This window comes from Thalia democratica, chromosome 2 (genome assembly GCF_965202585.1).
Source record: "Thalia democratica chromosome 2, ktThaDemo2.hap1.1, whole genome shotgun sequence".
NCBI classification, from domain to species: Eukaryota; Metazoa; Chordata; class Thaliacea; order Salpida; family Salpidae; genus Thalia; species Thalia democratica.
The window spans coordinates 25,010,385-25,082,473 of NC_139166.1; the positions used below are offsets into that span (position 1 = coordinate 25,010,385).

Here is a 72,089-nt window from a genome sequence, read left to right on the forward strand (position 1 = left end):
ATGCGTATAAACAAAGTAAGCAAGTTTATATCTACTTTAGTCTAAAAAATCTTAAGTCAAAGTACTCTGCATCGATTTAGAAACTTGCAAATAGAATAAATTATTTATTTCAGTGACCTTATTTTAATAACAAGGTGTTTGTTAGGGTCAAACTCACAGTAGCAACAAGACAAATATGTTTTTGACAAATATGACTACTGTATATAGACATAATATTTTAAGCAGCAGTTAGCAATATCAGCCAAAATAGATTTGAAGTAATATTTTCGAACAAAAGCATTAATACTTAGTTTTTATATATTGTATCTAAATAGTAATAGCTTAAAATACTTGTGAAAGTTTTTACTTGAGGAATTTTTAATATATCTCTTCCAACTTAACTTGTATATCCAAAACTAAACCTATCATTTTTTTAATTATACAGTGTAAAAAGTCCTGGACAAGACGTTAAAAGGTATCCGTAGTGTGCGACTCGATAACTGAAAGGTTCTTTGTGCACCAGGTCCTAGGACCAAGTGTTTTGAGGGTCTTTTTTTTGTCGTTCAATAAATTATAAAGTTTGACTTTGCTTAACATGCTTGTCATTTTAATATTTAAATGTTTATAAAAAATAATCGAGCGTAAAATCATTATTTTAAACAAACGAACTTTTATTAAAAACTCACTGTTAAGTTGAAACGTCATAGTAACATCAACTTTCTGATAGTCCTGCTAAATTGCAAAATCAGTACAAAACTAAATAAATATATAAAATCGTTATTTTATAAAAGAAAGTCTAGAGTTGAATCAATGATATTTTTCAAATAATTAACTTATTACATTAACAACAAAGTTTCAATACCTGTAAAAAATACTGCAAGTTAGCATTCGTAGTAAGTATATTAAAAAAAACTACTCACGTGGTTTTATAGTTAGTAAGATTTTAGAAAAATTGAAAATACCTGGTCCTTACTAGAAGTTTCAAATTAAAAATCCCCTAAACTTAAAGTTTTTGGAACACTTAACTTTACACTTAAAGTAGTAAGTCATGGTTGGCTTAATATTACAAAGGTTGTTGTTTGTCCTACTAAATAAAATGCTAATTATTTTCATCATAGTTTTACATTTTCCATCAAGTTTAATAATTTTATTTTATTTTAAATTGTAAATAAATGAGCGTTGATTGTTGCTAAAATTCAAAGTTTTTTGAACATAATAAAAAAACACTCAATCCCAAGCATAACAACATAACAAACGACAAAACCAGTTTTAGTCTACCGGAGGCTTGTGGTCTGATGATCAAATTGGTATAGTCAACCCTTTTGTTAAGCTTGAGCTTGTCTTACGGCATACTTAAGCCCAGGCTTCTGCTCTGCTGACTTTCATCAGTTTTTGTCGAAACATAACAAAGGAGTAAATTTAATGCTTGTAAATAAGATTGATCTATTGTTTAAAAAACCTTTCAGTTATCATGATACTGACCAACTATTTAATTTAACTCTTGTGTGCTATAAACTGAAATTATTTTTTTATCAGAAATAAGTTTAAATTAAAATTAGAAAAAATAAATTAAAAATAAGCAGTAATTACCTAGGATGATGTCACACCAATATCAAGCTGAATTTATATTATATTCAAAGTCTTTTTAAGCATAATTTAAGGCTGAAAATTTACTTTTTATATATACATAGATAATATTAAGCTTATTTATCATAAACTAATAAAACTTAAATAGTCAATTGCTCTTATTATACAATAAAAAGCGATTACATCAATACAATAATTTATATCAATTACAATATTGTAAAATAAAATCGATTAAATAGTTTAGTTTATTATAATTAAATTTAATTCTTACTATGTATTTATATAGCTTGTTTAAAACAATGATTCTATTAAATTAAACATATTAGGCTTTAAACATTGATTTTTAGTCTAAAATTATTGTTAAAAAAGATTAAATATGAATATGATATAATTTCAGTCTGATACTGGTTCAACATCATCCTAGGTAATTAAATATAATATAAATATAATAATTTTTATTAATTATAATATAACTTGGTTATTTACAAAGTAAACATTTAATTTGTTAATAAAATTTTTTAACCAAAATAAAATTGTAATCCACTCATTTTTTTGATGTGGTCCACTATTACTTTATTTATTTTATATAGAGTATATCAAAAAAAAGTTGAACGCAACTTGATTGATTAAAACATAATTTAATTATATGAACCTGTATTGAAAGTTGATTTGTGACATAGTTAAATGTTTCAACGAATTTTAATGATAAAATTAATTATAAAACTGTAAAATTATTTAAAATAGAAACAAAAATATATTTTATGTGAAATAGTGTTAATTCTCATCAATTGTATTTAAGTTTTTCAGAAAATAATAAAATATTCAATTTAATATTTAATGATACAATACAAGCCAAATTTCAAAACAATTTTGTAGTTCAAAAATAAGTTCTACTCACTGGAAACAGTGGTTTTTTTTTTGAAAACAGTGATCTAATGAACTTTCTATGTACAGTGCACAACAAAATTCAAAAGCAAAATAGCTTAGACATATTTGATTAAATAAAAATTATGTATATATAACCTAGTTTTGGAAAGTGAGATTAAAAGCTAGCAACAAAAATAGTTCAGAAGACAAATATTTTGTTTTCTGAAAGCACTTATATTTTAATGTTTACAACTTTATTGATTTTTTTAGTACTTATAATAAGTTGATAGGCCTGAGTTTATAAGTTTAAGTATTTTTTTTACGTTTTAAATAAATTATTTATTTATACATACTGAGTTGTATACCATACTTTTTTTTTCTATGGTATGTTTTTTTTCTTTTTCTTCTAAATTTAGAAGAAAAAACCAAGTTTTAATTATAAAGTATTTTTATTATAACTCAAAATAGTTGAAGTAATTAGATATGTAACTGAATGACCAAAAGGTCTTTCTACACATCAGGTCCTTTGACCTTTAATTTCTAGTTTAAAGTTCAATTGAGTTCAAGTATTTTTTTACTAATTTTAAGCTTAGTGTAAATTTGTGATGTGATTTGACTGTATTAGTCTTACAATTTATTACAAAATATATTTTAATTTTTTTTTGTATTAATCTTTAACTTAAAAAACCCACAGCATATTTTTCCTCTATAATTAGTTTTGTAAATAGTAGCATAACAAACAAATTTTACTATATTATGATATATTTTAAATAAAATACTATCATTTTTACTTAAGACTTATAAAGCAGAACTTTAAATAATTGTTTAGAACAGTATTGATAAAGTACTATACATTTAATTTTCAACAAAAGTATTTATACTAACTATGTATTTATAGATAGATAATGTTATATAAATATGTATCTTCAGTTTTAAATGACCAACTTGGAAAGTATGTTGAAAACCTCAATGCTGAACAACTTACTATTGCTGTTTTACAAGGTTAAATTTGTTATAAGTTTGATGTTCTTGATGATTTTTTGTATAAAAATATCATGTTATAAATACCACTAATAACTAGTTACTCTCTCATTTAGTTTTAGTTTATGTACTTAGTTTTTTTAAGTATTAATATATACACTTTTAAATCAGCATTGTCAGAGTTCTAAAAATATTAAATGTGGGGATGGGTCAAATATGTATAAAGACATCTTTGAACAAAGGGACAGTTTTGCACAAAGAAACTTTTGCACAAAGGGTTAATTTTGCACAAGGGACAATTTTCCCTGAGAATGAAATAAAATAATTAGAAAAATAAAATAAATAAATAGAAAATTACTGATTAATAAAATAAAATGAATAAGGGTTAGAGGTAAAAAAAGAAATAAATGTGTGAGATTTCAGCAAGCTATGGTCAGATCTGGAGGGATCAGACATTAGGATCCGGTAGACCTTTACTTAAAATGTTATGCTTTAGTAATTATGTGGCAACTTTCTTATAGAAGTCAGGCAACTTTGCTTTAAAAATTAGTTTGACTTTGAAATTATTGTTTAGTCACCAGAGAATATTCTTAGTAGTACAATGCTTCCTCAGTTATCTGGCTTTTTGTAATTTTGGCTGGATAAACCTTTAGCCGGATAACTACAAACATTGTATTTTTTGCTAATAAATATTTTATATTATGCAATGCATACAAAAAAACAAACACTAAATTTTCAGTTTGTTTATCTTTTTTTCATTATTTTCAACAATATAAACAATATATTAAAACATTCAAAGAATAAAAGAAACAATACTTTAATGAAGATATAAATTAATTTAACAAAAAGAAACTCAGAAAAGTTTTCAAATGAACAATAAAAACCTTTTTAATTTACTGAGCACGAAAATTATGAATTATAACATTAAGTTTGAGAAAATTTTAGAACTGAGATGTAACTGTAAACTGCTTGCTTAGTTATAAAAGTTGAATTAATCGTGTACTTATAGTAAAACATTGATTTTAACAAGTTTAGAAATTTTGCTACAAAACAATGTTTCACTTGTTAAAACAATTTAAGCAAGATCTTCAGCTGTTAATAATATTTTATCTAATACAAACTATTGAGTTTAATGTTACAGATGTTCTTGTGCTAAAACTTTATTTCGACTAACGGCGTTTCACTGCTCTCAAATAAATTTAAGAACAGATCTACGGAGTCTATAAAATGTTAACACACATTAGAAAAAAAGCAGAAAAAAGCATGTATAATTATTTATAGTGTTTATCTAGGTAGTAACTATAAATGGACTTTATGGTTTAAAAACAAAGTTTGGGATAAAAGCGTAAAATTATAAAATTGTCTACAAAAAAAACAAATTTAATAAAAGTAGGCACCAACCTCAAAAAGCTCTAAGAATAGGCAAATTTTAAAAATGAAAATTAAATTGAGTTGTGCAGAAATGTTACGTCATAGTAATTTTAACAAATTATTCAATAATTTATACAGCTTGAAAACATGAAGTATTAAACTTGCAAGAATATGTAAGTTTTGTGAAATAAATTAGTACATAAATAGACAGAGTTATTTAAAGTAGAATCGTCGGTTATGGGGACAGATATTCGATAAATCTTGCCGCTTATTCAGAAGTAGGTCTTTATCTTCTGCTGCAATTACTGCTCTTTCTGTATTGCAAGTTGGGCAAATTCTACTTACTCCGTTGGATGTATGTTTTATCTTTGAAACAATACTCCACTCCATGTTTGGCCTTTTACCGTACCTGTGAAAAAAGCTCCAGACATAATCCGATAAACGCGTGCTTTGTTTTTTATTTATATTTTTAAAAGTATGTTTATGATTAGCATATCTATCCTTGAAACTACCTGCTGTACTTCCGATATAAATTTTATCTGGGCCCTTACTTTCAACTTTAACTTTATAAATTACATTTTTAATTAAGCAATTACCTTTTAATGGGCAGTTATCTTTGTTTAATTTACGGCAATTACATGTTTTAGGCATATTACTTAACTTATTACTATTAGGGTTTAATGTTATAAATATTATTCTTCAAACTTTTATTGTAATCTTATAACTCATATAAGTATACAAAAACATTGATTTTAACTGAATTAAATAAATCTACTTCTTGACCAAAATCGGCCGGATAAGTGAGGAGGCACTGTACTTTCAACAATGTTGAATTAAAAAAAAAATCAAATAACATATAAAAAGTTGTTTTTGTTTTTGTTGCAATTATTAAGTTAAGGTTTTTCAGTTCAGACTGCTAATTTAAATAATACAATGAAATTTATGGCCACCTTTTATGAATTAATATTGTTTTTATAGAGTTGTAGATGTTTAAAGTATCTAGATCACTTACCATTAATTTATTTAATATGTAAAAGCATACATATATGTTAAAATCAGGACTATTTTTTAAAAGAGTGCTAGATAAATGTGGTTGTGAAAGTAATTTAACTTTAATAGATTCTAATTTAGTTCAATCAAAATGTGCTATCTATTTCGTTATTTGTAATAGTATAAGTATGTGTAATTAGAAATGCATCTGTAAATTCAACAATGTGTTTTAAAATAATTTAGATAGTTGTTTTTACAGGGTCAGCTGAACTAGAAAATTTAAAATTAAAGAAAACAATTCTAGATGATTTAGGAGTACCAAGCTTAGAGTTAAAGTATGGATCCATAGGAAAAGTTGCATTGAGAATTCCCAGCTTCTATCACTTTAAGTACATTTTTTTTAATTAAATGATATATAGCTTATTGACTTTATAGGGTGTTTATACTCATCAAACAAGTTAAAGTTCCATTTAGTAATTTTATTATTTTGTTTCAGTGAGCCATGGTTAATCGAAATAAGTAGAGTTTATATAATACTGGGAACCAAGGATCCCAAACAGTTTGACTCAGAAGCATATGGAGCTTATCTTGCAAAAATGTAAAGTTTTCATTTTATTCAGAGTTTTTTTTGTTTGGTTTACGTATAAACTTTTTCCTTTACAATTTGAATAAACAATTCTATCTAGGTTGCTATAAATTATTGCTTTAAATTAGTTCTCGTTTCAGACAGCAACTATTTTTTATGTTTGATTAAAAGTAAAATTCAGTATTTGCATATATATAATCATCTATAAAACTTAGATAAGTACCTTTAATAAAGTTGTTTAAACTTTTTTTGATTATTAACAGGAAAACTGAAACTTTAAAACAACTTGAAGACAAATGGTTTACAGATTTCACAAGCATGAAAAATTCAAATGACAAAAACGTCAACTCATACACGACTAGCATACTTACTAAAATATTGAATAACTTACAAGTAATATTTGTTTATGATTTTTGTTCATGTAAGTATTTTTAGAATAGGTTAAAGTGGAAGTATGGCATTTTTATTGCTTTATTTTATTTTTTCATTTATCACAGATAAAATTTTTTGATCTTCATGTGAGATACGAAGATGATAAAACTTTTAGCGATCCTTTTGCATGTGGAATTCACCTTAAAATTCTCTCATCTGTTACAACTAATAGTAAATGGGTAAGTATTTGTTGAAAAACAGTTTTTATTTACAAACTTAAATTGCTAAAGTTTTAAGACTTAAATTTTAGTGGTGTCATAAAAAATTCAACTAAAACTATGCTATAAACATGTTGATTTTTTTAATTATTTTTAATCGAATTTAATCTATAATTCAGTAAAAAGTACTGTTTTATTTAGCTTTAGTTCAAATGTTTATGTGTTGTTTAATTATTTATGTCATATTATTAAGTATTTTTACCTAACGGTTTATTTTTTTAAATTCCCTGTTAATCAATCTTAAAATTTTAGACTTTAAAAAAAATTATTTTAAATCAATTACTATCAGTGAACAATTGTATAAAAAAGAAGTTTAACACCTTTTTGCAGGAAAAAATTGTTTACTAATTTATTTCTCATGATCTTTTTTACATGAATTAAAACAGGAGAAAACAATAGTGTCTGGGAACGATAGGAAAAACAAACGAAAATTTAAACTTCTTAGTTTAGAACAACTATCAGTTTACTGGAAAGATAACACAAAAATGTTTGGTTCTTTGGATGAAATTGAGCTTGTTGTAAGTTATTTATTGAGAAATTCCAACAATTTTTAATGTATTATGCTTGAATGTAAAAAGAGTTTTGAACTAAAGTCAGTTATATTTTTGTCTTGTTATAAAAAGGCATTGTAATTAAAAAAAAGAATTATAAGTGCATTATTGAAAGTTTAAGTTCTTCATAAGTGTTTAGTTCTTTAAACTCAGTCATGCATTAAAAACATACTACCAAGCAGTATTAAGTTTGCAAGCGAACGTCAACAACAACAGGATCACATGAAGGAGATGAATTCGATAACAAGGGACGAGATGCAAGACTCCTACCTGCTCGAACCGACCTCCGCGTACGCCAAATTCACCCAGGATTGCAGGAGCAACCCTATCACCCACCACAGCCAGCCTCGCTTTCAAGTTTGCTCGTTTTTTAAAATCTGCGTTGTTTGTTGCTATCAAACGCTTTCTATTTATGTTTCAAGAGAACGTTAAAGCTAGATTTTTAAATTTTGTTTGACACTTTGGAAAGAAGTAACAAATTAGTTTGCTTAGTTATTTAAAGTTTTGTTGATTGTTGAAAACTTTTAAGGAGAAAAATGTTAAAGAGTTACTGAATATATTTTAAACTGTTTTCTTCTTGTTAGGTAAGTATTTCACGGGTATTTGAATAACACTAACTTGTTATTGTTACAGGTAGATTTTGAAGTGATGAAAATACCATTTTCACTGAGTAGAATGCAGTACCACCAAATGCTAGCTTACTTGCCAATTATTAAACAGTGGAGTTATAAATTGTCAACCAACTTGCCTAAAAAACCCACTTGCCCAAAGCTTAAAAAGTATGCTTTGTTTCAAACTTTTAAATTAAGTTTTTTAATCTTATTTTTTATGAAGTTTAAATCCTGTTTCCTGTCTTGATTTCTAATTTACATTTGTACTTTAACCAGCTTTTAGCTGTTTTAATTATTTTTCCAAGTTTTTATTCTAACCTAGCATCAAAATAAAAACTGTTATCGATATTTTAACTGCTGGTATAAAAATAAAAAAACTTATTTTTGAACACTTTTAAAACACAAACGTTAATTGAGGTTCACAATTTATTTAAGTTTTCTCATTACAGTGCCTCCAAGTGGTGGAAATGGGTAATTGAGACGAACTTGTGCTTTGTGAGAAACAAAAGCGAGCAAATAAACAAATCGGACGATCTGTTTAAGAGGGTGCGCTACCTCAACTATTATAAATCCTACCTTCAAATCCGCTACATCGATAAATCAAATGTTAGTATAAAATGCAAGATCGAATGTTTTTATTGTACTAAGGTTGTTTTAGTAGACGGACTTAAACGAGCTTGAAATTATTAAAAATCTACTCTGTAATCTTATATTCAAATTTATCTGTTGTTGTATATTAGTTAGCGTTAAAATTAATTTAGTTCTAGCTTTTTACAGAACTTGAAAAATGATAACAAACAGCATTATAATAGTCTTATAGTTATATTAATCTTTGATTTAAAAAAATACTTTTTTGAATATCATGAGTATTAGAAGTGTTTTTCAAGTAATAATCAGTTTTAAAAATTAAAATTCTGATTTTTTTTGTTTTAATAGTATTTTGAGAGGAGTCACCATAAACTGATTACTACAATTTTAATGAGTATTCAGTCTCCGCTTTGGACTAAAATAATCCCAACAGATACTTGGTCGGAAGATGTGAGAATTTCTTTTCCTTTTTTTCTGCTTTTCTCATGAATGTTTGCACACAGCTTATCGAGTGCTACATCTTGAATTATTCTTTCGAATTATTTTTTTTTCGTTTAGATTTTTGTTGAAATGTTAGTTTTATTTGCGGATGGTTTAAAATTCAACTTAAAATTGTCTAGTAGAAGTAATTGCGCAAAATATCGTCTTCATATACTTTTACAATACTTATTTGCTTCTTGAATTATTAAATATCTTGTTTTATAATTTTTTATATTATAAATTACGTTTTTTGTAGTATTTAATAGTTATTCTCAAGTTAAGTAACTCTATAACTTTAAAGCTAGTGTTGTTACTATTACGATTTGTTCTATTATGTTACTTATTGTAACTACATTCTGTCATCTACTGTTGCTTTCATTTCTTTAAGTATTTTAAATTCAAAAACTGGTTTTACTATTTTTTTTTCAAACTAACACAGGTTTTGAAGCTTTTGCAACTTATTTTATTAGTCTTGACTGTGTTAAAATTGAAAAATATTACTTTGATTCATAATTAATATATTTAAAAAACTTGTAGTCATTTCAAATTCAATAAACTAATTACTATCATAGGTTTTCTAAACTGTAAATTTTATTTCAGGTTTTGTACAAGTTTTATAATAATAAACAAAAGAAGTATTTTAGATTTTATATTTAATAATTAAAAAAAAAAATTTGTCCTTGTATAATATAGCCTTTAAAACTAACAACTATCTTTAAAATAATTAAATAGTAGTTATTGTTTCAGTATGAACACATAAAGGAAGTTTTAGAAGATTTTGAAGAAGGCATGAAACTAGAGGAAATAAAAACACTCCGACAAGTTGTACACGACTCTAGACTTTACAATCCTAAGCTTAAGGTTTTTTTATTGCAAGTCTTAGAACAACCATTTAAATTAATTGTTCAAGTTTTTTTTATTAAAAAATGACTGTATGCTTTTTAGGATTCTGTTAATTAAAGTTTACCCATAGCTTGATTCACTTTAATAGAACTACAATAAAATATTCAAGTAGTAACTGGTTATAATCTGTAACTTAAAATTTAAAGTTTATTTTTAGTATTGGGTTAATAAAGTTTTAAATATAAATACATATCATAGTTTAAAAATGTATAAGATTAGTATTTGTTGATATAAACTCTTATTTTTATGTTTAGTTGTAGTATTTTTTTTTTGTAAATAATAAATTTGATAATTTTTTTTTTCAATTAACGAGTTATATTTAAAAGACAAAGCTTTTATAAAGCTTTGTGTTCATTGTATTAGTCAGTATTTTATTTATACAATTTACAGTTCAAATTAGTGTAAGACTCAGAATTTATTTTGTTTTCATCTATTAAACTTTGTTTTGCAATAATTTCCAGGCAAAACAGCAACAACCGCCACCGAAGCAGTCTTCCTCGGTCGACGTGAGAACACCGCCTGAAGCCACCCAACGACAACCCGAAGAAAAACCCGAAACCCCGCAGAAAACGTGGCTGGGCGGGTTGACCTCGTGGATGCCTTCGTGGAAGCAGCAAGCGGCAGAGCGGCCGCCAGGTGTCAGCAGAACGCAGTCGCCGACTCCGTCCATCGGCTCGGATGACGAAATTGACGATGATTTGATGGATCAGCACGGTGTGTTTGTTTGTATAGCTGCTTTTAATTTTGTTATTTAAGTTTTAATTTTTTTTTATTAAGGCTATTTTAAAATATTAAATCACACACTTAGACAAATACATCATAAAAATGAAAAACTGAAATGTAAACAAAGTGTATCAAGCCTGCAAGCACTCTCACTAAACCTTATAATATGACATCACTACAGACGAAACGGAGCTGTTCAAGACGATAGAGAAGGAGCTGCTGGACTCGCAGGACGACGCGACGTTCCTGAAGAGGGACCAGCTGCTGCTGAGGGTCACCTTCAAGATGAACGAGGGGACGGTTGCCATCAGGGACGGCAGTGACGTCATCGCCGACCTGCAGTTCAAGCATGTCAAACTTTTCTGCGAAATGAGACCCAGGTTTGTGGTTTAAAAGTTTTCATCAATGACAAGGTTTACAAAGTCCTTCTTCATCAAAGCGTAAATAAGTTAACAAGTATAAAATTGTGTGTTAAAAAATATGCTTTTTATGAAAATTTATAAATTTGAAGTTAAATTAAATTATGTTTGTATTTTTGTTTTATGAACTTTCTGTGTTATTTTTATGTTTGTAATGTGTCTTTCAGTTTAAATGGCCTAGGTTTTTATGCCTGGGTCCGTCGTATTGACAATAAACTTGCAATAATAATAACGCAACTAAATAACGTTTTTATTTTTAAACTAAGAAGGCATCAGTTTCTTGCTTTGTGAAGAATTTGTTTAAATGTTATTAGGATATATTTGTACCAATTATTGTTTGTTCAGCTTAATATAATGCTGTTATTCTAAATATATTTCGGAGAAGCAAAGTTTTTATTACTTGTAAAAATACTTTTGAGTTGTCTACGTAAAATATTGTTTATGTTTTTATACCTGATTTAGGTAATATAATGTTTTTTAAAAGTGAAGACTTCATACTTAGTTTTAGACGATTGATAGTTAAATTGTATATTTTTTCAGGCACGAAACGTATATTGTACGAGGAAATCTAGGTAGCTTATTAATACATGATTTAAACAAAGAAAACAAATTGTTCCCAAGCATTGTTCAGCCTGCCAATACTGATGGACAGTACTCTCATTTGTCTGACAATTTTAGTTTTGTCCCTAACATTATAGTTAGTACTTTTTCAAGTTTCTTTAATTTACATATATTAATTGGGTGTCTTTAAAGTCAAATGTATGTTTTTCAGCTCCTGAATAGTTTTAAATATAGTTTTACGGTCTATTGTGCGAAAAAAAGTAAATAAGAACCTAACTTATTGTATAAGTATTATGGCTGCTTACAACTACTTTATTTTATCATGCCTAAATTTCGTAGCATATTTAGCTTTACTTAGTCTTATAGATTTTTGTTCCACCAAACAGAGAAACGAGCATGGGGAGAGATGCTTGTTCAAGTTTTCATACAAGAAGCTGCCGACTACAAACGCCAACAACTGCATTGCTCACAAACTCAACGTGGAAATGGCTCCCTTGTCCCTGACTTTCATACCCGGCCTCGTTGACAGGCTGAAGCTGTTCTTCTCCGTGCACGGTTTTTTACTTTTCCTGAGAGCATTGATTTTTGAAATTGTCTTCTTGATACTGGCTTTAAAACTATCGACAGAAGTTTTAAAATTAGTGTATAATTTGTTTTGTCGTTTTTTTACAAATTAGAATTCATCTACTTGTAACTTCAATAAGAATTTTTGTATGTATAACTCCATAGTATAAGAAATGTTTTAGAATAATTTAAACAATTTAAATATTCAGACGGACTAGTTGAAATTGACGAGCAGGTAGTGACGTCACTGGCACAGGAGAAGTACGAAAAATGGATGCAACAGTACCAGCATGAAATAAAAAGAGCAATTGATAGAGCGTTGAAGGGAGAAAATGAAGACATCAGAACAGTTTGTGAAAAAATTGTTAAACTATGTTATGTGTCAAAAAAAACCTTTAAATATGTTGTCTTCCATTACGCTATATGCTTAACTTTATTTTTATTTATCATAAATAAAAACTTAAACTATTTTTTTATTGTAAATACAGCTAATTTACTAGTTACTTTAACAACTCTTAATAAATAGTCTCAGGAAATAGTTATAAATTTAACTTTATATTTACCTTAAAAATTATAGATAGTGAAAGAGTGTTTCAAGATATAAGTTTAATAATAAATTGATTTAATCAGAAGAAAGAGGAACAGTGGGCAATTTCTTTGGACATATTCGCGCCAGTCATAATGATACCAGAAAATTACTCGGATAAAAACGGTGCTTGCGTTGTACTTAATCTCGGCCACATGACTTTCAACAACTTTAAAAAGGGTGAGTCAATACTAAACACACTATATGTATAAGCAAGAAGTTTTTGCGTAGGTTAAGTAAATAGATTTTTTAATTTGTAAAATGTATTATTGATCTGTTAAACTTATAGAGTTTTCTAAAAACGCCTTTTTATTTAAAAATAGTACTCTAATTAAAACTTTTCGATTTCAAGAAAAGTGTTTTTTTGACTTTAATCACGTTAAAGCGTATAAAAAATGTTTTCTTTTGTCGATATTACAATGTTTGTTATTGCAGGTTATCGAAAATCACCGCTGGCTATTGAAAGTCCTCCGCTGAACTACAAAACTATCAAGCAAATTTACGAGGAAGATTCGGAGGACGACGACTTCAAAACTCCGCTGGACACTCCTCCGAAAAGTGGAGAAATTACACCTCCCCTACCGCAGGTTTGAACAATTGTTTTAAGGCTTCTAATGTTTACAGGTTGGAAATCATGTTATGTTTGTCGAATACTTTTTCTTAATGTTTGTTTATTTATTTAACAAGTAAAAGTTTTTTAAAAATCAGACATATAGAAATTATATATTAGAAAAATATTCGAATATAACTAATTGTTTGAAATCTCGTTTTAAGTACTGCAATAGAAATACACTTTTTTTAACTAAAAATTAGTTTTTGATATGAATCTACCTTTAAAATAAAACTTCAATAAATTTAACAGACTTCCACCCCGCCAGCGGAATCCGTGCCTCTGCTTACGATCGATGAAAGCATCGGTGCGAAGGAAAGTGAAGATTTTTTCACCGAAGACGCTATCAGGGACAAAATGTACGAAAAGTACCATCTGAGGTTCGCAGAGCTGCAGGTAGAAAATTTAACATTTTGCAAACGTTTATGTGTCTAGCTTATGTAAAATGATACTTTTAATACATGCAAATGTTTCACTAAGTAGGTTTGTACAAGCAAGTTTTGATATTTTTACTAATTCATGTTCAACCTGTAGGTAACTGTGGTGCCGAGCTGCGATAAGCTGGACGAGGCGACGTCGAACAGCAACTACAACCTGATAGAGAGGTTCAACGTGGAGTTTCAGCTGGACAGAAGGCTCCTGCCCACAAGCGACCCCTCCTACCCCAACCTCAACGTGTTTGCAAACCTGCCGCACTTGATTGTGCACATTGGCAAGGAAAAAGTTTGTGTTTGTTTGTTACTGTTGTGGGCTTTTTAATATAAGAAAATGTTTTTTATTTTAAATAAAGCCAACCGTTAAACAAGTGTTTCTGTAATACTAGAGACCAGTGGCGTAGCGTGGTATTTTGGTCAAGGGGTGCGCAAATTTTTTTCTCAAAAAATCCCCTAAATTAAAACTTTTGGACCGCAAATTTTTCGGGGTCAGTTTTCTCGTAAATTTAAATAATTACTAAAAAACTATCTCCTACTTCATTTTTCAAGCAATATTCTTCAAATTTTAGAAAATGTTCCTTAAATTACAAAAAAAAAATTACATTTGAATTTAGATAATTATAATAAATAAAAATTTTATTAAAAAAAAAAAAATACTACAAATTTTTAAATTCACAAGTAATGTTTTTTCTTATTGTATAAAGATTAAACTGTTAAAGTTTGAAGAAGATTGCTTGTAAAATGTAGGAGTAGATAGATTTTAAAAAAACTAGCCTTTTTTCGCTGTTTTAGTCTTTCCTTCCCATAGGGAACCTATTATGCGGCCCGAATTTGACTGGACATATCTCAAAAAATAATTCGAATTTTCAAAACAACAAAAATGCATCTTAAAGCTTCAAAAAAATCTATAAAATAAGATCAACTTCATAAAACATGGCTTACCCCCCACCCCCTATGGCCTTAAACTACAAATAAATAGTCAACTAAGTATAACAATTAAAACCTCAAAACATTTTTCTCTGTGCAATTTCTAAATAATGTTCAATATCTATTTTATATCAACAACAAAGGATTGTATTAAACTCAAAATAACTCATACTTTTAGTTTGTTGCAGCTTTTAATATACTATTTTTATCTTTTATATAAAAATGTTAAATCTTCAGTATTAAAATTGAAAGTTTTAAATCTTTAAATTTTTTGAAGAAGAAATCTAATAAGCTAGTTTTTTTTTAGCTTCTACATTTTTACTTATATTACAATATAAAACTGTAAAAATAAATTTTAACAAATGAAGAAAATCTGAAATATAAACAAAATTAAAAATAAAAATTTCATACCACTTGAACTGCAGTCTTTAGTAATAGCAATATCTGGTGTTGGTCTGCTATTTTTCAATTAAAGCTTTTGAACTTCAGATAATTTTCCTATCTGACATATTTTTAGACTTGCAACATTCCATACAATATTACTTTGCATATTTTTTTAAATAATAATCTAAAAATTAATGAAAACAAATGTTTACTTTTCTTTAATATTATAAAACATATTTTACAAAAAAAAAAAACAAAAAACAATTTACTTGGAAGATATCAGGATTGCCTTGCCACTCTTTGAGTCAAAATATCTGTCCTGAGTTAGTTTTAAAATGTCATATGTCATCATAGGCATTTAAATTCTTTAAAAATTTTTTATTGTTTTTAAACTAAATCAGTTTAACAATAAGTCACTAAATCTACCCAAAAACATATCTATCCTTAGTCAGCCTTAGCTTAAAAATACTTAAAACATTCTGAGTTATCCTGATTTTTACTCAGTCATACTAAAGTTTTCCAAAACTTCATAAAATCCTGAGTTATCCTGAGTGTATGAAAAGATTTTACTAAAAAATAATTCTGATACAAAACAAAATGTTTAAAAGATAAATTTTTAAGGTCAATTTTTCAAAACTTTTAAAAGTTCACAAGAGTTATAACTTTTCACTTATCTTAAAATCTGTTTTTCTAAGATCTTTAGGGAATAGCATTTTTAAACACTACAAACAGTTAGTAGAAAGAAATTTTTTTAAATACCATTTAAAATTTGATTTAAAACTGAATAAATTTAAATTTTAAATTTATCATCTATGTCTTTTAGACTAAAAATTGATTGTAAAAATTCTGTTTTACAAGTTGCTATAAATTTATTCATGATGTGACTAAAGAAATTTTAAAATAACTTGCTACAAAAATTGATTAATTTTTAAACTTTATGGCTGATAGAATAACAAAGTTTGATTTGTTTGTTATCTTAATAAAAAAAGAAACTACTTTTAATAAAAATTTTAAGTTTAGATAATTTAAACAATACTTTTTGTATAGTGAGATTAAAACTGTAATCACAGTATAAACTGTTTGTTTGATATTTGTTTTAATTTATTTTTTCTGCTTTTTTTTATTTTAAATTATGTTGTTAATGTTTTTTATTCTTCTTATCAACTTATTTTTATTTTATTAGCAGTTGTTTATTGCTATTTTTACTACAATTTGTTTAATCTTGAATCATTATCACTATAAAACAGGTTTAGCTCTATGGTTTGTTAACAAAATGTTAGCATTTGTCCTTGTAAAAAAATCTGTCATAAGGTTATACTACTGCGGTGCACTAACTAGTTGCGTACTGTTTGAGTCTAATTTCTTATGAAGTTAATGAAGTTATAAAAGGGTTGATCATGCCAATTCGATCATCAGACCACAAGTTTCGGTAGACTGAGACCGGTTTCGTCCTTATTAGGACTCATCAGTCAGTCACAACCGAAAAACTTGTAGTCATCAATCTACAAACGGTTTATCATGCTTTCGCATGAAGCAACCATTTGCTGGCAATGATTAGTGACGTCAGCATTGTCTTTGCCGTGCAACGTTTAAAACATTGTCCACTAGGCAAGACATCTGGTACGCTCGTTTTAGTACAATCAACAAAATCGGCAAAAGTCTGCAGAACAAGTCCGGACTTCCGTTTGCCGTGAGACAAGCTCAAATTTAACAAAAGGGTTGATCATGCCAATTCGATCATCAGACCACATCAGTCTCAGTCTACCGAAACTTGTGGTCTGATGATCGAATTGGCATGACCAACCCTTTTGTTAAATTTGAGCTTGTCTCACGGCAAACGGAAGTCCGGACTTGTTCTGCAGACTTTCGCCGATTTTGTTGATGAAGTTATAAAATTTTTCCTTATGGAGTTTTTCATCAACATCGGTGCGCATTTGCAATTACGCACCGAATCAGTATACTGGGTAATTTCCCTAACTTGTCACTAATTGGTATTCAAATTTCGTTTTACTTTTCGAATACTAGAAAAAAATAGTTGAAAAAAGGCAAATTAAGCAGAAGAAATAAACAATAAAGGATAAAGATATGCATTTTTTTTTACTTCTTTTTTTATTTTGGGTGGCACGCATGCGCCAGCGTCCCTCCCCACGCTACGCCCCTGGTAGAGACCATTTAGTTTTTGTGAAAACTGGCGTAGGTTGTTTCTAAATAACTGCGTAACTGTCAAATATTACTCACTATAGAGAAATGTTAATAGAATTCTAAGTTTTAAGTATATAATAATTTTTACCAGTTTTATCACTTAAAAATAAAAAAATATAAAGTGTAATATTTGATAATAATGTCACTTTTAATGTTAGGTAGAGTTATATTTAATAGTATTTAATGTTTAGTTCATTTATGAAACTCAATCTAAAAAAATATTTTCAACAAATCATGTCTATATATTGAATGCTACAAAATATATGTACAAGTTAATTTTCAATATGCAGATAAAAACAGTGGACAGATGCCTCTCACAATTTAATAAAAGCTCTAAAATGACCCCCGAATCCACCTTAGCCACGAATCAAAACGTTTCGAGCAAGTCTTCCACGCCGAAGAAAAATTCCGAAGTGATGATGTCTTCAGTGAACAAAGAGTCTAAATTGGTTGTGTGCGCCTTCCTAATAAACCAAGTGAGATATTTTACTGTGGTTAAAATCAAAGTTTTATTTAAATGAACTATCTAAATTCAAATACTGAAAATATATTTGCATTTTTATAAATAAAAAAATAAGATTAGTTAATTGTGTTAGTACTTGTCATTATTAAGCTTTTTAAATTGTAGTTCAATTGAAAAATCGACTTTAGAATTTGAAATATTTGTTTTATACTTTCTGCTGGTTGCTAACAGGTAAAATATGTTTTTATATATATAGTAATGATTAAAATAAATAAGTTGATAGTTGTAGGTCTTATTTTAATAATTATTAGGTTTCAATTATCCTTGAGGAAACCAAAGCTACTGACATCCTATGTGTTCTTGAAATTGGAACAATAAACTTTAAGTTGACTAAAAGACCTTGTGATCACATTATTAATTTGTCAATTTATAGGTAGATTTATTTAGTTTTACTAAAATTTTTTAAGTGTGTAATAAAATAAGGTTGAAGTTTTCTGAAAACATAAAAAAATTTATTAGTCAAAAAGTTCTGGTTATCTATTATTAATATCTTTTCAAAACCAATAATTAAATCGATATAATTTACACTGTTAATGCATTTAGAAATTAAATCAATAATTGCAAAGAACAACATCAAAAAATAACAAAAGTTAAGTTTTTCAACTACGAATCCTTAAAACATACTAAAATTTAAACCCTTTTTAACTTTATTTGTAAAAATAGAAAACATGGAGGTTTAACTTCAATTACTTAAAATAACTCTCCTGTTAAATTTACTAAAAAATCACCAGTTTGCTTTTGGTGGACATAATGCAAAAAATCGGATCTCATTTCGAGCTTTTACTTGCTTCACACAAGGGGATTTTTTTGGACGTTGGCAGTGGCAACATGATGGACAGTGGGCTCGTCAGTCCTGATTACCATTTCGACCAAGTACCACTGCCATCTCTTGGAAGCAACAATGGTTTGTTAATTGTCATTACTATAAAGTAGACCATTGTGTTTATGGTATAAATGATAAACATAAATATTGATGCAAGTGTAGTTTTCTGCTTAGATACTAAAAAGTATTATCTGAAGTTTTTTGTTCAAAAATAAATAAAATAAAGTTTGAAACCTAATGCTGAAGATTACTTACTAGAAAATAATTAAGTGTGAATTTTGAGCTTAATGACAATTTTGTTAAATTAATGTTATTTTATTGAGTGCGATTTCGCAGAGTCGGCGTCTTCGTCTTCTCGCCTACAAAAGACACGTTCGATCGACGGAGCGGTTATGACGTCACAGAAACAGGCGACGCGGAAAATACTGGACAACGTGGCCAGAAACTTGCAGAGGATCAGCCAGATCACGGAGAGGATAGCGAGAGCGAGAGACATGCCGCATCACGCGTATCAGTACAAAGATGAAGAATGCGACAAGGAAGGCGAAAAAGAAGATGGTGAAGACGATGTCAAGGTTTTGTTTTTCGAAGATTTCTTGTTCTTTTGATAAAATTTTTGTAATTTAAATGTTATGTTTAATATAATTAATTTTAAAAGTTTTTGATGATGTAGTTTTACATGTGTAGAATTCAGAATTGCTTATTCCTAAAACTTATTAGATGAATTAGGGATGCTCTAGATATATATTTTTATTCATAGTGGCTGTACTGAAAGCTGTTATATTAACATGCAAACATTAGGTTCTAATGTTCTATTAGTGTTTGTTTGAGCCTTTTAAATTATTTTTAGAATAGTTTACATACTTTTGTTACAACAACGAATAGATGTCCTAAGCAGAGTTTGTGATTTACAACTTCTTATAGGCGGAAACAGAAGAAGGAGACCTGATAAAGATCGAGATGAGTTTGGAGAACGGCACTTCCACGGTGCAGGCCGACTTCAACTCGCTCAACGTCATAATGAACTCGCGCAGCTGGACCACCATCCTCGACTTTCTCCACTGCCTCTCCAGCGACGTCAGCAAGCAATCGGCCGACAAGAACGCCGGAAACCAAACGGTCGCCACCGCGGCCCAAAACAACCAAGCCGACGTGCCGAACCAGAAGTTTTGCCTGGACGCCAGGTTCAAGAAGCTCAACATCTTGCTGCTGCGCCACGTCGAGGAGCCGTCTAGCGGACAGAAGATTGGCCGCAAGGTGGCCACCGTCACCATGAGCCAGACGCGCGTTTCTTTCGTGCAGGGATTGGACATGAAGTGCCAGGGGTGCATCAGCGGCTTGTCGCTGCACGACCTGACTACGCTGAACAAGGTCGACTGTGACGGCAGCGACGCCGACGACGTCAGCAGCGCTTTCGGCGACAAGGAGAAAGGCTGCCAGGTGATCAGCATCGGGGATTGTGATGACGGTGACGTCATAAAGGATTTTCAAGCCGACCAAGCAAACAACGCCGAGTCGAGCCATCTCAAGGCGCTCACATTCGATTTTGACCAGAGTAAGTTTCCTACAATCATTTGATAACATAAGTATTTGTCAAACTGAATCCATTCAGATCAACATATCATAAATTAACAGAAACATATTTTAGTTTAATAAAGAAAGAGTACTGTTTAAATTTTTTATTGTTTTATATTCCAGTTAGCTTGTTTCGCTAGGATCTTTATTAGCAAACGATCGACTTTAAATTTTCAATAGTTATAATTAGTTATATACTTATTAAAATGTTTTAATCAATTGTCAGAGAAAATCATAGATCGCGATGATTTGAGTCTCGTCAAGTCGGATTTGCAGATAAACACGGCCTCTGCAGTTTACATTCACTCGACCAGATTGATAAGCGAATTTCTCAGCCTCTCTGCTGAATTTCAAAATAGCAAGACTCAAATGTCCAGCACTGCCAGAAAGGTTGTAACTTAAGTTAATTATATAATTTTGATAAGACTTTTTAATTTGCTTTTGATTTCAAAGTTTGATATAAGTTTTTAATTCATATTGAACATTACTTGTATTCTTTAATTAATATTTTAAAAACTTTTTAGGCTTACAAAGAAATAGCACAGAGTGTTATGGACAAAGTTTCAGAGTACAGTTTTATTAAAAAAGACAGAACTTTATCAGAATCAAGTTTGTAAAGTATCTACCTGTTGTTTTTAAAATGTATAACATGCATAATGATCAATTTTGTTTGAATAGTTGTTCTTATTGAAATTTTCATCTTACTAACTATGAATTAAAAATAACTTAAAGATTTTACACTACAAAAAAAACTACAAGATAAAGAGTTTTGTTTATGTGCTTACTAACAATTTACCCGACAGTAAACAAGACAGAGGAAGACTTCAAAGATTTAAGCGAGTTGCAGGAAATTTCCGATATGAATACTTCTAATATTTTCAATTTGAAGCTTCAAATGGAAGCTCCAATCCTGGCATTTCCCAAATTTCCGGATAGCTTTGAGTTTCTCGTTGCCAATCTTGGAAAAATCACTTTCTTCAATGATCCAAACACTTTGTTAGTTGCTAATACTTGTGGTACTTTTTTTTAAAATAGTTTCAATCAAAACTTGTATGTACATTTGATAAAAAAAATATTGATCTAAATTGTGTTTACAGATTATATTATATGAAGTTGTCTAGGTTATTTTAATCATTGATAAATATTTAAACTTTATAACCTAGGTATTTTAAAGGGTTTTTAAGTTTCTGAAAATATCTTACTGAAATTTTTTAGCACTATTTTTGTTTTAAGTAGTTAAAGTCTGAAAATTTAAATTATAAAAATGTATTTTGACCCTTATAATTAAATTTTGCTGAATTTTACCTTTGCTGTGAGATATTTTTTTATAGTATACCGAACACTAGTTTTTAGACACCTGGTACAAACTTTAAAATATTCAATAAATACTTTATATTATAAAAAATAAAATAAATATTTATTTATTTATTTTTTTAAATTTGCTAAAAATTAAATTTCATCTTTGTATATTCAAAATTAAAAAAATTGTATACCGAACACTAGTTTTTAGACACCTGGTACAAACTTTAAAATATTCAATAAATACTTTATATTATAAAAAATAAAATAAATATTTATTTATTTATTTTTTTAAATTTGCTAAAAATTAAATTTCATCTTTGTATATTCAAAATTAAAAAAATGCTATTAAAGTAAATAAACAAGTTGTTTTTAGAAAGTTTTATTTTTTTTTGAAAAAAAAAGTATTTGTATCTAAAAACTCTTAATTTTTTGTTACATCGTAAAGTTGTTAATGGTTATAGTTTCTAAAATTTCAAACTGTTTCAAGGATTTTTTGGATATCAGATATAGTATGTTATTAAGCTAATAAAACATGTTTTGTGTGTGTGTGTTTTTAGTGAAGCAATGTTTTTCTTTCTATAATTAACCTATACAATTTTTTTTTACAAACGTTTCAAAATAATCTAGTAAAGTTGATTTTAAATAAATACTTACGAAAATAAGACTTAAAGAAATGTTTTCATTTAAATTTTTTTAAATGTAAATTTAAAAATTCAAAAAGCGTATAAGTGCACCTAATTTGTTTTCCACTCTCACAAAGGAGAAACGACCCTTTCGCCACGCTGAAGCTGAACATGGTGGACATCCAGGTGAAGTGCTACCGGCAGAAGGAAATAGAAAAGTTGTCGACCAGCAAATCGCACGGCGCAGATATCAACTTGCTGAAAGTATCCTGGTTTGTTTATTGATCCAATAACGCTCGTAAATCGATTCTTTTGCAGTCGACCTTTGCCGCATTTTTTAGTTAACAATTTAAATCTGAGAAAATATTTATTAATTCTTTCAAAATATTTTAAAGCAGACTCAGTTCCGGTCAAAGACCTCTTCAGTGCTTGTTTAAAAAATCTAGAAAGATATATGATAGTCATGGAAAACAGTGCTAAAAAAAAAAAAAGAATAAAAACAAATAATCTTTACTTAAAAGCAAATCTTTACTTATGTAACAAAACTAATTAAATTTTCATTTTACGGTTTAATGTATGTTACAGTTTAAGTTTTTTTTGGTTAAGTATCAAAATCAAAATGTTAATAATAAAGTAAATAATAGAACAATAATAAGAACTTAGATGCAGATTTCTTTTTTTCTTCTTTTTGAAAGTTTTCAAAGTAAACATTGTTGAAATAAAATTGTGCTTATTAGTAGTGCAAGAGCTTGAAGTTAATTTTTTTTTGCTAATTTGAATTAAGACGTAGCTATAGAAAGTTTAAAGAAATATTTGTTTGTATTGGCTATAACACTTTGACATTTTGCTTGGGATTATAAAACTTTTAAGTTGTTCAAAATATTAGTTTCATAAAAACTTTATAAGAGCGTACATAAAACTAATATTGCGGACAATTTAAGACTTACGTTTTGAAGAAGCATATGCTTTTGTAATGACTATGAAAATTTGAATTTTTTTTTGAATATTAAAAAGACTTTTAGTTTGTTGAAAATAGTATCTACATAAAAATTTTTAAAGAGCATACATAAAATCAATATTTATAACAACTTGAGGTTTATCTTTTAAAATGTAGTTTTTTGAAGTGGGGACAATAATAGAATAGTTCGTACCGTTGAGATTTAAGTTATCCCTTCTGTCGGCCTTGGCAGTCGCGATTTTTTTAGAATGCAAGTACTGCAAACACTTTGTGGGTTTTTGGGTTTGCCAATGTGGTGGACTGTTTAATTGTTAACGTCTAAGAAAATATTTTAAAATTTCCCAATTTAGTTTTCTATTTATTTTTAGCTGAATTTGTATATCTACCATCATTTACTATGGCTTTGAAAAATAGTTAGTAATGTTTAAGTTATGAAACTGGTTTTTGTTTAGAAATTATAAAATAAAGTCCCTAAGGTTAGTAATGGACTAATAAATTTGAAAGGTTTTTGTTCTATATAAATTTTTGTAGCTCAAACAACAATTTAAATGAAACCACTTCCACTGAAAAGGACGAAATTGAAATATTGCACAAGACAAACATAAATGTTGAACTTTGCAAGGAGGCCCATCATTCCGAAGGGAGAAAAGAAAAAATTGAAAGGAGAAGCTGCTGTGATAACCACACGTTAGTTTGCTGTTTAGAAAATAATAATTAAATATTATAATGTCATTTTTTTTTCAACAAACTATAATTCATTCAAGTTTAAGAACTGACTTACAATGGCACGTATAAAAATAAACTTAAAAAATTATACATCCATGCAACAGTTAATGGTTTTAGTTTCACTTTACTTTAACAAGTTTATACATTACAGAGAACGCAAATGCTGCGAGTATTTCGCCTCCTGCCGAAATATCCAAGACTTGTCGGAGGAGAAGTTTTCAATTTACATCCAGCCGCAAGGCAAGGTGCAGCTAACGCTGTCCAAGCCGGCGTACGAGCAAGTTTTAAAAACGTTGGAAAACATTTCGTACAGCGGCGACATAAACGCCGATCTCATTCAAAACGCTGGAGTTGCCGGAGATGACGTCAATGTTGTTGACACTGAAGACGCAAAAGGTAGTTATTTGTTCCGTTTTATTTAACGAAAACAAAGTATATCAAATAATTAAAACTAAGAATTAAAAAATATATTATTTTAAGGTTTATTGTATTTTTTTTTCTGTTATTTTTGTATATATAAATAAAAATTATTTAATAAATTCTAAACTATTTTCACTATTTTTAGTTTTTAGCATTTTGTTTTTTTAAATTTGATTAACCATGCTAATTGCTTATCGTGAAGCTTTGTATTTTGGAATGGTTTTAGTATATAATACTTTTTAAAGAAACCTCAAACGAGAAAACAGAAGATCTTGATAAAACTCTAACAGAAGAAAACGAGATAGAATTTACAGAAGAAAATTTCAATGAAGGTTTTATTGATTTAATAACTTAATATAAAGTATTTTTTTTATATTTAGTGTTGTCATTTAAATTTTATCTTTAAGAAGTTATTGTGTTACTAGTATTTTATACTTATTAGGTACTTGAAAAAATTAAAAAAAAAATTTTCCTATAATTAATGTTATTTTATAACCTACAAAAGTTTTTTTTGGTTACTTTTCAAACAATCTTGAAGCTTGTTTAATTAACTTGTACTCTCAGGCAACTTGATGCACTCGACACCTCGAACAAACGTGCCCGTAATAACCACGACGGCCAGCGAGGAATCTTCCGCTGGTAAATCGTCGCTGTTCACTCCGACGTACGCCTGCTTCAACATTCCCCTCCTCGTGTTCGATATCAAAGGAGATCTCGGTGTTGGAACTCAGGTTTGAAATACATTAAAAAAAAAATCATTTCTATGCAAATTTAAAAAATTGCAAAAATAGCAATACAGGTTGAAAATGTATTTATTTTATTTTTATTTAGTTCTAAACCAAAGTTTTTTTTTAATTTGTGTTATAGCTAATTTTAAATTGTTTTTAAATGTGCTTAAAAAGCTTAAAAGGTTAAACTTATATTCTTAATTTACAATTAAACAAGGCAATTTTATCCAGTAATCTGAAAATACCTGGAAATTTCTGTAACTTGAAAGTTTAGGCAAAAAAACTTGAAAAACATGAAATTGGTTACTTATTTAAAAAAACCTAACTAATGAAATTTAGATTACGCTAGATACAACTGTTATTTACAAGAAAAAGTTACATATTATTCTAATTTTTATTTGTTACAAAATTTATTTCATTACAGTTTTTTTAAGTAATTTTCGTACTACTGAAGACTGTTTTTACCTTAAATTTAATTTACATTAAACCGGGACAAGAAAATTGTACTTTAAAAAGCCTTTTAGAAAGTCAGAAAACCTTGAAGAAAAAAAAATAGCGGCCACCCTTATAAATAATAACTTTCAAGCTATGTTGCAGCAGTATAACTAATTGAGTAAATATTTACTTTATTTAAAAGTTGTGTATTAATTATTGATTTTTTAGGAAATAGTGAAAGTAGAGCTTCGTGAGCTAAAAGGTTTAATGAAAAAAGAAGAGTCTTTTTCAACTTTTACCGAAATTTCGCTAGATTCTCTTGATATAGAAGACATACTTCAGAAAAATTCAAGTAAAAAGTCAGTTTTTTTATACCTTTTTAATTTTACAGTTTAAGTAATTTAAATTTTGTAACGTAAGCTAGTCTAGTTTGTTTTAAATAACAAATGGTAGTGCAAGTATATGTATTAAAAGCACAAGTTTGTTTTCAGTACATATTTGCACATAATGAATGCTTGAAATTCATTATTTTTTATTAGTTTTCATAAACTCATACTGAAAAAAGTTTAAAATAAATATTTTTATTTTTCTATTTAGTTGTTGGTGCGTAAAAAAAACTCTTGTGAATGAGTTAGCTATTGTTTTCCAGGAATTACATAGTCACATCCAGCAAACGGCATAATTCAGACGGGGTTCAAGACGAGTTCAATCCGAGGTGCAACAGCTGCAGTGACATCAAATGTTACCACCAAGTGCCTTTGTCCCGCCACAACTCAATGCCGAACTTGTGCGCTATCCCACCGGCTAATTCCATCCATTCTAAGATCAGCAACGCTTCTTACTCAACAAAAAACAATCCGTTCAAGCCGTTTACCGAAAATATAAACTCTTTCAGTATGTTCTTCTGCTAAATATTTAATTTTATTTATTATAAATATATTTTGATAAACAGTTAATCTGTTTAAAAATTATGCTTGAGGTTAGGTTAAAAAGTATTTCTTTTGTACACTGTTAATTCTTTTTTGAAATCTGTATATTTTTCTAAAAGAGTCTTTAAAAAAGTATCAAAATGTTACCTGAGCAAGGACTTCTTAATATTGAACAACCATTTATAAAATAATTGCTTAAAAGGAGCTTCATCTAGTAAGAAAAAAGCAGAAAATAACAAGAAGTTGGTGTGCATACAAACAATGATGATTGATGGGAACCATGAGGTGTATTCACGGTGCTACAGTAAGCTCAATAAAAAAATTAACATCGACTTCAACTACCTTGAGTGTTATGTTAGTATATTTAACTTATTTTTTTCACACAAAGTCTAACAAATTAATGAACTACTTTGAATCTTACTTTGATTGTTTTAAATTATAATATTTTTACTTTAATTCTGACAAGTTTATCAATTTGCAGGTCAATTCTCAGACCCTGGTTTCTGTTTTAGATTTTTTCGGAATAGGTTCTTCCCCCTCCGACAAGTCTTGCAAGTTTGAGGACGTGACTAAGACTGAATTCAACGCGGATCGCAGGCTCGAGATCAAGTCAGTTTTGTGTTAAAAATTGGAAATATGGATTTTATATTGATTTATTGAATTAAAAACTGATGAAGTATCGGCTGCTTTGTACTTTTTTATTATCAATTAGTTGTCTGTAAGTCTGTTTTGTATTAAACATTAAAATGTTAAGTTTTTTGATTGATTTCCAAAAAATAAACAACATGCTGCTTTAAATGGGCCCCTGCTTCAGCTGTACAATCCAAAACTACGTCAAAGTAACTTTGTTTTAAAGTTGAGAAATTGAGCAGCCTGCCCTGTAAAATTTAAACCTATCTATGAAATGTTTACAAAACTAATTGTGTATATCTTTAAGTTCTTCATATATGTTGTTTGATTTAATAATACTTGAACTCGTTATGCAGATCGTATTACGAAAACCAGCCTAAGGTGAACGCGAACTCAGACATGAGCATATCTGTGGAGAACTTCAGTGTCATATTCAACAAGCCCGAGTACGAACTGATGAAAGCGAGCGTTGTTGGACTTTCTGTTAGCGTCGGAATGAAAGGTAATTGTTTATCTAGAAAATGTTTTATTGGTTTGTTTAACATATTTTTCAATCTTCCACCTCTAAGTTTTATTTTTTGTGTAGAAGAGTAGTTTCGAAGTTTTTATATACATATTTTTTAAAGTTAGTTTATTATATTGTTTTAATGTTTCAGACTCTGTGCAGAGAGTAAGCGGAAAACTAGGAAAACTATCAATAGAAGATTTGAGTCCAAACGGTCATTTGTACAGAGAAAGATTTACTTTCAGTGGAAACAGAGCGCTTGATTTCGATTTTGTTAAGTTTGTTTTTCTTAATAGATAAATTTAAATATATTTTTAGCATAACTAGAATGACTTGATAGAAGTTAGTTAGAATAGTTTTTACTCTTAAGAAAAAAAACTTTACTTAGTACGTGTACTTCATAAATTGTCTTTTTATTGTACTGTGGAAAATTACTAACATCTTAAAAGGTGATTATAAAAATATTTCTAATGTAAGTCTTGAAATTTTTGTTTTTTGATTAAATGTTTGTCACATTATATTGACCTATAAAAAATATTTAATTTTAAATAAGTCGCTTACACAAAAAAGTTTAGAACAAACTACTTAAAACGTTTTCGTTAGCATGTAGTTAAAAACAGGTTTTTATTTTAAGAATCAAACATAAATTTTACGACTCAAATATTTTATATAATCGTAGCCAATAAAAAAAAGTTCGTTTTGCATCAGTAGCAGTTCCAAAATATTTATTTTGCAGATACGACGGATTCGACGAGCAGTTGAAGAGGAAGGCCGACATGAAACTGAAGATGAAGATGTCTTCCATCAGGTACATCCACACACAGAGGTTTCAAGCTGAAATACTAGCATACATGCAGTACTTTCAACAACTGCAGGAGGTTCTTAATTTATTTTAACACAAAAACTCACTAACAACATTGTGTAAACAACAAACAAAATCGAGCCATTGTTAATAAACTTACATAGCCAAACTGTTATTTACTGACAAGCTTAGTAATAATGAAAGAAAGTTACTATGCTTATAAAACGAACTTTTTCACTAATTATTCTTATACTGGTTTAGTAGTTTTAGTTATTTTTCAACACAAAAAAAAGTTATAAAGAACTAACAAAACAAAAAAGCGTTTAAAGTTTATAAAAAATATGCTTCACGAATTTATTCATGCGTGCATGTTAAATACATGTTTTTATTATTATTAATTTGATATTATGTTGTTGTGTCTACAATAATTTTAAACATTCTTTCACAATGTATATTTTCATAAACTAATACTTATACTTATGCATCATGTAAAATATCCGTTAGATGGTACAAAGAGCGAGGTCGGCGTCGGTCGGCCAGGAGGTCAACGTTCAGTGCCAGAGAGGCGGGCGAATGAAGATCGACATCAAGACCGATCAGCCAATCATATTGATCCCTGAAAGCAGCAACTCCTACAACCTCATCATCGCTAACCTGGGTAGTTTTATGTGTTGTTTGTTAACGTGTAAAATCAGTTTTCAAGATAAATAAAAAGCTTCAAAATTAAATTTTAGCGAAGAAGAAGTTAAATTAATAAAATATTTTTTGGTTATAACAAACTTTACATTTGTAAAAGTTTTCAATGGGGCAAGCGATGATTAAAAATAATAATTATCATATTGAAACATTAGTGATTAGAATTATATAATTAAGAAAACAGGACACAAAATTCAAAAAACTAGATATGTTTCGAACAATTTTTGTTTTCTTTTGTTAATAATTTCTCAAAATACATCTAGTTTATTGAATTGTGTGTCCTGTTTTTCTTATTACATAACAACTCTCATGTTCTAATTCTCATTTCATGTCATAACATGTTGTGTAATTTTTTTACAGGGTAAAGTTTGCTTCAAAGTTTTTCCAAAACACCATTGTTTAAGTTTAACAACGAAAAAAGCTTTTAAAATGAAACCATACTTTTTAATTTAAGCTACACATTTGTAAACATTTTTGAATAAACAAGGGTGTTGTTTTAGAACAAGAATTACTAAATGCAAAAAAAAAAGACTAACTTAATTATTAAAACATTAAAAGTTAAAGGCTATCTTTAAAACGACTAGTTTACTAAGTGTGAGTAACAACAATTTCATTTATTTTAACTAAAATCTACAACTAAGTTATAATAGTTTATTAGTACTTTTCGCAGCCTAGGATAAATGTTTTTTACTTTAAAAAGCTTGAATACGATAAAATCTATTGAAATATCAAATAGCAATGATACAATTTGATTGTAAATAACAAATGATACTAATAAAGTTTTTGGATTTAAATTTTAAATAGTTTTAAATAATTTAAATACTTTTATAATAGTTTTAAATAGTTTTTAAATACTTCATCTTGACTAAAGTACAAAATAGTCTAAACTAGTCAATTAGGTTTTTTGTAAGTTAGGTTTTACAAAAACTGTAAAGAACTACTTGTTACAATCTATTTTTTTTATATTTATAAATACTAGTTTGAGATATAAGTACAGAAATAGTTGTAAGTTTAAATTAAACACTGGTTAGCTTAGGTTACAAAAATACTCTCTAACACCAATGCAAAAAGAAAACGCGTAAACCGAACGAACTTTGTACTCAAAACAAAGTTCGTTTCTCATGCAACAAAGTAGCATCGAAGCGTGCAACGCACGAAACACGTGGTTTTGAGAAAAGCACGTGCTCTCTTTTTATGACGTCACAAAAGAAAATCATAAACGATCGAACGCTGCACAACCCACGCGTATATAAGCGAGCTTCATCATTGTAGTTATCGAACGGTAGTAAGCCTGCATCTGGACTGGTGGACCTTGATGTCCGTCAATCTGGGGAAGGTCTGAGACAGAAACCGGTACCTATAGACGTGACGTCCATTGCTGTAAATACTGCGATGAGGTGATTGTTACCAGTAACTTGTGTCGGTTGTTCAATCGGGAGACGCTCCTTGTTGAGCTGACGAGAACCGAACCGACCATGAAAACGATTTGGTTGGCCTGCTAAGCTCGATTTGCAGGGTGTAGAATATGATTGTAAAAATCAGTGACACACCTCGATTCAGACTACTCTACTTCCGTTCGTACTTTTTTTATAAATAATTTTTGAGCGGTTTACTTTTAAACCTAAGTATTAATCATAAGTATTACAGTTTTTTAATATAATTTTTTACAGTTGATGTAAATAAGACTAAATTATAATATTTAAGTTTTCACAAATAATTAAATACTGTAATTTTTCTCGTGAGTACGCGCTGCCTGTAAAGTACGCATTTTGTTATAAAAATAATTTTGTTCAAAATGCAGTTTTTTTTATTAGACTGGTACTTATTAGGTACGCATTTCCTGTTAAATATGTACTTTTTAGGAACGCACTGCCTGTTAATTACGCACTTTTGAGCCAAAAATTCTGTGTTCAATATTCAGTTTTCTAGTTAGACTGGTACTTCTTAGGTATGCATTTTTGGGATGCGTTAACACAAAAGTAACATAACAGTATGAAATTTAAAGAATTGATTAAAAAAAGTAAATAAAGACATTGGAACTTAGTAAATTTTGAGTTACAGACTCTTTTCCATTTAAGCCAGTAAATTTTGTTTTTGTATCTTTACGAATAAGAGTTGCTTCTACAGTCAGTAATTTTCTTCGTTTCTATAGTAAATTTAGCAACAATCAGCTTTAAATAAAACAAAAAAAATTACTTTTGATTTTTTAAACTGTCAATTTGAAGAACATATTATTTAAAGTATGAATGTTATAAAAGAATGCGATCTTGTTTTAAATACTTGGAATAGTACAGTTTTAAAAATAGTAAAAGTTCTTAAATTAAAAAACTGTTTTTAAATTAACAGGATACATCAACATTAAGAACAAGTTCAAGTTTCGTCACAAAGATTTCCCAATTGATGCTGATTTACCAAAAGAAGTTAGTTTTTTTAACGCTTTTTGCAACTATAAATTTCAGAACTTTATACCATCTAAAACTGTTTAGTTATGCTAATGATTAGGCTTTTTAAAATTAAGTCTCGTTAAGTTTCTCACTAATTAACTATCACTAACAACTATTTTTAGAGTTTTCCTTGCCGTTATGAAATTATTAAAATTTATAAAGCTAAAAAGCTGCACATGATTGTTTTCCTAAGCAGTTTTCTTTGTACTTCAACTATTTCTTTAATTTTTTTATTTACTAAGATAAATTAAAATATTTTTTTTTTAAATGTTCTATGCTCAATTAAACTACATCACAGAAACAACTGGAAGCTATAATTCTTGATTCTATGGAGATAAATTTGCAAGATATGGACTTATATTCTGGAGTTTACCACAAAAACAACAAAAGTCCTCGGTTAGTTGTTAACTAGTTTTTTAAAAGCAAGAACAAGTTTAGTTTTGAACTGAGAACTGACTCAGATTTTATATGTAATACTGAAAGTTTTGTTTTGATTAAAAAATATAAAAAGTTATTTATCAATTTTTTTTACAAAATTTAATGCACTTGCACAGTCTATATTTCTATGATTCTAGTTTATAACGTTAATCATCTTAAGATATATATTTTTAATAATCTTCGCTATTTTTTATAATTTAAAAGTTTAGTGTTGTTAAAATACTTAGTAATAGTAAGCTTACTTTATAGTCTAGTAAAGGAAAAAATACAGTTATTTATTGTTTAAAACACCATGATACATAATTGAAACATACTTTTACACTAACATTGCTTATAAGTTGGTTTTCGGTAACTAGAAAGTTGTTTTAAGTTAAATATAATGTAAATGATTGTGTCAAAATTAGAGGTTGCTCATGGGTAAGAGGAGATAGAAGAGGATAAAAAACATCTTAGATTATTATTAAAATGCGAATGAATATTTACATGATCTTAAAATCGTAGAAAATTAAATGAACACTCCAATAAGCTAGACTAGTAATCATTTTAGAAATTAAAACAACAAAACTTTACATTTTATGCTTACAACACCGACTTACGCATAATAACACACTAAATACTACCTTGAAAAAAACAACAACTGTTACTGATCGAAATTTAAAAGTAAAATGCTACTTTATAAGCGTTGCAAAGAATTTAACTTTTTGAAAAAAAACTTATAAAAAATAGTTTTTACAGCAATTTATTTAAAGACACTTCAAAGAAGCTTTATTTGTTCTTCTGTTTTTATTATATTTGCGTATATTACAAATCTATAGAACACAGAGCGATGTTGCGGCAGAGTTGAGCATTAAAATATTTAAAATTAAAGACTAAATAACTTGTAACTTTTACAGAAAAGAAAGTCCTACAAATGTCCATAATGGTAAAGAACTTCAGTTTTCTACTTTCTATGTGAAGTGTGATTCTACTCCGTTGCTGAAGGAAAAAACAAGATTAGCACTTCAAGTAAATTCTAAAAACTTAAATCTAAAAAAAATGAACAAACCGATTATTCTAAAAATACATAGCAATCATTTTATTTGTTACCAGCTTGAAAGAAACTTGCACAAGGAGCTGGTGTTCCACGAAGACGTGCCGGACATGAAGATAAGCGCCAAGCTTTCCTCCATCCACTGCAAGCTCCATCCCGAGCAGTACTGGTCCATCAGGGGCGTGCTCGCGTGCAACTTGGGCGAGCCCATACCCGACTTCATTCAGCCTTCCGCCAACTTGCAAGCACCGCAAACAAATGTCTGTTTTCCAAGTATTTTTGTTGAGCTCGTATAGTTTTCCAAGTATTTTTTGTTGTTTGGTGCAATAACATATTTTTTTTACAATTTTTAAAGTTAGGTTTTACCTGAGATAAAGAAGTAGCCAACTAAGTTTTGCTTTTCCAAAGAAAAAAACTTCTCACAAACTGGTTTTAATTTGTTTTCAAATTGTTTTTTCCTCCAGACAATACTGACTGGGTCTTCACGTGTTGGGCTCCAGCTGCACTTCGGATTGTCGAACATCAGCATCGAGCTTTTGAAAGAAAAATCTATGCAGCATCTGCACGACAGTCAGCAACCTGAAAAGTCACTTGGAAGGTAAACAACTTTTTATTCGTAACAGTAAAATTTGATTTTGTACCTTTAAACTTCTCATGCTGGAAAGAAAGAACTTAAGTTTTTAATTTGTTAAGCTATCTCTAGTTTGGTTTTAGAATATTTGATAAAATTTTTCTGTTAAATTTTTAGTATGTTTTTCAAACACTTGTGCAAGTGATTTAGATAATAATTAGCTAATACTAGTGGGGACCGCTCGATTCCAACCCGATCAAAACTAAGAACTGCTTAACAGATGCTACCAATGGGTAGGGGGTAAAAGTGACAGTAGAAAAAAGTAAATAAATAAAGAAAAAAAGATTGGGTATTGTGCTCGGGTGGGAATTGTGCGTATATTGTTAGCAGTATAAGAAAATTATAGATTAGTATAAAAAGTAAAAAACAACCTCATTCAAGATTGGACTTCGTCAGTTCGCTGTTAATGTTGAAGACGCTCACTAACGGTGACAGGAAAACCAGCCTCTCCTGTCAGTCCTTCACCGCCGTCGACACCACCCCTAAAATGGATGACCGGTCCTCCGTATTCAGAAGCGTCCTCGCCTCCAAACCCGATAGGAAGCAGAATGGGGGAAATCCAGAAGACGAAACTCTTCAGTTTGAGTTCACTCACAGGTTTGATAAATTGTGTCACCTTCTTGTTTATTTGCAAAATGCTTTAAAAAACCATAAAATTTGTTTGTTAAACAATTTCTGTAACATGTTCTTTTGAAAACGCTTAAAAATAACTTTAACATTTAAATAAAATCTGTATTTTAAGTTTAAATTTATGGACGGTAAAAGTTTGTTTTCTTTAAGTTTTGAATGCAGTTGTTTTTGTTTCTATTTCGTTTGTAGAGTGTAATAATGTGAATGATCGTTAAATCCTTGTTTTTGTAGAGTAATACGGGATTGTGAAAAGTTCAACATAATTTTGGACAACATGCGAATTTATGTTGTGCTCGACTGGTTACAAAATATGCAAAATTATTTGTTAGTCAACCCCCGCGATCAGTTCGCAATTGAAGATGAATCCGTTAAGAATGCAAAAGCTGTAGCCAACGCAAACAAACAAAACGTAATTTGTTATTTTTTTAGTTTCTTAGCTATATAAGTATGGTGTTATTTTTGTCTCACTTGCATGAAAAATATTAGCATTGATTTAAATTTGTTTGGTAAAATTATTTAAAATTTCGTTGGTTTTGAATTTAAGATTTGAAAATTAAAAAAAAAAAAAAGAAAAAGAAAGTTACCAAACTGCAGGCAGACGAGTTGGACGAGGGCGCGAAGAGGAAGGAGTTTTCAGTTTGCATCTCCAACACGGAGTTCGTCATACCGCAGAAACTGCACCTCCGCGACACAAACGCCATCATACTGAGATCGACGTGCGTGCTTCACTTGAACGATGAGTGTAAGGAATCCACCCAACCCCCTCTCAGATTCAACCTGGATCGTTTCGAGGTTTGAATATATGTATTAAACATTTTCTGGCAGTGTTTTGAATATTATAACTCAAAAACAAAATATTTTTATGCCATTGAAATAAAAATGTAACAAAACGATGACAATTTTTTTCAATTCACATAAACAAAATATTGTTTTCTTTTAATTTTTTAGTTATTTGAGCTTAAAATTAATCTTAAGTTCATAATTTGGTATTTAATTTTTATGATTAAATCAATCGTGATGTTTAAAAGATTGACTTTTAATAATTTTTTCAGATGTTTTCATGTCAATTAGATAAAGAAAAACTGACTGAGTTATCAATTGTTGACCCGTTCAATTTTGACATAGAAGTCAAGAAAATGAAGCGACAAGATGTAAAAAATGATCCAAAACTTTTAGACAAGTTAGTTTCAACACTTGTTTATCAATTTACTTTGATACTTTTACCCTTAAGCTCAATATATTTATCTTGCTCGAAAGATAATCTAATTCAAATAAGTATTATATTAAAATATATACTTGAACAGTTTTTTTCTTGTCTGAGATTTTTATGTAAATATTAGATAATATATTAATTTAAACAGGAACATACTGAGCATGCAGTTCAGTGCGATAGACATGAGGCTGTCTTACAACGACGTTCTCATGATCCAGTCTTTTGTACGTTCACTGCAAGACCAGCTCGTAACACAAGGTTTTATCGTTTGAAAAAAAGATTGTTGATATTTTAGCTACTTATGAATACTTTTAAAGCAAATTTTAAATGCGTTCTACTCGCTGTGCTTATACAGCTTTGTTGCTTTCAAGATTATGTTATTAAGTTTTAAATTCCATGCTCTCATCCATAAATTTTCAAACTTTTATAAATAGTTTTTACATTTATTAAGATTTTTAATTAAAATAAATTATTAAATTTTTTGCATTTAAGAATCTTCTCTGCACGGCAGCGACAGTGACGTCAGACTCATGAGAAGCCCCACGCTGACGTCATCGCAGAAGTTCTACGACCGCCTCATCGCCAACCACTCCAAGCTGAAGCGCATTGTCGAAGCGGGAGGAATGACCGCCCGCAATGACGTCATAAAGGCTTTGCAGTTGAACAGGGGAAAACCCGAAGTTGCTTTCAACTGGCTGCTGGAGCAGAACCGGTGGAACGCCAAGTACGCGGAAAAAAGCTTGGAATTGAAAGATTCCCACGTGGTTGGTTTGATTGTTCAGTTTTTACTTTTTATGAGGTTATAAGATGCAGGAATACGGTTTAAAAATTCATTGGTTTAAAAATATTAAACAATCTAAAAGTTAATTATTTTAACCTGCTAGAATAAGTACGTAACTGTGAAACTCGTCTTATTTCTACTATGATTCAGCTTGCTAATTTAAAACTTAAATTTTTATTTTACTAAAGTTTATTCAAATTTTTATTGTGGTCGATCATACATTTAAGTTTAATTAATACTACTAAAAATAACTTTTTTTATAAGATTTTAAATAGAAAATTATGAACTTTTTCACTGTTATACGAAAAGTTTTAATATAAGTTTGAAATGTGTGTTGTTGTGCAACAGTTTTATTTATTTATCTCTGTAATAAAGACAGCATCTTCTATCTAAAATAGTGTTTTTAATTTTAGTTATAATTCTTATATTTTCCTTAAAAATCAGGCCAAGTAAAAAACTAATTTTAGAAGATTACATATGATTTTTGATTATATAATACTTTTTTAATGTACATTTTAGCAATTAATACTAAAAGAAACTCATGTATTACAATTTTTGAAAAAAAAAAGTTCTTTAATTATAAAAAAATAGCAGGCTCTAGTCGTAGCATATATTATCAAAGCTTGCAATATAATTTTACACATTTTCGATCATAACAGCTTCTATCATTAAAGTGATGAGAAGTTATGTAAATGTTTGTTTGTCTGACACAAAGTCTGCACAAAGTTTGGTTTTGCAACTACTAAAAGATGATGTATGATGTCATTGTTAAGTGCAGCTAAATAAACGTATCTTTGTACACTTTTATAACCTTAAGGGTTTATTAACTTTGTATAAGTTCTTTGTATCTTAGGTATATATTATTTATGCAATTAAAAAAGTTGACTTCTAAAAATACAATTTTTTTTTTGTTGTCACTTTAAGAAATACAAACATGTATATATACTTTGATAAAACAAACTTCTATTTAAGTTAAAGTTGCAGAAAAACTAAAAACTGTTTAATTATTTTAATAAATTAAAAATTAACATGAAAGCCTACCTACGGTAAGCTAGAATTTTGTAATTATTTCAAATGATTTTTTTTTTGTGTCGTAACAACTCATAAAAGTTTGAATTTAGGAGCCACCAGCTGAGAAGCGAGCGGAGGCCCACCTGCCGTACAAGATAACCAAGGTGTTCGTCAACTTGGAGGCGCTGAACGTGTGCCTGATCGACGATTGCAGCGACGAGTGCGACGCGCCGCTGGTCGAAATCAGCTGCAGCAAGGTGAGCATCCGCCAGTCGGTGAACAGCGACGCCCCGCCGCACTTGCGGGAGGCGGTGAGGAGGCAGCAGGGGTCGGTGACCTTCAAGTTTCACTGCGACTATTTCAACAGGTCTGTCTGCAATTGTTTTTTTTTATTTATTTTGTGAGTTTTTTTTAAAGATTACAAAGGTTATTTAATTGGTTAGAAACTATCTGTGATTTTTTTCTATGATGAAACGTAGAACTTTGTAAAACTTTAGCTTAAAAAAAACGAGTCAACTTTCTTGAAAAGAGTTCAAGTAAATGAGCAGATAAATTTAGCAATTATTTTAAGGACCCTGTCACTTTGGGAACCGTTCATAGAGCCTTGGAGGAGCAACATAAGCTGGAAGCACGAAGAAAAAGAAAATTCCAACGACGACTGGACGTTCAAAGTTGATGCTTCTGATAAGTGAGTTTTTATTTAGTAATTTAGTAAGGCTTTAAAAACTAAGTTTTATTATTGTTTTTAGAAAAATATAATTATTTATAATAATCTTCACGTGTGTTGAATGAAATAATTATGTGACTTTAAAGAAATATTTAAGGTATTCTTGCTGTAATTTTAGCTTATATCAGAAAGTAACTATTTACTCCCTCTAAATTAAACATTAATTAAATTTTTGCAAACAGCTTATTTAGAGTTTTAAAAAATTGATAGTTTTTGCAAATATATACATTATCCACAAACTCGAACCAGGTTCGACGTGAACATGACGTCATCGATGATGGAAGTGTGCCGGATGACGCAGGAGCGATACAAGCTTCATTGTGACGTCACTGATGAGAAGCAGTCCAACGTGAGGCAGCAGTTCGTCCCGTACATGATCAGAAACATGGCAGGGTGCTGCGTCTCCTTCGCGACCCAAACGTCACTCAGCGGTCTTCATAGCAACCACAAACTCACGGGTTGGTTCGAGTCTATTTTTCACTATAATTCTGTAATTTTTGAAACCAGCTGTCTGTTGCTTTATAGTTGAGAGCTAAAAAAAAATAGTTTGAAAAACATAAACCATAGTTTTATAACAATATTTTTCAATTATTGAACTAGTTGTTAATTTTGACCTTAGTATCAAGCTTCTGGTTCTAAATTAGGCATTACGAGTTCTTTTATAAACAATTTTTAAGGTTTCACGTAACTGAAGAGTCAATTTGGGTAAACTAAGTATTTTAATAAAGTATTAAGTTCAGTCTTGTAAGACTTATTGAACATATTTTCTTTTTACCTGTTTTAGTTTGTTTGTTTCACTATCGTAATAACTGATTTAGCATACTGTGTACTGTAGTATTGTAGCTAGTAAAACTATCAAAAGGTCACAATTAACTTGTTTAGTTTTAAGGTCATTTCGAATTTCGAGTAATTTTTACTTGTTGAAATTTTTTTGGACAGTTTTCTTACTTTATTTGTTGAACTTCAACTTTTGCTAACAGCAAAATAAAATAAAGTGTTTTTGTATATAATAGTAAACGTTTTCCTAAACTGGGTGGAGCTAGTGTAATTTTCAAAGTTGATGAAAGCCCTTTTGGCCATAATCAATAATACAGATTAAAGAAAAAAAAGGGTTGTTTGAATAGTTGTTACTAGTTTCATGCTAGAAAAAGGCTTTTCCGAAGTTGTTTTTTTAGGGAAACCAACAAATTAACTTAAACCAATCATCAAAATAATCTGTTTACCAGGTACTTTAGTACATATTGATCAGTGAGCCGCGTATCGACCAATAGTATAGGATATTCTCATGATACTGTTAAACATTACAACATTTTATTGATGCTACGACTACAACTAACACGTAGATTTAAAAATAAGTATTCTTTTGATTGGATGTTTAAAATTATTTTGTTATTTTACTTTTATTTTTTTTAAAATGTTTAAAAGTTAACAAATTGGTTTAGTTAAGAAATATTCTTCTTAGCTGAAATACACTCGGGGTCTTTATTTTTACTTGGGAACACTTATGAAATCAATTTTCTACTTATTCATTTTTGTGGCCTGTAAAATTGTGTAACATGTAACTAATTTTTGTGTATTTGTATTTATACTCGTATTTTTTAGCTTGTATTAGTTTCCATTAAAATTTTATTTCAATAAATAACAGTTGAAATAAATGACTTGGAGTTATTCTTAAAATTAAAAATTCACTCGTTTGATTTAAGGCTTCGTTTTTATTAAACAGCATTTTTGGTCATTACTTTACTTGAACCGTAATAATGATTAAAACAACTTTTGCTTTAAATTTTCATATCAATAACTATTCTTTAGGAATAAAAAAAATCTAATAACAAAATCCGAAAGAAGACAGTAATCCTTGACATTAACTTTATTCTAACAAAAACTTGTTCTGTTTCGACGTTTTACTTTTATTTCAAACATGAGTTTGTTCTCAATTGTTCACAACAAACTCACAGGCTCGAGAGCTTCCAGCCGGCTGAAAACTGAAAAGCAGTGGTGCGAGCTGCTGCCGGGAGACGAGAAGAGCTTCAACTACAACAGCGCGCACGAAAAACAGAGGCACAAGCGCGCAAACGTTATGGAGCTCCATCAGGTTCGTTTCGCATATTTATATGTATATAAAAATAATATTTTGTTCCTCTGGTTAAAGTGCTCCTATATACTTCTAAAAACGTTGTACGCCCTTCTAATACTCAGCCGGGCAAAAGCTGTGTCACATTAAAAAAAAAATTCTAGTTTTAAAAAATTTTTAAAAGTTCGTAATTTTTTTTACTTAACTATGTTTTAACTTTTACCAGTGAATATTTTTCAACAGATCGTAGTGAAAGCGAAAGGATGGGTGGCAGTTGAACCGGTGACCGTCAGCAAAGTTGGCACTTATTTCAGGCATGTGGTCAGAGACAACATGAACAGCAGAAGCTACCAGTAAGTTATGTTTGTATGATACCATATAATATGATTATAAAAAGTGCATTTTATTTGATTTAAATGTTTCACTAGCCCGTTAATGAAGCCTAGGTCCACAATCAGTTTATTTACAAAAAATCAACAACAATTAGAACATGAGTTTTAAAAATAAAAGTTTACAAGCATTGTTTCGTCGTGCAGTTTAAACAGACACTCTGAAATGATTTAAATGATCATAGTTATTAGAAATAACATTTATAGAAAATTGGCGACTACAGTAAAGTTAATCTTTTTATTAGTGCTAATATTTTATATATAAAGTAATTATTATGTTTTATATATATTATAAAAATAGCCTGAGTATTGCTAAAAACTATAAATTAAAACAATTACAAAAAGCATAACAATTTTTTAAAAAATAGCATGAGCCTGCATTTCACATAAATTCAAACAAGCCTTTTTGGGAGAAAGTTTGTTATAAAAACAAATATAAAAAGCTACGTTTAAAGAAAAATAATACACTTCAGCTTTAGCAAGTTAAGATTCTCCTTAGTTAGCTTGACAATTTAAGTGTTTTAAAGTACTTATAATTAATTGTCTTTATATATGACGTCACAAAAGAAAATCACGAACGCTCGAACGCTGCACAACCGACGCGTATATAAGCGAGCTTCATCAATGTAGTTATCGAACGGTAGTAAGCCTGCATCTGGACCGGTGGACCTTGATGTCCGTCAATCTGGGGAAGGTCTGAGACAATAACCGGTACCTATAGACGTGACGTCCATCGCTGTAAATACTGCGATGAGGTGATTGTTACCAGTAACTTGTGTCGGTTGTTCAATCGGGAGACGCTCCTTGTTGAGCTGACGAGAACCGAACCGACCATGAAAACGATTTGGTTGGCCTGATAAGCTCGATTTGCAGGGTGTAGAATATGATTGTAAAATCAGTGACACACCTCGATTCAGACTACTCTACTCCCGTTCGTCCTTTTTTTTATAAAATTAATATACGTTAGGTAGAAAGAGTGTTGTTAGATACTGTTTTAAGTTAGAAAATTAAAACTTTTAACACTTATTCAAGTGTTACTTTTTATCGAATGATTTTTTAATGATTAGTAAAGTAACATCTTATTGATATTTGTCTTCTTAATTTAGCTTAAAATATTTTAATGTAAAAGAAATTGAAGACAAAAGCTAGTATTTTTTTAAGTTCTTATTTTCTAATAACAAAAAAAAATTTAAAAAGTCATGAAGCAATATAGTTTTACTATAGAAATCAAGTAAAATTATTTTATACACAGCAAAACCTTTAGCAGCAAATTTCTTACTCGTCCCGTCAATAGTTTATAGAAATTTATCTTATGTTGTTTTAAAACTTGTTTTCATTGATATAAACACATCATTTTAAAAATTGTTATTCAAGAATTTTGTCCCTCACCTAACTATTTCGTATTTCTCATTCGAATGGCAAAACATTAAGCTTTTCACAATTTTAAAGAACTTTAACTAAAACTAACAAACTTACCAAACTATAATTTCAAATACTTTATCAGCTCCCAGCAAGTAATGAGAATTGTTTTCGACGTGTCGCTGGAGGGCACCAGCGCGAAGAAAATTATAACAGTCAGAAGCGCCCTGGCAATAAAATCACGGCTCAAGTTTCCTCTGGAACTGCGGCTCGAAGGAGCTCCCAGCGTTGGTTCTCAATCGCTGCCCGTGTGAGTTTAAACATATTTTACGGTACTTATATTTTATAATAATAATTTTTAACGGATTCAAGTAAACTGTCAAAACTAAAAAAAAATATTTATAAGCACTGTATTTCTACAATTTTAGGCCTTAAAACTTAAATATGATGAAAAAAAAAGTTTTAATAAATCTCTCAACAGTTAATACACACTTTTTTTGGTTTAATTTTTTAAAATATTTTCATTACAGCTTGATGCCAGGGGATACGCTCTACGTGCCGCTCCACTTAACATCGTCATCGATACGAGTTCGTCCCCAGAGCAACAATAACACGGGTAACTACCAGTTCAGCGGCTCCCCAATAAAATGGAACCACAAAAACAACAACGATGTCAATTCGCCCACGAACCACGTGCAGTTTGTTAGTTGCACTTAGTTTTAAACTCTGTTCTATTGTCAGCAAATTAATAATTTATATTCTTTTTAATAATATTTTTGTTAACAATGTCAAAGTTTTAAACTATCACATCAGCAGTTGTTTACCTTTAAAGTCAATTTTAGTACGCATTAAAATCTTTTTAACGTTTTTTTATGCATAAAAAGACCACTTTAAACCTTTTTCTTCTTACTGACAAAAATTAAAATGTAATGTAAACGTTTTTATTAAGATAAGAAAGCATTTAAAAAATAATATATGTTACCTATATACCTTAGCTATACAATAAGTAGCAGCATCTTTAATTTTTAACAATCGTTAATACTAATAAAGAATAAAAGTATACATTGTATTTATAATTAGTTTTTTACAGCTTAGTTAATATGTCGGTGTTGAATAACATTTAAAATGATTGCTTATATTTTTTATATGTTCGTAAACTATAAAAATAAGACGTTTAGTTTGTATACCTTTATACATGTTATTGACGAACTAAAAAATTAGATAATATAAATTTCCCCTATGCTAGTCAAGTGTTATTTTATATTTTTATAAAGTTTAGATTCGATTGAAATAACTTTTATTATGTGCAAAATTTTAAGTTAGATAACTTGTATTTTTTAAATGTTTTACAAAATAAATTCAATCTAGCAGATAGTAGCTTTTTATGCTCTTAATATTTTTGACTAAATTTAATTTAATTTAGGTTGATTGCCTGCCAGCAAGTACAGAAATCAACAATAGCAATAGATTCAAGTAAGTTTATTTCGTTCACTTATATAGATTTGGTTCGAATTACACATGATTACTTGAAATTTATTATTTTAAAAACGTTAGTTTTAAAAATAAACCTAATAAATGTTTTTTGATTTATTTTTGTTAAATATTTTTGTTAAAACATGTTATTACAAAACTTGACGATTTTTTAAAGGTTTGTGAAGACTAAATTTTTTCCTTACAAACTATCTCATATAAAAACTATTATCTTTTCTTTTTTTTCTTATTTTTTTTGCAAAACCTTTTAAATGTTTTGTTTTAACTTAAATGTTCTGATGAATTAATGTGAAACACATTAATATCTTAAAACAAACACTAAACAAGGGATAAATAGTAAGTATAATTATTTTTCTACGCACATGCTAGGCTGCTATAATACTTAAATTAGCCTCTTTCTAAATCACTTTTACATTCACCATATTTATCTATCCCTTGGTTGAAATGATAATCGCCTCCCCTTTGTTAAATATCGCCCTTAAATAGTTAATTAGCCATTTACTTTTTATATCCCTTTACTAGTTATTACCTTATGATAGCTAAAAGGGGGCAATGTTGCCCACACAAGAAAGCTTTGAGTTATATCTTTAATTTTTTCCAGTTTTTCTGTTTCCATAAACCGTCTCAACTATCCCACCTACCGGCAAGTAGCCAAGCAACTGCTTGAAAACAACGTCACGGGGTCCAAGTATCTCGCCGACGACCTCAGCAATCGCCATGGCAACGACCTGACCACCCAGCTTCCGGGTCACGACATCGTCATAATGCCTCCCGTCATCATCACCAACTTGCTGCCATGCGACCTTCACTATTACGTCAAAATGAACCCGAACGTTTGTTAGATTATAGTTTTTATGTAGTTGTTATAGTCCTACTATTTATTCGAAACGGTTTTAGAAAATATGTAGATATTTTCTTAACTTTTTTAAACCGTAAATAAAGTTTTAAAGTTTTCTTTGAATAAAATAAAAAAATAGCTTTTCGTCTTTTTTAGTTGTTGTTTTTTTTTAGAAACAAAGTCTTTTATAAAAAAATACTATATCCTTAACAAAAAAAAAAATTCGCTCGTCACAGGACACCAAAATAGATGGCAAGTTGAAGGGAGGAATGGAGGCCACGCCCCACGAAGTTCACGTTCTCCCGAACTCGACGAGGAGAAACTCCGTTGGCTTGTACATCGGCTGCACGTTGGACAATTTCAAAAATCACAGAGAAATAATTGTGCCTTCAACCATAAAAGACTTTCAGGTGTTTACAATACATAAGAGAAAAAAAGAGGGTATTGTATGGTTTTAGTGTACTTATACATACAGTATTAATGATACTTTAAACCTACACTGTTATTAAGAAACCTTAATTAAATTTATACTTAACTATACTGAATGCTAATACTAAATATTAAATAATACTCAAGGCTATTCTATATAAAACTAGGCATGAAAATGAATGAGCATATTGTATTAATAAACAATTGCAAACAATAACAAAAATATAAAGAACATTATACTTTAGAAAATACCTTTAATGTATTCAAAACTTTTACACAAGATTTAATCAAACAGGAATATACTTTAAGAGAGTAGAAAACAAAATAAGACTTAACTACTTAGAATGTAAATATAAAATACTTATACAAAGTAAATTACTAAAAAATACTTTATATAACACAAGAAAACTATATAAAAGTCTATTCTGGAATATCATGTTTACTGCAGCAGGCTGTGGCTAGAATGCATCCTTGCTCCAACTGTTGAGAGTTTATATATGGTTGTAATTTAGTAATGCAAACTTGCATCAGTAAACTCGTGACTGCTCTTTTTTTTTATTTATCTCAACTTCCATCAATATAACTCGTAGCCTCAGCGAGCTTTCTCTTAAACGCTTGGATGAACAGGAACTTTAACTCAAAACTTTCCACTAAATTTAAACAGTTATCAAATGCAGTTTGATATCCTGTTACAGTATGAAACTCTTACCACAATACGTGTTAATTTTAGTGAAGAAAGATATACTTGTTTTCTTTTTGTTTTAAACTACTCATTATATTTGATAGTTATAAATTAAAATGTTTATATAAAAGGTGCTCCATCTTAAGGATAAAGTTATATTTTCAATCGTTTATATACTATAATTTTAAATATTTCAGAAAAATATCAAATCAGATAACAGAAAATATGCTATAAATTTTAGGTATGTAGTAATAAAGTTTTCCAAACAGATGAAGTTAGCGCTGAAAGACAAAAGAGGTGAGAGCCTTGTTTTGAACGCGCGAATCAGCTGGAAGAACGATTGTTGTGTCAACATCGCTGTCATGGCTCCATACTGGATCGTTAACAAAACTGGTTTGTTTATTATATACTTACAAATTAATTATATCTCATAAACGTTTTTTATCTTAAGTTTTTGTAGTTCACAATTACTAAGTATCTACAAGCTGTTACAGACAATAATTATTAAAGTATCACTTAAATATAAATAATTTGGTAATTGAAAAAAATATTTTTACTACAAAAAAGCTACTGCTCGAATTCTTATGTATTTTAATCTAGTTAGATTATTCTAGTAACATTGATTTTAACTTAAAGATATATTTAGATATATTTTAAACATGTTGATATTTTATTTTCAAGAATAATATTTTTTTTTAATTTTCACATTGATAGATAAATATTTCCATTTTAGTACGATTTGGGTTCACTGCATTAAAGATAGTTATATTATGTCTATTAAACCATTATCAATTATTATTAAGTAAAGAATGTTTGTAGGTAGAGTCTTTATAAACAATTATATATATTTCAAACCATAAGTAAAGTAACTGTATTGTTTAAAATATTTTATTATACAGCAAAATTTTCAACTGCAATACTTACGAACTTCTCATTTTAGGACTGCCGATAATAATGAAGCAGGATGGCTGTGAGAAACCTGCCGCTGGCCAGTTCACCGCTCACGAGCAAGCCAGATCGCTCGAACCTCTGTTGTTTTCGTATGCTAACAGGTACTTGGGTTATAATTTCCTGCAGCAGCTTTGATGCATATTGCTGCTTTGATGTGTTTGTTGCGAATGTTTATGCTTATTGGCTTTTATGATTGTGAAATTTTGTAAGTAATAAAACACTAAGGAGATTGTTTTCGAATCAAACTTTGAAAACTTATAACAGTGTTTAATTTTCTGCGGGTGATAATGTAAACTTAGCTAATGTAATATCTAAATTGTGTTTCTTTGTTGATAAGTAATGCTAAGTACATACATCGATATCAGTTTAACTGAAAATTTGTTACTTTTTTATGAATAAACGCCTTATAATTTAATGTGTGCAGAAATTTTACTTGAATTGTTTCGTTTTTTTTTTTTTTGAAGTATGAGAATTACTGATAAAGACATATGCTAATATAAAAAGGTGCAAGTTTTGAAAAAAAAAACACTTTCTTTATAATCTTTTTTTCTTGGAATTTATTATTAAAACTAATTTTCATTAATTTGCTTAAATTTTCAGGGACAACTCTTACTTGTGCACGATGAGGCTGGGCAAAAACGCCAAATTCGACCAGCTGGACAACTTTCCCTCCCCAAAAACTTCTGCTTCCATGGCAACGCACGCGTCGTCATCCAGCGAAAGTTCTACAAAACTGAGACCCTGCTACTGTGAGAGTTTTTCCACGGACGGCGGTACTTGTACAAGAAACTTGAAACTGGTTTGTTGCTTGTTATGTTAAAATATTGATGCTAAAGGTATTATTTATGTTTAAACTAAAATAAGATTATTATTGATAGTTTATGTGTAAGATAGTAAAAGATAGTTAAAAAGAATTTAATTTTCAAGTCTACAAGCTTTAAACATAAAATCAGATTTCCGGGGACCGTTCTCCGAACAGGGAGTTTTGCACGGGTATCAGCGTGCGAAGGGGTGTGGGTCAGTACCAGCACACCCATATAGTTACCATAGCACCCAGGTTCCTGCTGGTCAACAAGACAAGCCGGCACAAGCTCAACTTCGCCCAACGACACACTATATCCTACACGAGCGACGCACAAGGAAACAACTACCACCTCTCGATAATACCCGGTTCGAACATACTTTTGACTAATTACTATAAACATGTTTTTATTTTTATCTTTTTAACTTTTGGTCTAATGTTAACAATAAGTAAATTCACAGCTCAACAGATACTAATTCAAATTAATTCTACTCAGGCTCTGCAACATTAAAATTTTCAATTAATAAGACTAAAATTACAACATACAAACCATAAAGATCTGTTAGTAAGAACAGAGTAGATTGCGCCTTAACATAATGCAATTTTTTCCAGGTTCATCAGTAGTGTTCCATTGGCCGAGAGTGGACTTGGACACGTTGTTGTGCGTCAAACTGGCAGACGTGGATGATTGTCATTGGAGCGGGGGTTTTGTAATTGACCGGGTCAACGCTTTTCACATTCCGCTCAGGATAGCCAGCGGTTTCTACAATAGAAGTTCGCAAGGTTTTTGTTAGATTCTACGAGAGACTCAATTTTTTTATGTAGAAGAATAACCTATCATAAGCTTGTTCTGTAGTAAAAATTTTTGAGATTATTTCATAAATAAATTTTATTTTTAGTGTGATAAAATCAATAAACCTTATGTTTAAAGTTTTCAAACTAAGTCATAGTTTTAGTCATATTTAGAAATAGTAAGTCTTGTAGTTAGTTCTAAACTATTCTGTGATTGTATTTGAAAAACTTTATGTACATAAATAATAGCTTGCTGAACTGAAGATCTTGTGTATAAGAGTGTTTTGATTTGTTTAAGTAATATCTTAGTTGTTAGAAATTTATTTCAAATTTAATAGAACTGCACCCGCAGTCACCTCACTGCATTTTCTTGAGTGTCGAAGTGACGCTTTCCGAAGCAACGTATTACGTCACAATAAGCGATGCAGATCCGAAGCTCATACCTCCGCCGCTGAGAATTGACAACTTGTCTGCCGCCACAGTCATTTATAAGCAAGTAAGTATCAAAATACTAATTTGGGTTTGTAAATTGTTTTTAACTTTTTTGTAAAATAATCTCAAATAATAATGGAACTGATTACAAATCTTTTACAATCTTTTATTTCCTCATCCCTGTTTCTTCTTCGGTTTTCAATAAAAGTTTTTTTTTACACTTTGCACAATAAATTTTTCCATAGCATATGGTTGTATGCAAACTTGTATGATCGCAGGTGGGAACGGACGACATGTACAACACGGAAGTTCACGCAGACAACAAACTCGCATTTGCCTGTGACGAACCGTGCAAGCCTGAACTCGTGCAGTGCACTGTTAAAGGTAAAAATTTAATTTGATAATGTATTGACAATGTTAATCGAAAGATGTAGTTAAATTATAAGCTAGGTTTAAAAAATTGATGACGTAGGTTTTTTACGTTTTTTACGTAGAGTAGTTAGGTATTTGACCATAGAAAATGTTAAGTATTTCTAAATAGTAAAGTTTTTCAAAGTACACTCTGTACGGCTCAAGTAATTTTAAAAAATTATATAACTGAAACTAGCTAGTTTAGTTTATATTTGTGATCAAATAAACGTTTTATTTTTTAAATTTAAAAACTTAATTGAATTTTAGGTGGATCAATGTCAGTGATAGTGGACATGAAGCAAATAGGACTGGAAAAGCAACTTTGCTACGAAAACTTCATATACATTGCCATTGGACCGCCTCAGCAATGCATCACACGTAAGAAAACATTTTTGTTATAAAACTTCTCTGCTAAAGTTATTATATATTTTTGATCTACTTTGATCATCAGACCGCATCCTTCAGTATACTGAGCCCCAGGTTTCGTTTTTGTTGAAAATATTAAGTTGCAACCGGAAAAGCTTTTAATCTTCAATATACAATTTATGTTAACTTGAGCTTATCTCACGGCACACGAAAGTAAAGGCTTTGGCTCTGACAAGCTTTCGCCGATTTTGTCTTTGCATAATATACTTTGCATAATTTTTAAGTTGTGTTTAAATTTTATATACCTGTTTTCTGGGCATCTATTGAAAAAATATAGTGAACGTTTATAAGAAATTACTTTTGGAACTTTCATTAAACTTTAATATTTGCAGGCAGCCGAAGTCGGGTGAGCGCGGATCCGCAGCGCCTCGTTATCGACGTCGACCAATCAGATCCGTTTAAACTCAGATTGCAGCCACTCAGGGAAGGGAAGAGGAGCCAGCTGTGGCGGATGACCTCAGACGGGAAGTTGTACCACGAAGGAAGCTCGTCACCGGGTGGCGGCAGAGAGACATCAAAAAGAAGCGGTTATTACGGCGGAAACCAACCTGGTACTTGATTTTGATCAGTTATTAACGAAAAAAATAGAAAGTTTATAAGGGAGGGTTTTTTTTCTGTCAGAAACTTTTTTTACTTTCATACGTAATTCGTTTCAAATAAATTTATCGTCAGGATTTTTTTTTTGGAAAATTAAAATGGCAGCAATGTTTTAAATGAATAAACAAAAAGGTTTGATCATATTATAACTTGAGCTTGTCTCTAGGCATATGTAAGTCCAGGCTCTGTTAGACTAAAACCGATGTTTTCTTGAAACAAATAAATGAATGACTAGTATGCACGAGTATAAAATGATATTAAAAAGTTGTATAACTGAAAGAAAAATGTTTTGTTTCAGGTCTGGTTCTGGACATTGGAGAGCTCGGTTTTGTAAAAGACGAGGGGGTTCCCTTGATTCTCGCTCAGCACGACACCAGAAGACTCCCAACTCAGACGTGGAAGTTTCAACAAGGGGGATTTCTGACCTGCAAGAAGAAGGGGCTCTGCGTTCAGGTGCTTTCAAATAAACTACTAGGACCGTTTTTTTATCCAATCAATATTAATTCTCGTTCAACTGAAATTAAAAAATAATAATAATAAGAGAAAATATTGAAAAAAATTACAAAACAAATTTTGCAGGTGCCTAAATTGGAAGTTGGCGCCGAGCCGAGGCTGATGCAGTGGCAACAACACGACCTGCCCGCCCGCCAGTGCTGCTCCCTCAAAATGATCCCCGGCAGCGGAGTGCTGTCGCTGAAAATTACCAGAGACGGACCGACCAGAGTCCTTCAAATTCGCGATATAAGGTTGAATCTACTTTTTTTTTCAATGCAAGACCAAAAAAAAAAAAAAAAATTGAGTGATTATATATTTAAGTAAACCCACTAAGTTGCTTATATTATTAGCTCATGCAATTAGCTGCTGTTATTTTTGTTATATAAACAAACCTGCGTTTTGTTGAGCTTTGAAATGTATCTATATATTTTAGAAAACGATCAGGATAACTTTGACATTGTTAAAACTCCACAGGCAGCAGAGGTCGGAGTCGCAGAAGCTGCTGAAGCAGGCGGTGAGCGCCACCGAGGAAAGGAGGAACCTGATCAGGAGGAGCTCCAAGGAGAAGATGGAGAAGCAGACGAGGCTGCACGTGAACGTGTCGCTGTACAAGGGGATCGGGGTGTCGCTGGTCAACTCCAACCCCGAGGAGCTGCTCTATGCCAGCCTGTGCGGCGTCAACATGAACCTGACGCTGGGAAGAGACGAGCAGAACGTCCTACTCAGAATACAGAAAGTTCAGGTTAACTATTGTAGTCGTAATTAACTGTAATGTGTATTATACAGGGTTGCCACTCGGTCAGGAAAAGTCAGGAAATCAGGAAAAGTCAGGAAAAAATGGGGGTTTTGAAAAAAAGTCAGGAAATTTGATAAAATTTCAAAATAGTCAGATTTTTTCAGTTTAAATTTACAAAATTCCTTGTTTTCCAAAGTCTTCAAATGGTAAAAATTAATTAAAAGTCCTTTAAAGTCAGAAAACAATTCTAAAATTTTCCTAGAAATTTACAAAAATATTTAATTTTATTTCCAATGCCTTCACCTGGTATAAATTAGTAAAATATCCTTTATAAACCTGCAAAAATTTTCTATTAACATATTGAACAGGTACCCTACTTGAACAAGCAGATTTTGTTAGCTTTTTAGTATTGATGATCTGTAGCAAGGACACTTCCATAGTGAAACTGTGATATATACACAAAAGATTATCTAGCATAATTTTAGAATTAAAGTGTTTTTTGTTTAAATAATTGAGTTCTTTATAACTAAGCAGTTAGTTTAGTATTTTATGTAACGAGTTAATGTGTATACTTTACCTCTTTATAATTTTTTTAAAGTTGTTTAAATTTATAAATTAAGTTATAAGAGAGGTATATGCTAAGGTTAAGTTTACTTATTGTTTGTTTTTTTTGTAGAGTAACTTAAGTTTTTAAAGTAAATAAGAGTATATTTATTTGTTACAAATTTTATACTAAATGATAAGAGGAAGTATTTTATACAACAGATATATAGTTTACTTTTTTATGTTTTTTTTTACAGTTACTTAAGTATATTCTTTTTTAATTGATTCTTAATTTAAGGATTTTATAACAAAAAGTTTGGGTAGTATTTTATTAAACTAAGTGAACAATTTATATAAGTAAAACTGATTTAGAAAAGTCTGGAAAATTTTGGTAAAAAGTCAGGAAAAGTCAGGAAATTTTTCTCAGCTTGATCAGTGGCAACCATGATTATAGTATTAAAAAAATTTAGTTGTTTATGATAAATTTGCTCAGCAGTTATGATGTTTGTTCATTTTATTAAGTTTGAAAATATACGTGTATTAAAAGGTACTGTAGGATCAAAAGTTCTTTTTTTATCTTGCTTAATAAGTTCTAGGATTTTACTAAAAGCACAAATTTAACAAAGCATATTTAGTTTTTTATTTATATCATAAATATTAAACATTTATGTTTTTAAAAGATCTGTGTAAACTAAAATAGAATTAATAAAAAAAGGTGGACAACCAACTTTTGGGCGGTAAACCAGTCGTATTAATCCACCCGACGACCGACAGCGGGGTGGTGACGTCACAATCGACTTCCATCGACCCGCAGTACCACGACGACGATTCTCCCAACTCAGTTTCGCAACCCTTCATTCAGATTCACGCGGTCAGGCAGACTTCTACTTCATCGCTGTTGGTTGAAATTGTGGTTAAATTTATTGCTACGGTCAAACTTTTTTTAAAAATACTTGAAAAAAATTTGTGTTTTACAACAACAACTGTTAAGTTAACAACTGTTTTTTAAAGTTTAAAAGTTCTTATTTTAAATCCATTTTTTTATACCTGTAATTAACGGAAGCCTAGATAACCTATGTATACATCTTGATAGTATTAAAAGAATAAATCAAATAGTTTTAAACAAAACAATTATTTAGCATTATTGATTGATGAAGGTACGAATTGTTCAAGACGGTGACGATAAAACTTGAGGAGGCGAACGTCCAGATGGAAGAAAGACTTTTGTTGAAAATACTTCAATTTGTCGGCTACACGTCAAAAGACGACGGCAATAATGACCAATTGAACTACGACGACAAAGTTCATTTGTTTTATTTTTTCTAGACTTAAAGTTGATTTTTTATAAACTAATAATAATACTAAAGTTATTAAACGTTCATATTTTTATTTGACCGAAAACATTAACGTTATACTATCTTCAAAATTGTGTTTTTTGAAACTATTATAAAATTCCAGTTTAAATGAAACACTTTTAAAAGTTAATTTTTTAGCAACTCCAAATAGTTACGGCAAATCATTAGTTGCAATGAGAACCTTATTTCAAACATTAAACTTTTGTTTAGTAACATTTCAATATTAATTCAAGTTGGATTTGTACCGGGTGGCCAACATGGATGCCAACCAGTTTGGGGGAAACCCGGACGCCAACGGCGACGTCAGGAAGCGCTACTACTTCGACGGCTTGAACGTCATAATTTCCCCCAAGCTGAAACTGGGCTTCGTCACGTGCCCGATGGAGCAGCTGGAGCAGGAGTTGAGGGACGTCAGGTCTCTGTTTCCTTTCTCCTTCGTGCAGTTTCAGAACGCACCGATCAGGATCGACGCTTACCGGAGGAGCCACATGTTCGAGACAGCCGAGTTTCTGTCGGGCGACTTCAAAAAAGTTCGTTCGATAAGTTGATTGATTTTTTTTTTTCTTTTTGAAATGAAGGTTTTCCATATCTAGTTTTTCTTTGTTGCAAACAAAGATAAATTATTTTTGTTTTTGTCTAATACAAGTTTTTTTTGTCTTTAAAAAAAAAGTTGATTTAGTACAAGAATATTCACAGCACATGGTCGACCAAGTGTTGAGCCAGGTGTTCAAAATATTCTTCTCGTTCGATTGTCTCGGCAACCCGATCGGAATTGCCACCGACGTCAAGGCGGGGATCACAAACCTGGCCAGCGGCAACATTCCCGAGATGCTGTTGAATTTCTCACACGGACTCTCAAACTCAACCGCTAAGGTTTTTTTTAACTAATTGTTTGTAGAAAATTTTAAAAGCTAGTATGATAGCTGGTGTTTAAAAAAAAGTTGATAGTGTTTGTGAAAAGTAATTGAGTTTGTAATTTTATATTTTTGTACTCTTATTTTGCTTAATTTTTTCTACAAAGTTTACAAAAACCTTTTACTTCCGTTGAGTTTATGCTACAAAAAAAAACTGTTTTACAACCAGCAAGTCTTGTATGTATTTACAGAAAATAATGTTTATTTATAACAAAATCAAACTTTACTTATAAACAGTTTTTACAAAAGTATTTCGAATCAGTGCTGCCTACTAAACGTTTTGCTTAAAGAAATATTTTAAACACAAGCGAAATGCCAGGTGGTGGGAACGTTGTCGAACGGCATGGGCAGGATTGTGATGGACGAAGATTACGGGAACAAGAGGAGGGCAATCCAGGCCAACGCTGGAAATTCCGCGGGTGGGCATGTTATCGCCGGATTGCAGGTTTGTTTTTGAACTTTAACTCAACTCAACTAACAAGTTTCGATTAGTTTCAACGCGTAAAATAAACTACTTTTAGCTTAAACTTAAGTCTCTTGATTTGTTTTTGAATTATTATATCTACCACATATTTGTTAAATTATTTTTTTTTAGATTTAACTTATAACTGAAGAGCCATAGAGAGCAAATTATAGTTTTGTCTAATTTAGTGAAATGCGTCTCCTTGTATGTTCAATTTAGAACTAAACCTAAATTATTAGTGTCTAGTTCAAAAAAATACTTACAATTATTTAAAATAAAAAATAGATGGTTTGACCTCATAGTTTCTTATTAGGTGACAAACTTTTAAAGTTTTCAAATACTTGTTACTAGGGATTGATGGCTGGGGTGATGGGAGGCCTCACCAGCGTCATAACTCAACCGGTGAAAGGGGCCCAGTCCGGAGGGGCGAGCGGATTTTTCAAGGGAATCGGCAAGGGCATCATAGGAACGGTTGCCAAGCCGATAACAGGAGTGCTCGACTTCGCGTCCAATTCGGCCTCGGCGGTCAGAGACCTGTCCATACAAGACGATGCCCTGGTCGAGAGGATGCGCCTCATCAGGTGTTGCCATGGCTTCCAGGTATCACCTATTTTGGAGTTATAGTTTTCAACTTGATGTAATGAATAAAAAATAGTTTGTATAGCAAATTTAAAACTCGTATATATCAATAACAAAATATACGATAAGTATATTTTAATGTTGATTAGTGTAGTGTGAGTATTAGAGTAGTTTGTTTCAAAATAGAAATATTTCTAAAGTTTGACTTGGCAAAAGATTAGTCTTTGTTTAATTTTATTAAAAAATAATTAGAAAACAATATTTAATCAGGGTTGCTTGCAAGCGTACTCTCACTCAGAGAGCAGGGGTCAGCAAATATTGTACCAGATAAACCACAATAATTACAGGGAGCATTTCTACAGCCTCACTGAAATTGGTGCGCCTGGAACAGCCGGAATAATTGTAAGTTACAGAAAAAATATTTATTTTAGCTTTTTTAATACCTCACAGATGAAAATTTTAAGACTAAGCTATAATTTTCACATACAATTTTTTTTTGAAGAATTTAACCAACATCAAATTAGAATTAATTCAGCATATAATTTTTGTTATAGAACAACGTACGTCACAATTTTTTAAACATAACCAAGGTTCTTTATATTGTTGGTAAAAGATAAGTGAGTGTTTGGATATTAATAAATAAAAATTAATTTAGTATACAATAAAAACATCTGCCTGCATTTAAATGTGACTTAACCAGAAATGCATTTCCAAACCCCAAAACAGGTGATAACCACCAAGCAGCAGGTTTACATAGTGAAGGCGAATCACCGTGACAACAACCAATCGGTGGACGCCGACAACATTCTGCTCATAATCCCCTACACCGATCTCATCAGGGTGAGCGTGGTTGCCGAGGAGGAACAGAGGGAGGTGTCGGCCGGAGGAAGGAGAAACGAAATTTATTACGTCGAATTTCATTTCGTTGTTTGTTGCTCTTTCATTGATTTAGATGTAGAAGAAGTATTAAAACTTATTTTAAGTTTTTGGAAAGTTATTTAATTTGTGTACTTCACTAAACGAGTTCTGCCTTCTGTATTTTTTTAAAACTGTAAACTTTTTCCTAGTGCAACAAAATATACGATTGTACTTTTTAAAGAATTCAGGACCAAATTTTTTTTTTTGATTTACTCCGTCACATAAACATAATTCTTTCAAATTTGAAATTAAAACTTCATGTTTGAATTTCAAAATATTAACTTGATGTTTCCAGGATCAGGACTCGGCGGGCGGCGTCAGGTACGCGAGCAGCCACCAGGTTGAGGAGAGCTTCGTGTCGGCGCTGCGATCGACCACCGTCTTCACCTCGCCCCAGTACCGCTCGCATCAGGGGCTGTCCCCCCATCAAAACCCCCAGGTGAACGAGCAGAACGTGAAGAAGCCGCGGGTGAGGTGCAGCACGCTGCAGGTGGCGGAAGCGGTCAGCAGGAAGGTCGACTTCGCCAAGACGCTGCTGCTGGATCAGAGGGAAACGCTTCTGTGACGTCATAGTTGACGGAGTTTGGTTTGGCGTGGGAGTCGGGGCGAGAATTTTACACGGAAAGCTGCATATTTTTTACTTTTTTCTTTTCGTTTTGTCGGTAGCTTTTTTGTTCGTCATTTTTTAGGAAAGTTGATTTTTTTTGCGAAGCTTTTTTCGTGCAGTCGATTTTTTGATGTTTCTTTTCGTTTGAAGCCTAACAATCTTAATTTTTATTTTAATATTTTTACTTTTATTGACTGCACCTTTGAGTGTATACTATGCTAACTATATTATGCATAATTTAAGCTTAATAATACTTTTAAACTAATACTTACACTCGTTTAAGATTTATTTTCGATTTAAGTTTTATTACACTACCTATGTAATAATTTGTTTCCTGTGATTTTATTTTACACTCGTTGTTTTAAACAAAGACAACAAATTGATTCTTAGGCTTGAAAGATTTTATCTAAAAGTTTTTGTTGAGGTTAACATATTTGAAAAACTAACAAAAACCTTAACTAAAAGTAATCACACAAACTAGGCTTTTTTTTAAATTAATGATAAGAAATAAATCTTGACGGTCTACGTAATTTTGGAATAACTTTTGTTTTCAATCCTCTAAGGTAAAACTTAATGAAATAATTAATTTTTATATACTACCAAGTACGAAAAATTTTGAAAATTTAATTGAACATTTATTGTAAAAAAGTTAGTTGCTTTGCACAAATTTGTTTTAAAGGTTAAAACTTGATGCCGCACGCCAGAGGCTTCTGCTTGACAGGCTAGTTCGTACATTGCCGTTCCTATGATTGTGTTCTAGTTAAAAGTTACTGTATGTAAGATGAACACTTTCGATCTTGAATTTTTATTAAAGATCAAGAGTGGACAACATACGTTAGACTTAAAATTCCTATCCGTGCACAACTCCAACTTTAAAAAAAAATCTTATTTGGTTCTTTTTATTTTACTGTTACCCCTTACCTTTGGTCGGTAAGCGGTTCTCGGATTTGATCGCGGGTTGAAACTGAGCGGTTCCCACAACATACGGCATGCGAATAAATTTTTAAAGATAAAAAATAGTAGTAAACATAGGTATGAATTTTAAAAATATTATATTAACTAAAATGTGGTAATAGTTCCATTGTTTAAATTTTATGCGAGACATATCAGTAAAATTTTAGAAACGACAACAAAGGAAAATATTACACTTGAGTTAATAAAAAAATCTGTTTTTATTCACTATAATGCTTTTGAATAATAAGCCCTACAAGTTACAATGATTAAAACTATTAATAATCAAAAAAAATATTTGCTTTAATTAGTACAAAACTGAAATAATAACTACCATTTATTTAAAATTCTTAGTCATAGTTATTAAGTTGGTGTTCATTAATCAAAAATAAGTTACCCAACAAATATCTTCGAGAGAAAAAAATACAAAAATATTTGTTCATTTCCTAAGAAATGCCATTAATATTTAGAACACTTTAATACGAATATAATAGCAAGCTATGAATGTCATCAAAATTAAGTGAATGTTTTTTAAGTTCTAATCTATAATATAATGAACTTTTAAGATTATCAAATGATCTTTCTAATTTTTCCATACTACATTTTTCCTGGTTGATTAAAAAACCGCTATGTCAACTAAATAACTTTGTGTTGTTGCCATCTTGTTTTGAAAGAACCAATGTATTCCAAAGATAAATCTTGTTCGTCCACAATTTCCCTAAAAACAACAATTTTCATAAGATTTTTAACTGGAATACAATTAAAATTTCGTACAGCTGTTTGCCTAACATAAAAAAATATCATTAACTCACAAAACAAAAATTTTTTAGAGGCTGCAAACAAAACGAACAGAGTTTGATGCTTAATGAACGACAAATAAAATTGCTCAAAATGTTTGATCCTAAGACCTGGTGCACGAAAAAACCTTTCACTTATCGAGTCGCACACCACTTGGATACCTTTTAACGTCTTGTACAGGATAGTTCAGAATGTGCAATTGCAGAAACAAGATAAATTACCCATTTGAATGCCTTTTAAAGGGTGTATATAAAGCAACAGTCAGAGATAAGGAAAACAGTGGTTCTACGAGAGTTTCTTTCAAAATAAGATGGCAACAACACAATTACAGCATTCCCAAGAAATTACAAGCAACAGCCCTGACTAAAATCACTATATCAAATAACACCGAATTTTCCGAAATTAAATGGCAAATGCTATTTAAAATCAACTGCTCAGTACCCACAAAGACATATAACTGCAATCTAGAAAGAATGTCCATAGCCTAAGCGGACAGAGTCAAAGCACTTAATAAAAAACAAAGATTTAACTTCTACATGCCCCAATTTTGATATAGTTGATACTAACTTTTATTTATTTTTGTATTTTTTTATTTAATAAACTATTTTAAGTTTTATATATTTATTGTTGTCAGTTTATTCATAAGTATTATTTTATTTGAACAGTATTTTTGCTTAGTTTTAAACTTACATTTAATTAATTTCCCCTATATTAAATTAAGTACATAATTACAATAACTAACTAATTACTTTGTCATTACTTGATCTTACTATATATATTTGTGTCGTTCTTGTTACTTTATTATTACTTAAAAAGCTCTGAAGATCCTTTTAGGAGAAACAGTGGCAGCTAAAGTAACAATCGTTGAATAAAAACTGTTTTAACAAATTATAAGTATGTACTTTATTAATTATTAAAATTTCATTGTTGATTTATTAATTGCTTTATCATAGCTTAGTATTTTATTTTTTATCTTAAATAAAGAAATCTTAAAACTAATAACCTGCTTATTAAAGAAAATCTATAATAGCTTTTACTGTAGAGGTCTATTGTTTTATTTTAGACAACTTTAGTGTTCAGTTAAGTTTAATTGGTACAATTAAGTTTTAGTACTTAAGCATATTATCAGATACAAATAAAAATATTTTTAATTGTACCTGATGATCTACTTTTAACAGTGAAACTTAGTCGTACTAATTAAACTTTACTAAATTTAAATATTGTTTTTATTGCTTCTTTTTTTATGTTTGAGAATTTTTCAAACTCGTCAAGTTTGTGGTTATAAAAAAAAAGTTTTTTATCTTTTATTTTTTTATGTAAAATTGTCAATAGCACAAAAGATGAATTAAAATAAGTTAATTTGTATCAAGACTTTCTTGAAGTAAAACTAAATAAACCTTAGGCGCAATTTTCACTCTGCAGGAGAGGCTAATTGTTTTTTTTTTTGTTAATTTTATTTTGTGTCCAAAATAACTTTTTTAATACATAGCTTATAACCTGAAAGTTTTTTTTTGTCATACGATACTGTACTAAGTACTTATAATTATAGTATCTGCTATAAAACAGTATATATATACATAAGGTTACTTTTAGCATGTAGGTAAAACTAAAGTATTATTAAAAAGTAATATTTTTTACATAACTTATAATGCATTGCAGTTTTTTTATTCTTAAATACATGCTGTAGAAGTCTTTGGTTGAACTTAAACTTCTATTTTCTTAAATCTATTTGTTTTTCAATAGTGTAAGCAGTCCAAACTGATTTTTATAGATCAAATCTAATTTAATTATATGAAAATTGTACAAATATCATTACGGATAAAAACAATCAATTAAAACTATTTTATAAAATTCAAGAATATCGTTTTTTTCACTTTATAGAAAACTATAAAGATTTTTTTTTAAATATACTTCAATACTATAAAATTCAAATATATTCACGTTGTTTAATAAATTACGCAACAGTAAAAATCAATGAAGCTACTTTAAAGAGTTACTGTTTTCAAACTAATTATACAAACTACTAAATCTCAAACTTTTTTATAATAAACGTAGACGCTAGGTGCTGCTAACAAGATAAAATATAGGCGGCTTCTAAGTGTTAGCCTAATATTTAGGAATTCTTTATATAAATGCATTTTTTTATTAATACGTTTGAGTGTTTTTTTTTAACTTTAACTTTATCAAACCTATACTTTTTAACCGTTTACCTAACTCTAACAGTTTACTAAAAAATCGTATTGGTAAAAGTGCATGTATATGAAGGAGTCCTACTTTGAAACTGCCGAAAACTGCTATTTAACCAGATTCTTTTATTACTAACAGACTTTTTTGTATTTTTTCTAACTTCAAATATAGTGTTTTTTATTAGTTATGGTGTTATGAAAACTTTAATTTTTTTTTAGATCTAAATACTATTTCTGTAAAACTGTGAACTGTTCTTATATAATTATGTTTTAAATTAGTTTTAATAAAAATATATTTTTAAAATAAAAATTTTAATTCTATATACATTTGTTGCAGTAAAAAGTTTATATATGATTACATATTTTTTTAATAAATGTAAGTTTTATTAATATTTTTTACTAACAATAATTAGGTTTTGTATAATAATAATAATAATAATAAAAATAATAATAATAATAATAATAATAATAATAATAATAATAATAATAATAATAATAATAATAATAATAATAATAATAATAATAATAATAATAATAATAATAATAATAATAATAATAATAATAATAATAATAATAATAATAATAATAATAATAATAATAATAATAATAATAATAATAATAATAATAATAATAACAATAATAATAACAATAATAATAACAATAATAATAATAATAATAATAATAATAATAATAATAATAATAATAATAATAATAATAATAATAATAATAATAATAATAATAATAATAATAATAATAATAATAATAATAACATTAATAATAATAATAACAATAATATAATAATAATAACAATAATAATAATAATAATAAAACAATTTTCGATACCTTACAATAGTTATTTTATGACACTCATTTAAGTAAAAAAAACAGTAAACTGTTATTAGACATGAAATTCTTACATTTTTATACAATATCTAAATGTTTTAGGTATACAAACTTGATTGTACAACCGTTTATTGCAACATTTTTTTAATTAAAAAGTAATCCGAAATCTTCTAAAATAACAATGATATAAAGATTTTGTTTTATAATTTAATAGATTAATTTTTCTTTCTTAAATATTAAATTACTGATTAATTAACTGCAAACTATCAATTAATGTCAGCAGAGTTATATTTGAACTTCAAATTTATTAGTCATCATACTCAAGTAACTTTTAATCAAAAAAAATTAACAAACTAACTTAACTAAATTTGCTATGCTGCCCAAAAAATTATAAAAAAATTAAAATATTGTACTTTATAGTGCTGAAAATTTATTTAAAGCATCTAAGTTTGGACGAATAAGATTAATAAAAATAAAAAACGTTTAGTTGCACTGTATTATTAATTATATTCAAAGTAGTGTGTTTTAAAGTAACAAATTTCTCCTACAATAGACCAATTCCGTTTTGCTTTTCACATACGAATGTGAATATTTGATATAAATTTTACGTCGTATGTATATACATTGTTTAAAGTTTCGTAAGATAAATACTGAAAACTGTGAAAAAGCACTTAAATGCTTAACAAAAGCCAAAGTAACAAAGTTATTTACCTTTGAGCTTCCTTAGTTTCTCTTCTACTTTTCTGCAACTAACGACCTTTAAAACCACTTAAGCGTCGGTACGGAGAGTTGCATAACTCCTCTTTGAAACGAAAGTGTTTACGTTGCGCGATTATACAAATCTGCTTTCGTTGTTATGGCATGGAAAAGCTTTACGTAATAAGTTCAGAAGATTCGAGAAGTTTCCGCTGTTACACAACAGGCTTGCGCTCGCGGAGTTTTTGCATTTCAGAAAAACAATCCGAAACTCTATGACTGTATGCATGTAATTCTCCGCTGCTCATGGAAACCTTCTTGGAATTACTCAATACTGGGAACTTGCTTGCAGAATTTTTTGTGGCATGAGGTAAACAATGACAGCAACTGATTACAGAAGTACTAACGTTAGTAAAAAAATTCCGAAGAGCAAAACTTGCATAAGAGGAGTTTCAGACGCAGCTCTTTGCGGATTCATCTTCGTTTTCACGCGGTCCTTGTTTCTTGCTGTTTTGCTTTTGTGATATAACCTCGCTTTTTTGTTATCTTAAATCTCCAATCGCTTACATCATCATCGGCAGACAGGCAGTGCAAACAGCTGATTGGCAGACTTTATGTTGCACTTGTTTTTCATTTTGTTGCATAACAGACTGTTTTGGAAATCCCCAAGTGAATGATTCACTTTTCGGTCGTGAAAAAGTTTCAAGGTCTGCAAATAAACTTGTTTTTCAGTTTTTTGTTGTTGTAGGTAGGTATGGTCTTTTTCACATTTACATAAAATCAAAATAAAATTATCAAAATACTCTACAAAATATACAGCTACTTTTAGAAACTATAATTTATAAAATTATCATTAATGTTTTTATTTTTTATTTTTAGTGAGTGTTTAATTATCAAATATAATGTCGTATTAATTTTACAATAACTTTTTTAAACAGTTTTGTATATTTAGTAGATTTAATACTTTATCTAAATGTTTTAGTGACTTATAAAAGTTCCAAGCTGAATTCACAAAAAAAAAATCAAAACTTAGTAAATAAAAACTAAATGGTAGTACTTTATCGGATTTAATTTTAAAGATACTTCTTACCATTGAGAAATTGTTGCAACAGCTATTTCCATTAGATTTATTTTTGTAATACAGTACAAATTGCATTTTTAAAGCTACCAATAGAATTTTTAAGAGCAAGACTTCAATCAGCGAACAATTACCTTTCAATCTAATATTTTAGCTGACCTACATGCATGCCTAGGTATTTCGAAAACTCTTGGAAGTAAATATTAGCTTTGTAAAGCAACTCACAAAAAGCACTCATGCAGTGTTTATCAACGTCAGTGCATGCAAGAAAAATAGGTTTGTCCAAGGCGGACACGCTGATCTTGGCAACAAATCTCTTACAAAGCCTCTCGTGACACGAACCTGTATTTGCACATGGTGAGCAATGCAAAACGCTTCAAGTTGAAAACTGCGCCTCAACGTTCTAAAGAAGTCGGAACGAGCATGTTAGAAGGGCCACTCAATTAGATTGAAACGAGTGCAAATATTTGCCGCTTCCTTCGTTGTAACTTTGTTTCGCTGCTAGTATTTGCCCACCGTTATTTTTATCTGCACTTGCACTTAGCCTCGGTATGAGATTGAGCAAACATCTTTTTGTATGTTTCTCACGCGAAAACAACATGACATGCAAACAAGAGCGGATACGTTTTGTTTGTTGGTTTTCTGCAAGTCGAGACTTGGTTGAAACTGACATCAAAACACAACTTTGTGTTTGCAGTATGATGTTTTTTAAGTTTTGCAGGTTTTTTTTTTCTAATGCGCATCTCATGTAAAAATTTGTATAAGTATTTTTTCATATTTTGGATATTAAATTTATTTGACAAAGCAACAAGATGTTAGCAATAAAGTTTAAAAACTATTAGCCAGTTACTAAACTTATTTCAACTAAATTTATTATTTTTAACCTAGATATTTAAAAACTTGGTATACAAATCGTTATTATTTTAGCTCTACATTGTTTCAAATTTTGAGGTTGTGGTTATATTTTTAGAGTTTACATAGTTATTATAAGCACCAATTAACAACCGTCAAAAACTGAAACATGGACAAAACAATCATTCTTTTCAAAATTTTTTTGGTAATCAACGGTATAAAAATCACTAACAACACTAATGTATTAAACAAAAGGAAAACTAATGAATCCTTGTACATTTTAAAGTACCATCTTAAGTATAAAAAAAAACTTCTGACAACAACTACAACACGACAAATTTATATACAAGCAAAATGTGTTACGTAAAAAGGACAAAATTTTTACAGAAATGTGTGTCTGGCTCGCACTTGACCTCAAAGCGTGTTAACCGAACCGCTCCGCTCAATAATCAGCCAATTTGGAATGCACATTCTTCTACCGACTACATTGATGGCTGCTTCCTGTAAACAAGGTGCCTCTGTGCGCTTTTAATTGGCGAAGTATGCGTGTTTTTTGCAGCACAGTTATCAATCATGTTTGAAATTTTATTTGTGTATTTGGCGTGTTAGAGCATCCTTTATGTCTGCGATGAGGCCGTCGCGATTCGTAATTTGATTTAAACACAAGTTTTACCGTGAAAATAACCTATTTCTGTGTACGTGTTATGTATGTTAGCTTTACGTAACAGTCACAATTTTGTAATTTGAATTTAGCGAATGATTGGTAGATGATCATTTGAGTGATTTTGAAAAGGTATCAAATTTTTATTTGTCAAATTTGCATGATTTAAAAAGAACTATACTAGTTTTTGATTTTTGTAAATTAGTAAATTCTGTTTATTTTGAAAAAAGTAATTGTAAAAATGAAGAAATTTATGTCTTTATAAATTTAGCTTTTATTAAAAATATTGACTTACGTTACGTTTTTTTAACAAAAACTAAATAAAAATTAAATATATTTAAGTCAAAAATATGTTTGGCTATAAACATTTTTCTAGTAAAGTTTTACTTTAGGGCAATTTTTGTCAACTAACAACCAAAATAAAGAAGCTTTTTCTTTTTTTTTAAGTTTTTTTTCTTAAGTATTTACTTTGTGCATAATTAATGTTAATAATGACATTTAACTTTATAATATATTATAAATTTGTTTACAAACTTACAGTTAAAAAACTTAAATAAATGCTTTTGTTTTCTTACATTCATCAAAAACATCATGTCTTTGAAACGAATGGTTTACAAAATTAACATAAAATATTATGTAGTACAAAACACGTGTAATTTGTTTTGCAACTTTTAAGTATAAAAGCTGTTACATAAAGAACAAAAATATTCTGCTTGGAAACGTTTTATTCATTTAAAGTTTATTAAACACTTTCTCATTAATTTTTACCAAATCAGTCTTTGTACACTATAATTACTTAAAACTGAATAGTGTTTTCTCAATAGTTATTGATACTATATTCCAATATATTTTAATTGAGACTATTCTCAAATGACTATACTTTTAAAGAATTATTTATTTTAATCAAAAAAAGTTATAATCTAGTCTAGTCTTTTCTGCAAAAGTGTTTTTTTTTTCTATGTTCTAGTTTACAAAACTACGATTAATAATTCCAAAAGTTATACAGTTTGATAATTTAAATAAAAAAAAGTTATTACTACGAACCAAGGGAGTCGCGTAGGCTTAAGCATTGGATCATAAAAACTTAGTATTATGAAACTGTTAAACTTACTAATTTTTTTTAAACATTTGTTGCAGTTATAGTATTTTTATCTTGGCTAATTAGTTTAAAAAAATAAGTATTCAAAATATAAAGTTAATCGTTTGCTAATAACGGTCCTAGCGAAACAGGTTCACTGAAATGTATAACAATAGCAATTTTAAACAGTACTCTTTCTTTATTAAACTAACACATACTTCTTAACACACAAAAATGTATGTTAGTTTAACAAAGAAAGAGTACTGTTTAAATTTGCTATTACTATTATTTTTTAAATACCAATTTAAGGTTTTTTTAAATACTTGTAAATTTTATGCACCCCCTAAGAAATATATTACGCGTCGCCATTGCTATGAACAAATTAAATACATTTGGTCAACAAAAATAAAGCAAGAATAAAAAAGGACAATACTTTGTCCTGGACAAGACGTTAAAAGGTATCCGTGGTGTGCGACCCGATAACCAAAAGGTTCTTCGTGCACCGGGTCCTAGGACCAAATATTTTGAGCGTTTTTTTATCGTTCAATAAACTATAGTATAAATTTAAAAACCGGTTACATTTTATGTAACTCTAAACGTTATAATATTTTAACAACTAACAACATTATCTTATATTAATAGTAGCTGTGTAAAAATTAAAATGAGTTTTATTTTTATAAAAGTTATTTTCATAAACATTATAAGTTATCATTATAAAACAAAAAACAAAAAATTAACAAAAATAATTTGTCAAAAACTTTATTTAGGTTCGTTAATAATAACAAAACAAGTGTTTTTTGTTATACAGTTATAGTAGTGGAAATTAAGACTATCTTAGTTATTACTATTTATTTAAATAGTGTTTAAATTACAACAAAACTAAATAAAAATTTAACCGATTTTATTGAAGGGCTACAGCACTTATTATATTTTGTAGTTTGATATGTAAAAACTACAAGTTCTTAGAAATTAGACATACTCTTATTTAAATTTTGATTATGACTGTGAATCAAAAAAATTCAGTTATCAGTTTAGATGAAGCTAAAAAATAATTATAGATGTTTTTTTAGTAATACTTGTTTACACTGATGATCTAAATCAGCGATTCTTAACCTGGGGTAAATTCCCTTGGTTTAGCGGGTAGTTAGTATTTATTGCCAATTTTTGTAAATTAATAGTTTTTTTATTTGAAAGTTAGTATTTAAATGTAGGGTTTTTTTTTAATTAAATAAACTTTTTAAATTCAACGATCTTTTTTATAGCTAAATATGCTTAAAGATCAAAAAAATTTTTTATTTTTCCTTAAAACTTAACACTGTTTGTATATTGGGCGTAAATTTAGTAATTAACTTAAAAAGGATTAAATTGGTAACAACCTTCCAAAAAGGGGTAAAACATGAAAAAAAGGTTAAGAACCGCTGATCTAAACACTGTATTTATGTATTAAATGATTAATGATAATACATAACTACTTATTTAGTAAATAACAAATTACTATTAGGTAAAAATACTTGGTTGTACAATAATTATGTTAAATAAGCTAGCAGTTTAACACACAGTTTTGCATTAAAACTGCTGAGCATTTTATTTTTAATTTAGTTATTATATTCTGTTCTTATCTAACTAGAAGTTTTTACAAATCAGTAATGCTTCGATTAGCTTGATTGTGTGAAGATAACAAGCAAAATAAACTTTACGTAAACAACTACAAGTTTAATAAGTTTTGTAACAGATTAGTTAGGTAAACAACATAAAATTATTTTAAAACTTAAAAGTTGTTAAATGTTAAAAAAAGCTAAAAGAGTGCTACACTCGCAATATCATGATAACCAAATCATAAAAGTTTTATTTAATAAAGATTTATAAACTCAAGTATTATTTACCAAGCAAACTGTTACGAAATTTTAGATACGTAACTTATACTAAATGTAACAACAACTTATAGTTTAATTAGTGATTGATATTCTTATACTTAATTTTGAGTTTTTCATAATTAGCAAAATAGAAACGATTATTTTGCAATTTTTACCACTTTTCATTTTTTTTGTTATTTATTAACAGTAAACATTTCCAAAACCTTAGGATTTTAACTTACAGTTCAACATTATAAAATACAGTTTATTACCTAATAATTTGTAAGTTAAAACTTTTGTTGACAATAAGGTTTCTTAACACACAAACATAATTGTTCTACAAATATACAGCATACAAATTTAAAGTTACCATGGCTAATTTTCTAAAGCTTTCAGCAATTAAAATAATACACACTTATATTTATTTTTATAGACTTCATAATATTTTTAAGTTAAAAACAACAACACATTAAACTATTAATAGATTGATATATTTCAGCGATAGAAAGTAACAAAATTAAACATATAATAAAAAATACAATGTTCTTTTTTAATGTATGTTTAAACGAAAAAGGAATCCAAGAAAACATAATTCATATCATCATTTTTTGTTATAGTTTTCTGCTTTCTCAGAAATTTCAGACAAATTTGTTTTTCTAAATAACAAACCAAATTGCATTCTCACAAGAAAATAGAGGTATACAAGCGCACAATCTATTTTTGTTGCAAGGTGTAAGCGTTAAAATAACACGCGGCCACAAATGTAAAAAATTACAAATGCGACCAGCTCATGTATGCTTATTGGGCGAGGCATTAGTTAAGTGTTTTATCTCAGCCATCAATAAAAGAAAAATTTCAACAGCAGATCAGCGGTTATGCGTGTAGCCAGGAAAAACTCGCCTACTGTTGACATTTCCATCATAATACACTCGCCTGTTTTGTCAGGAAAAGTGCTGAAAACACTCGAATGCCTGAGCGCTTGCACCAAGGTCGGAGAAAGCAGCAACGAAGAAAAAACCTCGTGACTGATGCAAGGTTAAAATTTCCAGAAGAAAAAAAAAGAAAACCGCTGAGCAGCAGCAGCGTGGGTAAATTTCTATGACGACGGAGGCAAATCTGGTTTGTTGGTGTTAAGCGCGAGCTCGCTCTCTCAACTAGCCGGCCTTGAAAGACTTGTTTACGTCTTCCGTAAGTGTTGGTGTTTATGTACACACACACATGCATACACAAACGGTAATAAGTCGCCTTATCTGCTCAGCGCCGCTGCCTTTAAGTTTCTCTCACACACATGAGCTAATTTTAATTAAAAGGCTAATGTAAACACGAGCGCTGCTGATGCGCCAAGCAAGTCGCACTTGGTCGCTAACAGCCAGCTACAGTTGCGGCTCGTCTTTGCAACAGCTTCTCTTGATGTTCGGCAATAATAAACACCGTCGGTTGTAATCACCGATTAATTAAGCGTTTGTCATAACAGATTTTCGCACAGATCTTCGGCTTAGAGACAGATGTGGAGATATGAGGTTTATGCGATAATTCGAATATCATTATGCCTGTTAAAATAGTGGCTATCGCTGATTGTACCTTTTAATAAGTGCGAGTCTACAAGATTTAATTAACCGACTTTGCTAGTCCAGTGAGCGCTTATGAGAATCACTAACCTGAGTATTGGTGGTATGTTAAAATTAAATCACTTATTTTTTTTTAGGTAAGTTCAATTTAAACACTTCATATAAACAAAAAAAACTTCAAAAACTACTCTCATGAGAATACAGTAAATGTAGAACGATATCAAACTTGTATAACATAGTTTCGTCATAATTAGTATACATCGCATTTATCAAAAGTTAACCAAGTTTATACAGTTAGCTGATTTTATGAAGTAGAATTAGTTAATTAAAAAGGCAAAAAATTCAATTTTGTTTTATTCTTTTCATTATTTTGTTATAATTTGAATAAAACACTGTTAATTTCAAAAATCAAAAGTAAAACTAGTTTTAGCAAAATTACATTTTAATTAACTATATACTAAAATTTTCATGTTTTTCTTAAATTTTAGTATGCCAGCAAAAACCTTTTACAGTCAAGTTTTCAAAGAATTACAATAACGTGTAAACTATTGGGCCTACAAAACTTATTTTGTCTTTGATACAACTCATTTATTAGTTGCAACACTGACTGGTTTTTATAAAAACTTAAGAATTAAAAAAATAATATCCTTAGTTTTGTTTTAAATTTTATATTTGTATTTACTCTTTTATTTTAAACAGACCAAGTATTTTAAACGTCTTTTTTATTTATCTACTTCACATTTTTTTTAAATTTTATTTATAACTTATTTTCTAAGTCTTTAGATAACCATAGAAGTTTGTTTAACGAAGCAATCAAAAAATTGTTAAGGTGTTTGTATTTTTTTATAGAAATGAGTTATTCTGAGGCTGTTCTAAGCTTAAAGCTATACAATCACAAACATTATATTAAATAAAAGACAAATATTAAATGATTTTAAATAATATAAGATTTTGAACTTGAGAAGTACTTGTTTTCTGTCGTTCCAGTTTCAAACCAACTTATCTTTAATTTGACACTGATAAATATTGTACAAGTTATAATTACGTGGTTAAGACCTAAGTCTTGATTTAATTTTATCCCATTTATTTTAACTTTTTATTGTTTCATTTGAAACAAAACTGTAGTGCGCCATGAGTTTTCTTATAGATATAGAAAAAATAACAGCTGCAATAGTAATGCTCAAATTTGATTGGCTTTTGATTTTGTTTATTTTAAGTTTAGTTTAAAAAAAATTGTTCTACTAGCTATATGCTTGGGTGTAATGGTTTAGGGGTAAGGGTCAGGCATGTTAAAAAGCTCTGCTTTGTTTACTCAAGCGTGAAATTACTAACTTAAAACAAACCAAAAATAAAACACTTCATTGCTGAATTACCATAGTAACTTTTAGCATTTTAACATCTCTGGTAAGGGTATAGGTTTAAATTATTTGTAGAATGGTTTAGGGATATGGGTTTAAATGTTGTTACTGTATTGCTGTATTATTACTTTTACGCATTAGCATAAGACAAACTATACTTTACAGTGCTACTGTTTCCGGCCCGATCATAGCATACTTGTCAATATGAAAAGTAAAAGTTGTTACGAAGTATAAGACTTTACAGCTTAAGAAAAGTCTTTAGAAAATTATAAAATGAAACAAGCTAATTAAAAAGCAAGAGAATAAAAATGAAAATGTTTTATATGCTAAACTTTAATACTTATAAATGTCCATAGTAATACTAATAATACAACTTTTTAGATTTTTTACAAGGAAGAAGGGTACATATTTCTCATGTAATTTAAATTCTTCATCTTAAAAAAGGTACATATTTTTTAGTGCTTAGTGTAAACTTTTTATTGAAGTGAATGTTTATCAGTGGTAGTGTACATAATTTAAAGATGTTAATTTAAACTTATCTTATTCAAATAGTTCAAGATAAGCTATTTTTTTAGAAATAGGTTCGTTGACTGTTACAAATCATTTTGTGTTATTCACTTTAAACAAAGATAAACTTTATCAATCTAAAGCGAAAATTGTTATATAATCATAGAAAATAGTAATTACAAATATAAAATGTGAGTTCACCTCTTTAATATACTTACTAATAGATCTTTATTAAAGCCTGATGACTAATATTTTCGACAAAAAATAATACAAAGCCTATTGCAAGACTTTAATTGATGTACTTTAAGCACTTTTTATTTTACTGAATTATTAATTAAACAGTTTCTACTATTGTAGGTGCACTTGTGTTGGAATAAGATCATGCTATTCTTTTAGTTTATTACAAAAATACAATTTACAAGTTTTTATAGAAACACTTATGCCTACATTTATTAGACAATTAAGAATTTTGTTTCAAGTTGTGTACCACACTACCACTTAATAATCGTTATCGTCTACAAATATGATTTATACTTTTCAAAGAAAATATGAGCTTAACATATAAATATTATAAATATTTTTAAAACTTTGTCGTCCTAAAATATTTTTTACTACATTCATTCTTATACACTGGTTAATGTATAGCAAACTATGTACGTATCTACGGTTTTTTTTTTTTTGTTTTTATAGCCCCAAGTTTTTACTTGGACCTATTGAACTATAGTAAGTATGTATATTATTAAGCGGATTTATTTTGTTACTTAATACTTTTATGACCTACTTTTTTTTTCTTAAAAATTTTTAACTTATTTGTTTAAGTTTGCAAAAATGATCTTTTATGTTCATCTAAAACACCTATTGTTTCTGAGAATTAAAAGAATACTTATATAAATATAGCAAAAGTTATGCAATTTTTAGTTTCTTTTGATTGTGTTATAGTTATATAAAAAAACGTTTGTTCTAGGATTTAATTTCTATCTTAAGGATGTACTTCTAACTTTATGTTAGTCATATCCGCTTCTATTGTTTAAACTTTCTTAAGTTTCTGACACTCTTATGATATTTTAGAATTTCATTTAAAAATAAATATTAAAACCTTCTTATTTTAATACTTATTTCATCTTAAAAACGTTAATTCTTTTTACCATAAATATTTTGTTACTTAAAATTAAAACATTTAATTTAATTTTCTAGTTTACTTAAGTATTGCTTTTTCTTTCAGCTTCAAAATTTAGTAAGCTTGTAC

At 29.4% G+C, this 72,089-nt stretch overlaps 1 protein-coding gene across 1 annotated transcript; it reads left to right on the forward strand.

Moving 5' to 3' along the window:
- The first annotated feature begins 3,338 nt into the window (after positions 1 to 3,338).
- LOC145830165 (intermembrane lipid transfer protein VPS13D-like) lies at positions 3,339 to 56,609 on the forward strand. The gene is made up of 82 exons (XM_082938061.1): positions 3,339 to 3,435; positions 6,035 to 6,164; positions 6,272 to 6,373; positions 6,625 to 6,754; positions 6,859 to 6,972; positions 7,398 to 7,529; positions 7,779 to 7,919; positions 8,196 to 8,341; positions 8,623 to 8,779; positions 9,989 to 10,102; positions 10,606 to 10,858; positions 11,049 to 11,247; positions 11,827 to 11,983; positions 12,234 to 12,402; positions 12,621 to 12,760; positions 13,042 to 13,177; positions 13,433 to 13,584; positions 13,860 to 14,003; positions 14,142 to 14,330; positions 17,845 to 18,030; positions 18,329 to 18,450; positions 18,809 to 18,981; positions 19,237 to 19,475; positions 19,825 to 20,455; positions 20,702 to 20,865; positions 21,000 to 21,084; positions 21,279 to 21,471; positions 22,538 to 22,672; positions 23,890 to 24,045; positions 24,236 to 24,480; positions 24,750 to 24,836; positions 25,069 to 25,235; positions 25,896 to 26,026; positions 26,317 to 26,561; positions 26,799 to 26,950; positions 27,078 to 27,205; positions 27,583 to 27,728; positions 27,883 to 28,009; positions 28,468 to 28,609; positions 29,038 to 29,191; positions 31,576 to 31,649; positions 31,972 to 32,069; positions 33,005 to 33,116; positions 33,201 to 33,401; positions 33,606 to 33,739; positions 34,154 to 34,369; positions 34,634 to 34,811; positions 34,997 to 35,194; positions 35,455 to 35,582; positions 35,764 to 35,873; positions 36,108 to 36,379; positions 37,518 to 37,774; positions 37,979 to 38,095; positions 38,384 to 38,592; positions 40,090 to 40,226; positions 40,449 to 40,558; positions 42,099 to 42,263; positions 42,484 to 42,655; positions 43,377 to 43,426; positions 44,046 to 44,277; positions 44,519 to 44,692; positions 45,663 to 45,786; positions 46,334 to 46,445; positions 46,945 to 47,143; positions 47,298 to 47,514; positions 47,759 to 47,929; positions 48,277 to 48,434; positions 48,649 to 48,754; positions 49,049 to 49,159; positions 49,540 to 49,758; positions 50,103 to 50,257; positions 50,384 to 50,550; positions 50,774 to 51,041; positions 52,294 to 52,475; positions 52,736 to 52,880; positions 53,167 to 53,463; positions 53,630 to 53,806; positions 54,167 to 54,292; positions 54,662 to 54,910; positions 55,160 to 55,291; positions 55,616 to 55,816; positions 56,103 to 56,609. The coding sequence occupies exons 1-82, from the start codon at positions 3,339 to 3,341 to the stop codon at positions 56,370 to 56,372; spliced, it is 13,740 nt and encodes a 4,579-aa protein (XP_082794187.1). The 3' UTR covers positions 56,373 to 56,609.
- The last annotated feature ends 15,480 nt before the right edge of the window (positions 56,610 to 72,089 follow it).

Bases quoted from the DNA above. Each gene is read 5' to 3' on its own strand.
- LOC145830165 (XM_082938061.1), top strand. From the start codon at position 3,339: ATGTTATATAAATATGTATCTTCAGTTTTAAATGACCAACTTGGAAAG. The intron at 54,911-55,159 runs GTATCACCTATT...ATATTTAATCAG, and splicing joins GGTGTTGCCATGGCTTCCAG to GGTTGCTTGCAAGCGTACTC. The intron at 55,817-56,102 runs GTTTGTTGCTCT...TGATGTTTCCAG, and splicing joins ACGTCGAATTTCATTTCGTT to GATCAGGACTCGGCGGGCGG.